The 72,089-nt window shown below is 39.8% G+C and overlaps 4 non-coding genes across 4 annotated transcripts; 1 reads left to right on the top strand and 3 right to left on the bottom strand.

Annotated features, from left to right (window-relative positions):
• Positions 1 to 14,947: 14,947 nt before the first annotated feature.
• Positions 14,948 to 15,051, bottom strand: LOC148562332 (small nucleolar RNA R71). The gene has a single exon (XR_015887942.1). It is a non-coding gene; the product is annotated as a small nucleolar RNA R71 (small nucleolar RNA).
• A 22,058-nt stretch (positions 15,052 to 37,109) lies between these two features.
• On the top strand, positions 37,110 to 37,213 carry LOC148562331 (small nucleolar RNA R71). Its single transcript, XR_015886505.1, has one exon. It is a non-coding gene; the product is annotated as a small nucleolar RNA R71 (small nucleolar RNA).
• An 8,004-nt stretch (positions 37,214 to 45,217) lies between these two features.
• Positions 45,218 to 45,325, bottom strand: LOC148562330 (small nucleolar RNA R71). The gene has a single exon (XR_015887425.1). It is a non-coding gene; the product is annotated as a small nucleolar RNA R71 (small nucleolar RNA).
• An 18,055-nt stretch (positions 45,326 to 63,380) lies between these two features.
• Positions 63,381 to 63,484, bottom strand: LOC148562329 (small nucleolar RNA R71). The gene has a single exon (XR_015888051.1). It is a non-coding gene; the product is annotated as a small nucleolar RNA R71 (small nucleolar RNA).
• Positions 63,485 to 72,089: the final 8,605 nt, after the last annotated feature.

Here is a 72,089-nt window from a genome sequence, read left to right as displayed (position 1 = left end):
GAATAAATAAATAGGGAGTAAGAAAACAAACTAGAATAGTATCTTCAACGGAGGTGATGACTCTTCAATATCCAAAATCAAAAGTAATAACCTATGAAACTATGAATGTAAAGAAAACCTAGAGGAAGAGTAATTTTTTCTCTAGATTCAGATCTAAAAACCTAAAACTATGCTAATGAGAATGTGTCTTGAGTCTCTGCACGTTTCCTGGCTCTATTCTATGTTTCTGGGCCAGAAACTGGGTCAAAACTCGGCCCGAAATGGCACCCAGCATTTTCTGTTATTTCTGCAGATCGCGCATGTCACGCGTATGTATCGTTCACGCGTGTGCGTCTTTTGTGCAGACTCCAATCTACACGTACGCGTCAAGCACGCGCACGCGTCGCTGCAAATTTTTTCCATTCCGCGTGCTCGCGTGAGCCATGCGTGCGCGTCGGTGCTCACTAGTTATCTCCTTGGTTTCTTGTGTTCCTTCCATTTTTGCAAGCTTTCTCTCCATTCTCTAAGCCATTCCTGCCCTATAAAGGCTGAAACACTTAACACATGGATCACGGCATCGCATGGTAAAAAGAAAAATTAAAATATACTAATTAAAGATCCCTAGGAAGCAAGTTTTCAACCATAAAACAAAACTAGGAAGGGATTGTAAAATCATGCAAATCATATGAATAAGTAGGTAAAGACTTGATGAAACCACTCAATTAAACACAAGATAAAGCATAAAATAGTGGTTTATCAGTAACTCTATTTTGAGATTTAATTCTTTATATATGTTTTTGTCTTTAATTAATAATCATGATTCATTTATATTCATGTCACCCCACCTTTGAAATTTCTTGCACCCAAAGATCTTTAAGTATGCAACAAAAAATTTTTTAAAGGAAAAGGTTAAAGAAGTTTTTAAAAATCGAGGCAAGTAAAGATTAAGAGAAGTGGAAGTTCTGATAGTGTGATTGTGTAATGAGGCTTCATGTTTGTGAAAATTTGCATGGAAGATCTAAGATATGGAATGAAGTTTAGAGAAGTATTATCGAGATTCTTAAAAATTTATATAACCAAGAAGCAGCAACAAAAGAAAGAGAAAGAAAAAAATAAAGAATAAGGCCCAAGGCTCTGAGCATCAATTACTAGGAAGATTAAGAAAGAAACAAGAACTCAAAGAGTTATTGTCCTAGTTAAATACTTGTGGTAAACTTGGGTAAAAGAGAGAGGCTTGAGCAAGTAAATCCTAAAGGGTGCTTCAATACCTAACACCTTGAACCAACTGGTTTTGGAGTGATGATTGAAAACTTATCTTAAAAGTCACTTTGAGACAAAACACTTAGAGTCAAGGCCAAAGTGCAAAAAGAATTGAGAAAAGAAAACAATGATGCAAAGAAAGTGAAATACTATTTCAAGGTAACAATCTATAAAGAGACTTCCATAATATCATCCGAATGAAATTCCTAATTTCTAAGACTTCCAAATGTAAGGACTAATAAGCACTGGAATCCTTGCATGTGCATACAATTTGGAGTTCACCCCATTATCACTTAATCACTTCACCCACTGAGACATCACAAGCAATTCTTCAACCCTCTCCAATCAAGAGAATCCTTTATGCATAGTTCTTTTCTTGCTTAGGGACAAACAAGATCTTAAGTTTGGCGTTGTGATGCATGAGCATCTTTAGTTGTTTTTAGTTGTTATTTCTTTAAATAAAGGTAGTGATCTATTGTTTTTATTAAAATTTTCATACTTTTAATCAATGTTTCTTATTATTTCTTTCCTTGAATTAAGTTTGAGATTTTTTTTTTTGCTTTAATTGAGATTTTTTGTGCTTTAATCAATTGCTATTGGAGTTTATTTGTACTTTGATAAGTGTAGAAAATTATTGAAGGATCAAGAAAAATAAAGGAGGAGGATTAGGACACACTTTGAAGCCAAGGAGACGCTTTGGAACTAAGGAGACGCTTTGAAGGACACATTTTGAGGCTCAAATTTGAGCCTAGAATCATTTTCCATCCAACATGGTGAAAGTGGCGTCCAACGGCAATGATGCGTACGCATGCTACATGAGTACAAACAAATAGAGCTAAAAGGGAAATCATGCGTACGCATGCTATATGCCTACGCGTAAATGGTGACCTAAGAAAAATTATGCGTGCGCATGACCCCCAGTTCGCGTCCCACACCAGTTTTGCGGCATCCAATGGCTGATGCAAAATAGAAAGTTATTTTGGGCCAAAATTAAAGTATAGATGCATGCGTCCCACGTTCCTCAATTGGCGTGGCCCGACAAACTTAAACAGAGGCCAAATTGGGCCATTCTTGGAGGAAAAATTGTGCCGTCCAACGTGGTTTGCCTGCTACTCCATAGCTAACTCTAGTCCAACTCCCAGGTTCTAATTTCTTCATTCATTCTTCAATTCTCCAAGCTTCCAAAGTGAATCAAGCCCATGAAATCAAGTTCAATTTTGTTTTGAATTTAATGTAATTGAATTTGAATATGCATTTGAGTTTGTAGTAGGTTATAAATAGAGGTGGAAAGAGCAAAAGAAAGACACAATCAAGGGGTGGAGGAATCCACACTCCACTCTTCTCCCTCTCTTCATTCTTACTAGATTTTAGCCTTTTTTTTTTGTGCTTTCAGCTATGAGGCACTAATTCTCTTTTTTTGAGGAGAAGGAGCTCTGTTATCACTAATGGATTAATTGTTCTTTTATCTTTGTCTTTGATTAATGCATTATTGTTTGTTTGAGAAGAATCTTCATTCTTCATTTAAAAGATTCAAATCCATTGGAAGATGGTTTGAATCTGAGTTGAATTTCATGATCAATTAGAAAGTTGAATCATGGGAATTGAGCTTGAAGATCCTCTCCCTTAATCCTTCTGATTTTGAATTTAGATTTAATGTGTGACAGTGAATTAACTAAATTCAGATCTTAAGAATTGTGTGGCTCCAAATCAGAGAAAGCACTTCATCTTTTTTCATGAGTAATTGATCAACAATTGATGAAGTTAGGAGAAATTGAATCACCAAGGAATTGGGATTCAATTACCTATGATTTGCCTTATATCAATAATTGCATGATTGAGATAGAGATGAAACTCATTAATCCGGAGGATTTATCATTTCTAATCCTTAACATTTTATCTTATCTTATCTTTAATTTTTATTCCCAGTTCTTTACATTTTTGTCATTTACTTTCAGTTATTTACATTTTAATTATTTACTTTAATGCCAAGTTCTTTAGTTTTATGTTTTTTGATTAATCCTCATTCTAATATGAATTGTCTAACTAGAATAATCAATTAATCATTATTTGCTTATCCATTGATCCTCATGGAAATGATAACCCACTCACTGTGGTATTACTTGATGCGACTCGGTATACTTGCTGGTAATTTTGCAGAAATTAATTTGTAAAATACGTATCAAGTATTTGTTTGGTCACTTGTTTTTACCGTATCGGATAAAAATAGATAATTATACCAATATGAGCATTGTTGGCATCATATACTATATTAGCTCCAAAATATCTCTAGAATATTTAGGTGAGGATAAACGGGTCAAAACAAATTCGTAAAAATTTATTACCGGTTGAATTTGGTCCTGGTAATTAATGGTCGTTACTATGGATATTGTTATTAATTAAATAATTAATTCATTTTTTATCTGAGCCTACCTCATTAAAACAAACTGAACCATGATTCTTGAATTTTGTTAGTTTCGGTCACAAGATGTCTAAAAATTTGTTTTACTGCAAAATCGGATTCTTACACAAAAACTCGTACAAAGAAGCCTTTTGTGATGTACTCAGGCTTCCATATTTGGGAAAAACTGTACCTGTGGTTGTAGACAAACTATGTGAGACATTTAACTATCAAAAAAAGATTCACATATGAAGAGGAAATAATTGCTAAAACTACCATTCTTTCTTACATCACCCTTACTTACCCTCATTTGGAATCCCAAACACATGACAAACATTATCAACTTGAACTGGAATGGTAAAACACCTTGCTTCAATGCACATCCTTCAAATCTAAATGCCTCAATAATGTGCAACAAGAAAGCAAGATCCATTCTTTGTACATTGATAGACAGAAGGAACCCAAATTACATATGCCCCACAGCAGCCTTCTTCTTTGTCGCATCTTTTGGTTTACTAGAATCATCTGGCCTAGCGAAGACCTCATCATAAATGCACCCTATGCATACAAAAATATTAGGATTAGCATCATATATAAAAGATTGCAAACATATGCGAACATTGCAATCATGGATATTTAAGAAGTTTAATAATATCTGGCTTGCCAATGCGATGAAGCTTGCTACCTGGAACTTCCTTTGAATGGCCGAATTTCTAGGATGACATTGAGTGTCCATCTACATTCTATATAATTAACTCAAATATATTAGTTTGTCTAATCCTAAACATATAAAGCTAATCCAACATTATGTTAATAATTGTGACTAGCAATAATTTTTTTTTGTTCATTTTTTCTACATGTATGCTTTTTGGAAGCAATGTCTTAAAATATCATATACCTGTTATACAATTAACCCACCAAAAAATTAAAAAGGACAACAGTTGAAAAATAATGTATAACATTCAATAGAAGGAGATTTAATAAAAACAGTTCGAAAACAAACACATGTTACACGAATTATCACAAAATAACAAGTTTTACCATAAACCATTCATAGGAAACTAACACGTTACGATCACAAAATGTGTTACAAGAATTATCACAAAATTACAAGTTTTACCACAAATATGTCACATGATTCCAACATACTTATATTTTATTATATAAACTTTTGGAATAATCATTTATCAAATATATGCTCCTCATTTGCCCTTAATGCTCATCAATTATTTTCACAAAACAAACCTAAATGATTGACACTTTACTAATCTGACACAAGTTATAGTTATAGTTACATTTATTACTTAACTTTGAAAAAATCTGTCACAACTATTAAGTTGACTTACTTGATGTCATGTCTAGAAGTGTTCAGTCTTGAGTCAATATAATATCCAAAGTAGAATGGACTTATGATCCTAGGCATAATCTCGTATGAAAAAACGTGTTATAGCATGCAACAGAATGAGTTTGTGATTAAGTTCAAAACTTTGTTTGAAATTCTTTAAAACAAATTATTAGATACCTTGATTTTAATAAAACAACTTGTAAGGTTTTAATGAACTTCGTATGGCTTTTGAAATTGTTTTGTAAGGTATCTTTGACAAAGCTAAATATGTGAGAAAATTAACTTCCGAACATAATATAAATAATAACCTTTAGATGAAAGATATAAGTGATCAAAACTTGTACACAAACAATATATATTGGTCTGGCCTAAAAATACATACATCTCATAACATTCTCAAGCATGACTCGGACTAGATACCCCACTAACTTAAGAACGTTAATTATTTTCTCAAGCTCTCTCAAGATTAATTAGTGATTTAGATTGGATATTCACCAATCTAAGAACTTTAGATATTTTACTGGGTTTCTCAGGTAATACTTAAATTGAATATCTCACAAATCTAAGTGGCACTCAGATTTGTAGTCAATAGCTTGAAAATTGCTATAACTCTTAACAACCAACATTCTATTTTTCTTGCTTTGAAAATATTGACCAATTTTAAAATCGTGATCTCCATCTACATTGAACCCATACTCACCTATTGCAAAACCAATTTGTTTTGGAATTGGATTTTGGTGCATTGCCTCAAAATTCAATGACAAAAAGTGACTCAAATACTATGGAGTTCAAGAACTCTCAGAGGTTTGTGATTGTATTGGTGGAGTTAATCCTCTATTTTCATCACTATTTGCAGCAATCTCTTATGCCTCAACATATTCATAATCATTGCTAAATTCACATTTTGAATATTTATGACTTCCATAAAGCTTATGAAACACTGATGTATTTGTACACCCTCCTCTGCAAGTAATTGCAAGTTGTCATTATTATCTAGGCTCACTCGACCATCTTGATCTTGTTGGTTTAAGTTAACTATAAATGACAAAGATGTAACAAATTCTAAACATTTTTTAATAGGACTCACACTGGAGCCTCCCTCGATCGATCACCCTTTGTGAATTGATCTAGAAAATAATTTCATCAATCTAATTTCTAGAAATCGACCAAATTCTTGCTAAAAACTGAGCTTGTCCCATAAAATTGAGCTTCTTCAGCTGCTTGTATAAATGAATGGATCAAAAAAGGGTTGGGTTCTATTTCCGGGCCGGGCGGGAGGTGAAGGCCATAAGATTTCCCTCCCGGTAAAGAAGAGAGAAAAAGGATCTCAATGAAAAAAGGTACTGATCTAATCGGGAAAGCTAGAGTAGAGAAGGAAGAAAGAAGAGTTTGCGAGATTGTGTGAGGAGATTTTCAAAGTCATCCCACTTGACAAGTACTACAATAAGATTTTTACTAGAGAAAGTAGATCCATCACTAGTTTGTTTGATTTGCCAATATAGTATCCATATATAAGCATACTCTCTGCCATGACAATCAAATGAGTATTTTAGTTTGTTTTCCTTCGTTTTGTTTTGAATCAGAATTTATAAGGATGCAATCACTTTAAACCATGATTTTTTATAAATCTTGATTTTAAACCACAACTTACAATTCTATTGCTTCACTTATAAATTCTTGTTCATAACCAATGTTCACTGGCATTTTATGGTTTAAAATTGTGATTGGTGTAGAGTCAAACAACACATAGATGTAACCAAAATCAATTTAAAAAAATCATATAAATTTTCTCCTTTACGATACTTAAAGTGTACATATTTGAAACAATGAAGTATTATATTTGTATCATTATTTCTTATTTTATGAATGAAATTATATAATGTATAATTTTGTACTTATTAGAGATAATTAGAAATAGGTACACTCCTAGCATATTAAACACTGGGTGTGAGTGGAAGCGCATCAAAATTGATGTAAAGAATTATTAGTGAAATCAGCAAGCGAATTTGTATACGCAGTAAAACTGTATACGTGAATTGCACTATATAAGTGAACAATACTGTACAAGTGAAATAGTATCTTATAGGTAGACAGTAAACTACAAGTGAATAGTATCTTAAATTTAACATAGAAAATTCCAAAATTGTTGGGCATGGGCCAAAACTCTAAAAATATTATATTTAATTGTAATTACAATATAATGTTATCACAGTGGATACTCTTATACTATAATTTATGGTAACTAATGAATACTAGAAAGTCTACCAAAAATCTAGTGTATTCTCCTCACTGACACTCTTAATTTATATCACGCACTCTCTATAATATTACACTTACTTCAAAAGTATCTCACTAAAACACAAGAAGTTTAATAAAATATTACTTTCCTTGATTGCAATGCTTTGTGTGCTCATGATGCAAATACTCAAGGCTAAAAGTCTCCTATTTATAAATGCAAAAGCAACACACATTTAAAGTCTACCCCATTTAACACTTTTACAACTAACACATTCAACATTATAATTCAACTAAAGTTCACCAATGTTGAAAATATTAGTGGAAAAATCCAAGTCACTTAACTTATGGTTCAATAGTACTTCCAATCAAAGTTTTGCTCCAATTTGCAAGTATGAACACTGACAGAGACACGATATACTGAGACACTAATATAAATTTGTTCGTTACCTCGAGGTTTATACGGTTCAGTTTGGGTAGAGATATGAGTTAGGGGAGAATCAGGATAGACTTGATCCTGGAGCATCGACTAGAGAGTGACCCTCCGGGGGGGACGGTGAATGGAGAGAGAAAGGGGGTGGCCACCTGCAAGGACACTCCAAAGCTCAAGTCAGTGTCCGTATGAGATGGTCACCAATTAGGGTAAGGATGTGACATACCATGGGGGAGGGGTAGGTCCCTCCCCTTTTATAGTCTGTATTCAGGTGGGCCTCTTGTAGCCAGGCCCATCTGCAGGAAAGCTTCTGCAAGCTGTCTTGGTCCACGTGGACAGGTAGCGGCGAACGGTTCATCTTCCGCATCGGGTCGGTCTAACGCCAGGGTCCGCTTCTTGGGTCTCAACCCGGGACGTCGGCAGGTTAGACCGAGAGGGCCGTTTCTTGTGACAGGATGATTCGATTCCCGGGTTCGTGTTCAGGGTCCTGACACGTCAGGTCGGTGGGCTGGGCCGTAACAGTACCCCCAACGTGCCAGCCCCGAGGTTTAGAGCTCGGAGCTGGCACGTTTGATCTACTTGCCATGGTGGTGTCCTGCTCTGCTCGGGAGCTTGCCGATGGTCTCCATGTTTTTCATGCGCGGTCTGCTCATGTTCCCCCTTGGGAGCATCGCCTTGGCTTCTGCACCGGGCATTAAATGCCCATTATGATTGATTTGAAAAAAGGGAAAAAAGACGGTTGTGCCCCTGTCTCTTCGCGCTTCTTCTGATGGTTACGCTTTTTTATTTTTCTTTTCATCCTCTATGACCTCTCTCCTCTCTTTTCTTTTCATTTCTCTCCTCTTTCCTCTTGCTGCTGCTACCCGCTTTTTTGCCTTCCTTACTTTGCTGTGCATGCTCACTACACTTTCCTCCTCCATTTTTTGTCCTTCTTGCAAATCGAAACTCATTCTGGTATTTGGTTTCTTCCTGTCATTTTTTATTGCCTATTTTTGCTTATTTTGTGTTGATGATCGTATGGGTTTTTATTTTATTTCTCTTGTGCATGCTTTGGATTTTATTGTAGCCTTGGTTAGATAGTCCGTAGAGGGGGTACCACTGGGTGTTTTGCTTCTTGGATTACTATGAAATAGTGTAAAGTAGTGACACAGCAAAGCGTAGTTACCATTTTTATTTCTTTAGAGTTCCCAATCTCTCATGTTGATTAAGTGGTGCCCTGATAAACCCCAATTTTGTGGTTTATCTTGTGCTTATTTTAGGGGATTTTATCACCTTTTCCCATATTTATTCAATGAAAAAGTACGGTTTTGTAATTCTCTCTTAAATTATGCTTAATTGTAAAAACATGCTTTTTAAGCCCTTAAATTGGTGATTTAATTCACTTTAATTCCATTCGATGCCTTGATGTGTTTGTTGAGTAATTTCAAGTTCTTAAGTCAAGTATTGGATGGAAGAAATGAAGAGAAAAGCATACAAAGTGGAGAATGCATGAGAAAACAAGGATTTAGAGTACATCAACCCACGCACATGCGCAACAGACGCGCACGCGTGGAAGTGAAGTTGTATGGTGACGCGTACGCGTACATGACGTGTACGCGTGGATAGGAAAATTGCCAAGCGACGCGTACGCGTGACCCACGCGTACGCGTCGATGCTCGCACGTGACCCACTTAAAGGCAAAATACTGGGGGCGATTTCTGAGCTGCCCAGGCCTAAATCCAACTTGTTTCTGAGGGTATTTGATGCAGAGTTGAAGATTAGCAAAGGGGGAGCACTTAGTTAGTCATGATGAGCCTTTAGTTAGTTTTCTAGAGAAAGAAGCTCCCTCTTCTCTCTAGAATTAGGTTAGGATTAGGTTAATTTCTCTTAGATTTAGGTCCAATTTCATGTTTTCATCTTGTTTCCTTTATGAATTCTTGCTTCTGCTCTTTTATTCTCATAGTTTGTGATGTTAATTTTACTTTTATGACTCTTCTATGTTCATGCACTCATGTTAGATTTGGTTTACATTTAATGAAATTTGATGTTTGATGCTCTTTTATTGTTAATTTGAGTTGTTGATTTACTTTTCTTGCAATTGGTAGTTGTTAGATTTTATCTTTCTTTGCAATTTATTATGCTTTCCTTTTATGTCTTTCAAGTGTTTGACAAAATGCTTAGAAGGATGTTAGAGTAGATCTTGAGCATTCTTGACTTAGAAAAAGTAATTGGGCAATCTTGAGTCATGAATACCCAACTCATGTTGGCGATCTAGAGTTGTTAGTTAATATGATTTTCGTTGACTCTAATCTCCTGCTAATTCCATTAGTAAGTTTATTAGGAATTTTGGATTGAGATTGATTAGTCTTGTTTGACTTTCTCTTATGGAAGATAACTTACACCTTCTTCCAACATTGGAGATGACGAAATAGAATAAATTCTTGTTAATTATTATTATTAGCGACTAGGATGGAAAGCCTATATTCTCAATCCTTGCCATGAATGTCTCTCTTTATTACTTGCTCTCTTTAATTGCTCTTTTTACTTTTCTTGCCATTTAATTTTCTTGTCCTCTTATCAAATCAAACCCCCTTGCATCTTCATAGCCAATAATTAACCTCTTTATTACAATTCCTTGTGAGACAACCCGGAGTTTAAATACTTCGGTTAATTCTTATTGGGGTTTGTACATGTGACAAAACCAAATTTTTGATTGGGAGGATTGTTTGTTGGTGTAGAACTATACTTGCAACGAGAGTTAATTTTGAGATATTCTATACCGACATGACAATTTTCACGCATCATTCCCCCACTGCAGGTATGGCTGAACGTCCTGTGGTGCCGAACTTGGCTCAGCGACCTGTGGTCTATGTGATTGATTATTACGCCTAGGTTACTTCCGATGTTAAGGGCACGCCATCCGGGTAACTTTGGAGAGCCTTGAGGAACTCCGCGAGTCTGATCTTCTTTGTGGCGGTGGTCCCGAGGAGGCGAACTACCAGGCTTACATTCCTGCCAATAGCGAACATGTCTGCCATAGGAATATGGTGACATCGCGGGTAGTCGACTGGCTTTGGGTGTACCGACCCATGTTTACCACTTTGGGTGTTCGCCTTCCGTTCTCCCCCTTCGTAACGGCCCTTTTAAACTGTTGCGATGTTGCCCGTCTGAGCTTCACCCAAATAGTTGGGCCATTATTAGCTGCTTTGAAATGGTGTGTGAGTACTTGGAGCTGATGCCAGAGCATTTTGGCCAGTTTCACTGACCTTTTCTTTACTGTTTTTAAGGTAGTTTCATGCATTTCCTTTGAAAATAAGCTAGTTTTGGGTAGATATTCACTTACATCTTGATTCAAGCATACATGGTGCACCTTACATGATTTCATGAGGATTTTGCATGAAATTAATGACAAATTGGATGTTGCATTTCCCATGACTTGAACTAGAACTTTGATGCACTTTATTGCTTAATTTCAGGACAAAGAAAGCAAGGAAGAACCACGTTAGCAGCCAAGTTAGTCTCACTAACGTGACTTCTATCGTAGGAATGGGAGCTAGCTTGCAAAGTTAATGAGAAAAGTAATCGCCAATAACGTCCTCGAAGCCATCATAGCCAACGTTAAAAGTCACGTTAACTAAGTTAACGTGAACTCTAACGTGGAGGAAAGAAAATAGAGCCAACGTTAGTGACACTTACCTTTGTCACTAACGTTGGGCCAAGCTCATAAGTGGCCACGTTAACTTAGTTAATGTGGCTTCTAACGTTAAGAAGCAAAAAAGAAGCCAATGTTAGTGACATTCACCTTTGTCACTAACGTTGGCCAAGCCTCCACAAGCCACGTTAACTTCCACGTTAACTTAGTTAACGTGGAAGCCAACGTGGAGAAAGTATATGATCGCCAACGTTAGTAACACCTAACTTTGTCACTAACGTTGGAATGAACCACACAAGCCACAATGAGCTACGTTAACTCTCATGTTAACTTAGTTAACATGGAAGCTAATGTGAAGAAGAAAGATGATGAGCCAACGTTAGTTACATTCACCTTTGTCACTAACGTTAGAAGATGGCTAGCATTGCTACGTTAGAGGCCACGTTAACCTAGTTAACGTGGACTCTAACGTGGGAGATAGGGGCACATTGGAACGTTAATGACAAAGGTAAGTGTCACTAACGTTCTCGAAGGTTGGCAAGCTAACGTTAAGAGCCACGTTAACTAACTTAACGTGGACTCTAACGTAAGAAAGGGGGAGGCTTCTCAACGTTATTGGGAAAGGTAAGTCCCAATAACGTGTGCGAAGGACCAAGAGGCAACATTAGTCGCAACGTTTGTGCCACTAACGTTGAGGTTAACGTGGCTCTAACTTGCGTAAGAAACGTTAGTCAAAAAGGTGATTGTCACTAACGTTCTCGAACCCACATTTTCACTTAACGTTAACACCACTAACGTCCTGAGCTAAAGTCCCTACCCACTTCACACTTTCTCTCTGCAAGTAAAGCTAAGCCCAATGAAGAAGATAACTGCTTCAAACTCAAGATCCAAAGGCCCATACCCAAGACTTGAAGAGCCAACTAGAAGATCAGAAGAGTAGTATATATAGGAGTAGCTTTGAATTGATAAGAGAGATTGGAAATTGGGAAAACTACTCTCTGTATTCTCCAAAAACTTGATGAGATATTTTGGTGAAAAGCGAATCTCTCACAAAACATCACAAAACTAACCGGCAAGTGTACCGGGTCGCATCAAGTAATAAAAACTCACGGGTGTGAGGTCGATCCCACAGGGATTGAAGGATTGAGCAATTTTAGTTTAGTGGTTGATTTAGTCAAGCGAATCAAGACTTGGTTGATGATTGTGTGACTTGCAGAATGTAAATTGCATTGAAGTAAAGAGAACAAGAAATAAATGGCTGAAACTTAAAGAACAAGAAATTAAATGGCAGAAACTTAAAGTGCAAGAAATGTAAATTGCGGAATCTTAAAGTGCAAGGAATATAAATTGCTTGAAATGTAAAGGGAATTGGGGAATGGATTTGCAGAATTTAAACAAGGAAAAACTAAATTGCATCAAACAGAAGAGGGAAAGGGAATTGGGATTGAACCGGATCTTGAAGCAGTAAAGTAAATGAACAGAAAAAGCAATAAGCAGGGAATTGAAATGAGAAATTCAGATCTCAGGACCCAGAGACTAGAAAACCAAGTCTAGATCTCAATGCCTTCCTAGATCCAACAAGAGCAATAGCAAGGAAATTGTAAATTGCAAAGAAAAGAGATGAAGAACAATGAACCGGAAATGAGATTCAATTAACAGTAAAGAAACAGAGAGATCCAAGATTGAGATTGAAACAGAATTTCTTCAATTCTCCAATCCAAGATCCAAGGCAAATGTAAAATGAAATTGAAAGCAATGAAAGCAAGAAATTAAAGTTCACTTAAGTTCAAAAGCTCTCCGAAAACTATTATGAAAATTCTAAAAGGAAAGCTCTCCGAATAACTTGAATTCTATCCTATTTATACACTTTCCAAAATGATCTTCAAGCCTTGAGTTGGGCCTTTGTTCTTGGTGGAATTGGGTTGAAAGAGGCCTTGGTTAATTGCTCTTGAAGTTTGAAGAAGAACCAAAGTGAACCAATTGAACCGGTTTTGAAGTTAGCCAAAGTTGGTCCCAACGTTAGGGGTTTAACTTTGACCCTAACTTTTCATAGCAGCAAGCATGACTTCTCTGGTTTGGACGTTGGTGCCAACGTTAGGGGTCTAACTTTGACCCTAGCGTTGGCCTTGCTTAGTGCTAGTGGCGCCAACGTTAGCCTCCAAGTTAGGGGGCTAACATTGGCGCAAACGTTGGTGCCCCTCCCTTGTGTCTTCATGTGCCAACGTTAGCCTCCAAGTTAGGGGGCTAACGTTGGAGCTAACGTTGGCCTCTTCCTTGAATGTTCATGTGCCAACGTTAGCCTCCAAGTTATGGGGCTAACGTTGGCTCAAACGTGGGGAGCCCAGGGAGTAATCTTCATGCCTAACGTTAGCCTCCAAGTTAGGGGGCTAACGTTGGGGCTAACTTCATGCTTCCTGGTTCAATTTTCACTTATTCCATTGTCCTCTCTTCACTCCTAGCCATTCCTCTTTGCTTCAACCTTTCTCCAAGCTTTCTTCACCTATCATTAATCAACCAAACACATCAAAGCTATGCTCAAAATCATGAGATATTCATTCTTTCATAATATGTGACAATTTTAGCATAAAACCTCATGAAATAGCATGAATTCATACATGGTTGATTAAATCAAAGGAAACATGAAAATCTACCCAATTGGCTTGCTTATGGCTCAAGAAAGTGCATAATTCTAATGAAAACAAAAGAAAAAGACTAGCTAAAATAGGCTAGGATGACTTGTCATCACACTTGCCGAAGGAAATTTGTCAGAAGACAAGTTTTCCGTGCATCAAGTTTATGGCGCCGTTGCCGGGGATTGATTGTGCATCAACAATGATTAAATCGGAGGATAACTAGATTGAGCATTTTTGTTTTGTTTGATTTAATTTTCTGTTTGAGTAATTTACTTTCAGTTTTAGTTAATTTCTTCCCTTCCCCCTACTTTTTCATTTCTTTTCGTTATTTACAATTCAGTTCACTAACCCACTAACTGTTTGATATATTGCATCACTCACACTAACAGTAATTCTAACAGAATACTTTCTGCATTTATTTTCCTTGCTTGTGCTTTGTTGGTTGTATGACAGGGAGAAGAAGCGGGGCTTCAACTTCCTTTGATTCTGAACCTGAGAGAACCTTCTTTAGATTAAGGAGGGAAGCAAGAGGAAAAAGAGTGGTTGGTGCTGAGGAAGAAGAGGAATACTTTGAACCAAACATGGAAGAAAACATGGAAGACCATCGTGAGGAAGAGGCTCACAACCATGACGGAGGAGGTCGAGCAAATCATGCTGGGGAGGATAGAAGAGTTTTAGGCTCTTACATCAATCCAAACCCAGGAAACTGTGGAAGTAGCATTCAAAAGCCAACCATCCATGCCAACAATTTTGAACTAAAACCACAGCTCATCACCTTTGTTCAGAACAACTGTTCGTTCGGAGGAAGTGTCCAAGAAGACCCCAATCAACATCTAACCACCTTCTTGAGACTTTGTGACACAGTGAAGTCTAATGGTGTTCATCCTGACGCCTATAGACTGCTCTTATTTCCATTCTCACTCAAGGATAAGGCAGCCAAATGGCTGGAGTCTTTCCCGAAGGAGAGCTTGACAACTTGGGAAGATGTAGTGAACAAATTCTTAGCAAGATTCTACCCCCTCAACGAATCAATAGGCTGAGAGCTGAGGTCCAAACTTTCAGGCAACAAGATGGTGAGACTCTTTATGAAGCATGGGAGAGGTTTAAGGACCTGACAAGGAGGTGTCCACCTAACATGTTCAACGAATAGGTGCAGCTGCACATTTTCTATGAAGGCCTGTCATATGAATCAAAGAAGGCAGTAGACCATTCATCCAGAGGATCTTTGGACAAGAAGAAAACCATTGAGGAAGCCATAGATGTCATTGAAACAGTAGCAGAGAATGATTATTTCTATGCTTCTGAAAGAGGCAACACTAGAGGAGTAATGGAGCTAAACAATGTAGATGCTCTGTTGGCCCAAAACAAGCTCATTACCCAGCAGCTGGCTGACCTCACCAAGAAGATGGAGAGGAACCAAGTAGTAGCAATCACTACTTCATCAACAACCTAAGAAGGAGTGAATGAAGAAGCAGAGGGTAGTCAGGAGCAAGCCAACTACATTGAGAATTCACCTTGGCAAAACCATGATCCATACTCTAAGACCTATAACCCTGGATGGAGGAATCACCCAAACTTTGGGTGGAGAAATCAACAAGACCAAGGCCTAGATCAAAGACGTTCAAATCCCAATAACAATGCAGCCCACCAATATTTCACATCCAGACCATATCAGCACCCACATAACCAACCCTCTCAAAACCTTTACCAAGGCCAAAATAACCCTCCTCATCCTTCCACCTCTAATCCCAATCTACCATCATTTGATGACAGACTCTCAAGGATTGAGAATCTACTTGAAGGCATAGGCAAAGAGATTCAAGACAACAAGGCATTCAAGGAGGAAGTACGAGCCAATTTCAAGAACCAGGGAGACACAATCAAGAGGTTGGAATCCCAAATGGGGTATCTCTCTGAGCAGATTCCCAAACCTACAGATGGATTCCCAAGTGACACAGAGAAGAATCCGAGAGGTGAAACAAAGAAAGTAAGATGGGAAGATTGCAAGATGGTCACTATAAGTGATAAGGAGACTGAGGACAAGCCAAACAAGTCGGCAGAATAACCTGGAGACACCTCAACAGAGAAGGAGGAAAAAGATCACCAAGAACCAGAAATCTCACAACAGGAGCTGCTGAGACTTTATGCACCCTTTCCCCAACTACTCAAGGGTGCTGTTGAGAAGAGAATATACTCAAGATTTCTTGACTTGTTTGCATCTATGCATGTCAACATACCATTTATCAAGACCATCCAACAAATGCCTGCATACATCAAGTATATGAAGGAACTGTTTCCTAGGAAAAGCTCACTCAAGGGAGGACAAACTATAGTGATAAACAAGGAGTGCAGCGCCCTCATTCAACCAGAGTTACCTACAAAAAGAAAGGACCCAGGAAATTTTCACATCCCCTGTGCCATAGGAGAAACAATGTTTGATAGAGCACTCTACGATTTGGGAGCAAGCATCAACTTAATGCCCTTATCCCTGGTGAAGAGGCTGCAGATCAATGAGATAATGCCCACAGATGTAGTTATCAGGCTAGCAGACAAAATTCAAAAACAAACAATAGGAGTGGTGGAAAATATGTTGGTAAAGGTTGGGAAATACTTTCTTCCCACAGACTTTGTCATCCTGGACATGGAAGAGAGTCACACCCACCCAATCATATTGGGAAGACCATTCCTAGCTACAGCCAGAGCACTCATAGATGTGGAGCGAGGGGAGCTAATATTGAGGATCCATGATGAACAACTCAGCTTTAATGTCTTCAAACTCTCAAAATAAGCAGACCAAGAGAACAAAGAACCAAGCAAAGATCATAATGAGATACTGAAAGAGGAAGCAAGCACTGAAGCACAACCAGCTCATCTGGGAAAGCCCTTGCTTGACGAACAAAGAAATAAGCAGTTGTCACAGCTCAAGGAAAAGCTGGAGGAACCTAAACCACCAGAGACATGTGAAGACAACAACAAAATTCTCTTAGAAGAAGAAGTCACAAAGAGCAAGACAACATCAAAAGGAACAAAGAAGAAGGTACCAAGGAGGTGGAGGAACAAGAAGATCCCTACCGAGAACTTCTCTCCAAGGGATAAAGTGATCTTAGCTTACTTCCCAGATATCCCCCCTGATCTCCCCACTGTACCATCTCAGTTACCTAAGGTCTTCACTATCAACAGAGTTCTCTCCTTGGAACATGTAGAGATCATTGATACAACCAATGGATATAAGTCCAAGGCAAGAGGGGAGGACTTGAAGCATTATCAACCTCCCTGATGAAGGAGAAACGTCAAGCTAGTAACGCTAAAGAAGCACTTCATGGGAGGCAACCCATGTTTTATATGCTTTTAGAAAATAGTGAATAAGTCAATATTCATGGACTCCAACCCAAACTTGACAGACACTTAGTGAGATCCTTAGTATGCAGTATATAGTGAAGAACAAGTTTGGTGTTCAAAGCATGCCAAGAAAACATGAGCGCAACTCAGAGCATGCTAGTCTTGGGGCTTTGAACAAAACTTTTCATCACAGTGCTCCAAACTAAGTTTGGTGTCACCCCAAGGTGCCACGAATATGCATATAAGGATACACAGTTAGTTAGTTAGTTGGTGTTCATGAATAAACAATCCAATCCTTTTTCTTTATTATTCTAGCCGTAAGTTTTAAATTTTTATGATATTAATTTTTCTTATTTTTATAGGGAAAAGGAGAGGAGCATTGAAAGGGATTGATTGGACAATTAAATGAAGAAGGTTCGGCCACTTCATGAAGAGAAACTACACACTTGTCTCAAGAAGGAACGCATTGGAAAATGTTGCCATGCAACATTGAAAAAATGAGACTCTTGGAGACCGAACCAACCCCCTTCATAAAGTTTATGATCCCTGTGCTCATTCCATGCACAACCCCAACCATCCATCAAGCAACCACTCCGTCAATTCACACCTTTCATCCACTCACCACTTCTCTATATAAGTGGATTTAGTCCGCACCACTTCCACATTCGAAATTCCTATCCCTTGCACTTCACTTTCCAACAACCAGTTCTCCCAACTCCTCATTCTCTAAATCCTACATCTCTTCTTTTCACTACACCAGTACACATTAACCTCCACGCATGGCAGCATCAAGCTCCAAGAGACAAAGAAAGGAAAGAACCAATGGAGAGAATTCCTTTCGATGAGAAGAGATTCAAAACTGCCTTCCATGAATAAGAATTTGAAAGGATCATGATCAAGAAGATACTGCCTGAGTTAACCTTCCAAATCAATGAAGACGAGTGCCCACAGATTTGGGAGAAAATTGAACAAAGAGGGTGGCAAAGGCTCACTAATCCAGAGGGGAAGATCAATGCAAACCTCATCAAAGAGTTCTACGCAAATGTGGTTAGAGAAGACAAAACCAGGGCCCCAACCTTTAAAAGCTATGTAAGAGGAAAGGAGGTGGACTTCAGCCCAAATGTCATAACAAGAACTCTTCACTTGAAATCACCGCATTTTGATGAGCCCAGTTATCATGCAAGGATAAGTAAGAGCCCTGACAATGATGAGCTCACAGAAATCGTGACTGACATCTGTGTTATAGTAGCTGATTGGGAGAGGTATGCAGATGGAAGACCCCGGTTCATCAAGAGGGGAGACCTTAGCCCGGAAGCCAAAGGGTGGTTTGAACTCGTAAGGAGGTCCATCCTCCCAGCTGCAAATAATTCAGAGGTCAATATTAATCGAGCGACTATGGTACATTGCCTAGTACAGGACGGAGAAATTAATGTGCATGAACTCATAGCTGAGGGGATTCAAGAGTCAGCTGAGAAGGCTGATTCGGGTGTCAGGCTTTGGTACCCCAGCACTATTCTCAGACTGTGCACAAAGGCTAAGGTGGTCTTCGAGGATAGCAATCCAGACTGGGTGAACCCTAGGAGGCTAGTTACAATCTAACGTCTGGTCTATACTACACCTGCTCAGCAACAAAGAAGGCCACAAATAGGGAAGCTAAAAGCGAAATAAGGAGCTCACCAAGAGGAGCCTCATCAGGAAGAATATCAACAAGAAGAGCATCATGACCCAGCCGACTTGAATATGAATCACCTTCTAAGGGCCATTGAAGATTTGGGGATGAGACATATGGAAGGACAAGAGCAAATACTAAACCTTCAGTCCAACTGGATGAGCCAACAAGAATAATGGCAGAAACAACAAATGGAGCAGCAACAGGAACAATACTCCCATCTCACTCAAGCCATCCACCAAGTTACTGAGAGGCAAGAACGTCAAGATAAGCATTTGCAGGAACTCAATCAGCAGCAAATAGCTCAGATGAAAGCATTCAATGAGTTCACTCTACTTAATGAAGGACGGCAACTACATAGGGAGGAGTTCAACGTAAATACTTAAGCCAAGTTAAACTACATGTCTAGTCATATGCATCATCTACACTATGCCATCCCTACATATGATGAGGTCCAAAAAGATTTTGTAGAACAAGAAGAGAAGAAGGTGAAAAAGCAGAAGGAAACACTAAAGAAGAAGATGGAAGATGGTGGTTTCTGGAAAAAGTTGATTGGAAAAAGCAAAGGGAGTGGGAGTACGAGCACTCAAGAGGGACACAAGGAGGACAAGCAAGGAGGAGAGCATGGGCAAGCACATGAGTAAAAGGTGGTGGAGTTCCTTCTTTGGTCCATCTTTCTCTATGGTTTAAATAAGGAAGATCTTGTATGAAATAGAACTTGCTTCCATGTTAGTTTGAACTTTTTTTTATTTTGTCTTTTAAGTTTTGTGTTGAAGAGGTCTATGCTTGCTAGTCTTTATGTCACTGCATCATCACTTGGCTTACTTGTATGCTTGTTCCTTTAAATCAAATGAAAAGAGAATGAGTGTTTACAAAAGACCAGAGTGGAGTTCATACTATGGAGTAAGTTCATGAGTTTATGGTGTGATCATAAGTTAGCTAAGTTAGTTCAACCACAAGGTGGGAAGACAACTATCTGTCATGAATACTATGCTTTGAACATACACATGAGACTAGCTAAATAACAAGATCCTAATAAGAAAAAGGGGAAAAGAAAAATGAAAGTGGAAAAATAAAAGACAAAGAGTAAGCAATAAGGCTAGGCACCAATGGTTTTAATCTTGAAGCATGTGTCTGTGGTGTTCCTGTGTGAGGGATTTACTTGGATGAATAAGCTCTTAGGGGTGCGTTATCACTTGGTAACTTGGGTTAACTAACTCGGGATTATCAGCTGAAAGTCCACTATCAAGAGTAACCCCCACTACAGAGCATTTAGTAACCCAAAGAGGTACTGGACACCAAGGTCTCAAGAAAGAAAATAAACAAACCAAGTGCCTGTGGTGTGTATGTATGGGGGAGAGACTTGAGGAAGTAAGTCCTTAGGAGTGCTTAACCACCTAGCACCTTGAACCAACTGGTTCGGGAGTGTTGGCTGAAAGCTTATTTTAAAGAGTTGCCCCCTTACAGAGCACTTAGCTTAAGAACACAAATAAGCCCTGAAATGACAACAAAAGGATCAATGAATAAAAGTCTCATGGGATGCAATCACAGTGAGTATTCTAGGACAAGATAAAGGTCTGAAAACCAGGAATGAACTTAAGTTGCTATGCATGAAACCACCATAAAACCAGGGACATGACTTCCACAAGTATGACTCATTTCTCTTGGCATTCCATTCATCATTCTCTTGTTCCAGTACTTGCTTAGGGACAAGCAAGCTTTAAGTTTGGTGTTGTGATGCCAGGGCATTTTGGCCAGTTTCACTGACCTTTTCTTTACTGTTTTTAAGGTAGTTTCATGCATTTCCTTAGAAAATAAACTAGTTTTGGGTAGATATTCACTTACATCTTGATTCAAGCATACATGGTGCACCTTACATGATTTCATGAGGATTTGGCATGAAATTAATGACAAATTGGATGTTGCATTTCTCATGACTTGAACTAGAACTTTGATGCACTTTATTGCTTGATTTCAGGACAAAGGAAGCAAGGAAGAACCACGTTAGCAGCCACGTTAGTCTCACTAACGTGACTTCTAACGTAGGAATGAGAGCTAGCTTGCAAATTTAATGAGAAAAGTAATCGTCAATAACGTCCTCGAAGCCATCATAGCCCACGTTAAGAGTCACGTTAACTAAGTTAACGTGAACTCTAAGGTGGATGAAAGAAAATGGAGCCAACGTTAGTGACACTTACCTTTGTCACTAACGTTGGGCCAAGCTCATAAGTGGCCACGTTAGTTGCCACGTTAACTTAGTTAACGTGGCTTCTAACGTTAAGAAGCAAAAGAGAAGCCAACGTTAGTGACATTCACCTTTGTCACTAACGTTGGCCAAGCCTCCACAAGCCACGTTAACTACCACGTTAACTTAGTTAACGTGGAAGCCAACGTGGAGAAAGTATATGATCGCCAACGTTAGTGACACCTAACTTTGTCACTAACGTTGGAATGAACCACACAAGCCACAATGAGCCACGTTAACTCCCACGTTAACTTAGTTAATGTGGAAGTTAACGTGAGGAAGAGAGATGATGAGCCAACGTTAGTGACATTCACCTTTGTCACTAACGTTGGAAGATGGCTAGCATTGCTACGTTAGAGGCCACGTTAACCTAGTTAACGTGGACTCTAACGTGGGAGATAGGGGCACATTGGAACGTTAGTGACAAAGGTAAGTGTCACTAACGTTCTCGAAGGTTGGCAAGCTAACGTTAAGAGCCACGTTAACTAAGTTAATGTGGACTATAACGTAAGAAAGGGGGAGGCTTTTCAACGTTATTGGGAAAGGTAAGTCCCAATAACGTGTGCGAAGGACCAAGAGGCAATGTTAGTGGCAACGTTTGTGCCACTAACGTTGAGGTTAACATGGCTCTAACTTGGGTAAGGAACGTTAGTGAAAAAGGTGATTGTCACTAACGTTCTCGAACCCACATTTTCACTTAACGTTAACACCACTAACGTCCTGAGCTAAAGTCCCTGCCCACTTCACACTTTCTCTCTGCAAGTAAAGCTAAGCCCAATGAAGAAGATAACTGCTTCAAACTCAAGATCCAAAGGCCCATACCCAAGACTTGAAGAGCCAACTAGAAGATCAGAAGAGTAGTATATATAGGAGTAGCTTTGAATTGCTAAGAGAGATTGGAAATTGGGAAAACTACTCTCTATATTTTACCATTCTCTGCACTTCTAGTTTTGTTTTCATCATATATTCTCCATCTTTGCTTTCAATTTCCAGAGCTATGAACAACTAAACCCCATTTCATTGGGTTAGGGAGCTCTGTTGTAATTTGATAGATCAATACTAGTTTTCATTATTCTTCTTCTATCTGTTTTCTTGATTCTACTTGAAAGCTTTCGATCTTCATCCAATTGAATAGTTATCTTGGAAAAGAAGCTATTCAAACTTTGACCTCTTCTGAACCTTGAAAGAGGAATGAAGGGATCATGCTAGAAATGCTTTCTCATGCTGGACCAAATTGGGTTTGGATTGATATGTGACTATAATCCTCTCAATACTTGATTTGGGAAATGCATGTGGTATAATCAGTGACCATATTTCATCTCTTCTCATGAGCAATTGACCAAGGAATTGGCTATTGATCAAGATTTGAGAGATTGAATTACAAGGAATTGTAATTCGATCACTTAAGATTTCCAAGGAGATCAATGAATGCATTGATTGAGGAAGAGATGAAAATGAAACTGATCTGGAGAATGCAACATCTCCTGAACCCAATGAACTCCCCATTTCTGATCTTACCCATTCTCTTTAATTTCTGTCATTTACTTTTATGAGCAATTACCCCATTCCCATTTACAATTCTGCAATTTACTTTCCGTCATTTACTTCCAGCTCTTTATTTCTAGCATTTACTTCTTCTGTTATTTACCTTCCCGCCATTTTATTTTCTGCAATTCTCAACTCAAATACTGATTCGCTCAACTAGAACATTCCTCTAATTAAAGTTTCTTGATCAATCAATCTCTGTGGGATTTGACCTCACTCTATTGTGAGTTTTTACTTGACGACAAATTCGGTACACTTGCCGAAGGAAATTTGTCACGAGACAAGTTTTCCGTGCATCAGGAGCTCTCAGTTTCTGTCAACATCTTCCTTTACTTGTTCCTCCTTACCAATCTTTCTCGGGAGGGCAAAACCAAGAGGGGATATATGTCATTTCAGGCCAAGCAAGGTCGTAGGATCTGCAGCCTTTTAGAAGATTCCTTCCATGGGTTTAAGGCCACCTTTTTCAAGGTTAGGCCGGTCAAGGCCCATCATCCTTTCTGGCTTACCCTGGAGGGGGAGAGACGGATCCCAACCTATTGGAGTTTGGGGGAAGAGTCCAATTACTTGATAAAGGTGACTTATGATGGGCTGAGCCCGGAGGATCGCCAGATCGCTGACATTTTGTTGGCTATTTTTTGTAACAAAAACCTTAATCCCCACATGGTGATGGGAGATTGAGAGACCGGACGGTCTTATGTATGTGAGTTGTTAGCGGTCCTTTTGCTTTTTCTGTGTGTTATTTTTATGCGTGCTTTCCCATTTTGGGGTCTCATGATTTGTTTTACACGTGTAGTTTCCATGGCTGATAGGAAGACTACCATGGCTACATTGATGCAATTTTTGAACAAAAAAGTGACAAAGACTCATCGGCAACTCCTTTGGAAAGTCCTGTTCCCGGGGTTGTCGGTGAGGGGAGTGGCCAGGTTGCGGATTGGGACCAAGGGCAGGCTTCTCCTACTGATAAAGGGACTCGTGAGGATCCACCGGCTGCTCCTGTTGACGAGGTGCCGACTCAAGAGGAAGAGGAAGACCTTGGGGCTGACGAGGATTTGGTCATTGTGACTAACCCAAAAAAGAGGAAGACCTTGCCTGGAAAGGCTTTGACAGTGATGGAGAAGAACTTTGATGCCGAGCACTTCATTGAGTCCCAGCTTCTCCTAGGCACGGAGGAATTCTTCCGGGATGAGGATCTTGCCGGTTAGGGGAGGTGGACCTATCACAGCCTCCTCCGAGTTGCCGCCATCGCCAAGAAGGTGGAGCCTGTCTTGGCAAATTGTCAGGTTCTGGAAGCGAAGCTTCGGGCTTCCCAGAAGGATCTCATGGATTCGAAAGCCCAGGAAGAGTCCCTGAAGACCAAGTTGGAAGAAAAGGAGAGGAAAGCTGAAGAGGATGCCATAGAGATCAACAGGTTGGCAGAGCGTGATCTCTCTCTATCGTCTTCTTTGAATACTGCTCGCGCTGAGGTCGTTGCTACTTAGACGAAGATTAAGTACTTGGAGGAGAAGCTTGTTCAAGCAATAAGCTCGGATGAGGCCCCTCAGCAAGAGGAGTCCTCTTTAAAGAAGAAAAATAAGGAGGTTGTAAGGGATGCCCGGAAGGTCGTCAAGGCTACGGAGGAAAGGATCAAGGCTCAGGTGGTCGTGCTTTTTCCCGACCTCGACCTCTCGGTTGTTGGGGACTTTAGAATAGTTCAGGACGGGAAGTATGTTGATATCCCAAAGGCATGAGGTCGTGACTTTGTATTTCCTTTTGTGTCTTTGAACTTTTTGGCCGATGTGGCGCCTTTGCTTTTTAGCCGGAATGCCGTTAGATCGACCGTCGGGACACGTCGTGCCGCTTGTTTCAATAGAAAAGGAAATTGAGAGTATGTGGTGTGCGAAATTGTGATCATTCCATTCCTTGGTAACGGCGCTAAAAACTCAATACGCTCGTTCATGATCTTATATCTGTTTCACAACTTCGTACAACTAACCAGCAAGTGCACTGGGTCGTCCAAGTAATAAACCTTACGTGAGTAAGGGTCGATCCCACGAAGATTGTCGGCTTGAAGCAAGCTATGGTTACCTTGTAAATCTCAGTCAGGCAGAGTAAATTGTATTAAGAAATTATAGTGGATGAAAATTAAATAAAATATAAAATAGGATAGTGGAACTTATGTAATTCATTGGTGAGAATTTCAGATAAGCATATAGAGATGCTTTCATTCCTCTGAACCTCTGCTTTCCTGCTGTCTTCATCCAATCATTCCTACTCCTTTCCATGGCAAGCTTTCTGTTAGGCATCACCGTTGTCAATGGCTACATCCCATCCTCTCTGTGAAAATGGTCCAAATGCTCTGTCACGGCATGGCTAATCATCTGGAGGTTCTCGATCATACTGGAATAGGATTCACCCTCCTTTTGCGTCTGTCACTACGCCCAGCACTCGCGAGTTTGAAGTTCGTCACAGCCATCCCTTCCCAGATCCTACTTGGAATACCACAGACAAGGTTTAGACTTTCCGGATCTCAGGAATGGCCATCCATGTGTTCTAACTTATACCACAAAGACACTAATATCTCGGACTCGGTCCCCTGTATTAGATATCCAAGAGATATCCATTCAATCTAAGGTAGAACGGAAGTGGTTGTCAGGCACGCGTTCATAAGTTGAGAATGATGATGACTGTCACGACCATCACATCCATCATATTGAAGTGCGAATGCATATCTTAGAAGCGGAATAAGTTAAATTGAATAGAAGAACAGTAGTACTTTGCATTAATCTTTGAGGAACAGCAGAGCTCCACACCTTAATCTATGGTGTGTAAAAACTCTACCGTTAGAAAATATATAAGTGAAAAGTTCAGGCATGGCCGAATGGCCAGCCCCCATGATCTAATAACTAAACATCCCAAGATGTCTAATACAATAGTAAAAAGTCCTATTTATACTAAACTAGTTACTAGGGTTTACAGAATTGAGTAAATGATATAGAAATCCACTTCCGGGGCCCACTTGGTGTGTGCTTGGGCTGAGCTTGAAGTTTACACGTGGAGAGGTCATTCTTGGAGTTGAACGCCAGTTTGTAACGTGTTTCTGGCGTTGAACTCCACTTTGCAACTTGTTTCTGGCGCTGGACGCCAGACTGCAGCATGGAACTGGCGTTGAACGCCAGTTTACGTCGTCAATCCTTATTCAAAGTATGGACTATTATATATTGCTGGAAAGCCCTGGATGTCTACTTTCCAACGCAATTAGAAGCGCGCCATTTGGAGTTCTGTAGCTCCAGAAAATTTACTTTGAGTGCAGGGAGGTCAGAATCCAACAGCATCTGCAGTCCTTCTTCAACCTCTGAATCTGATTTTTGCTCAGGTCCCTCAATTTTAGCCAAAAAATACCTGAAATCACAGAAAAATACACAAACTCATAGTAAAGTCTAGAAATATGATTTTTAATTAAAAACTAATAAAAATATACTAAAAACTAACTAAATCATACTGAAAACTATGTAAAAACAATGCCAAAAAGCGTATAAATTATCCGCTCATCAGTATGCATATGATGAAAACGAAATGGCAATAAGTGGAAATCTTAACTTGTCAAATAAAATGATATTACCGTCTTTGTAGAATATATATATATATATATATATATAAGAGTGTAAGCAGGTATGGGGGAGTAAACCAAATGGATTTGACCTTTTTTAAGGGTGTAATAGACGAAGAGATGAAAATAAGTATAAGAGGAGTAAACCGCTAGGTCGGATTGTCGTGTCTTAGGAGTAGAATCTCTTCAGGTGTGCCATATTCCATGTCCTTCTTATCTCGCTTTTGTCCAACTTTTCCAACTTATAGGCACCTTTTCCGAGTACCTCTCTTACCCTGTATGGGCCTTCCCAATTTGCTGCTATCTTGTCTTCTCCTGGGGTCGACGATCCTATGTCGTTGCGTTGGAACACCAGCTCACCTTCTTCAAGGCTTCTTTTTACTACCTTGCTATTGTACCTCAGGGCTAACTTTTGCTTAATCGCTATCTCCGTCAAGTGGGCCATCTGTCTGATTTCGTCAATCAAATCCTTTTCCACTGCCTCATCTCCCCTGCTGAAAAGTAACCTCGGACTCGGCTCCCCAACCTTGACTGGGATGACGCCGTCGACTCCGTAGGTGAGTCAGAAAGAGGCTTCCCCGGTAGATGACTAGGGGGTCGTTCTCTAAGACCATAGGACAGAAGCTAGCTCGTCTGCCCACGAACCCTTCTTCTGATCGAGTTGGTTCTTCAATCATTTCAAAATGACTTTATTTGCCGCTTCTACTTGACCATTGCTCTGTGGATGTTCTACCAAGGAGAACTTCTGCTTGATTCCTAGCCTGGATAGGAACTTTCCAAATTTTTTGTCAGCAAACTGTGTCCCATTATCTGATACCACAGTCTCTGGAATTCCGAACCTGGTAATCACTTGTCTCCACATGAACTTCCGACAATTTACCGATAATATGTTGGCTAGTGGCTCAGCTTTTACCCGTTTAGTGTAGTAGTCTATGGCTACTATTAGATACTTGACCTGCCCGGGACTGAGCGGGAATGGTCCCAAGAGGTCAACTCCCCATTGGACGAAAGGCCATGGAGCCAACATCAAATTAAGCTCCCTTGCCGGAGCCTTGTGGAAGTTGGCATTTTCTTGGTACTTGTTGCACTTCTTGACAAACTTTTATCTACCCGACATGATTGTGGGCCAGTAATACCCGGCTCTAATGAGCTTTATGGCTAACGACTTTCCTCCAATGTGGTGGCCGCTGAAAAGCTCCAGATTTTTGAAAATTAAATAATTAGCTATTTATGAGCTAATATATTATATTGAGATGTAGATTTTAAGAAAATTATTTTTAATAAAAATAATTAAATAAAATTTTATGATTATTGAAGTTTAATTTAATTATTACTTATTCTATTATATTTGAATTATTTATCAAAAAAAATTTGATAAAACAAAAATTAAATTAATTTTTATTGTTATTATTATTATTATTATTATTATTATTATTATTATTATTATTAAAATTTAAAAGTGTACGGCAGCTCAGGTAACGGACGACTCGGAGAGGTTCTTAGGTTAATAAGGTGGGGTATCGCCTAGGTCTGGGTCGCTGGGGTGAAATTGGAGCAACCAACGTCCCGAGCTCTTCGAGTGAAGAGGGGGTGTCACCTGCAAAGACACTCCGACGCTCTAATCAGTCAAGTGTGCAGGCAAAAAGTGGGTAAGGTGATATGTGTGACGTACCTTGGGGGGAGCGGTCGGACCCTCCCCTTATATACCCTGTCAGAAAGGTGGGCCCCCATAGGAGAAGGCCTCCTTCTAGGAAGTTTCCTTCCCCCCAGCTCTTATGCAGCTGGCAAGGAGAGTGCGTGGCCGGGTCGGTAGGTCTTCAGGCCGGGTCGGTTCACACGCCTAGCTGGGCTGGGTCGTAACAGTGCCCCCAACGCGCCAGCAATGGACGTGAGCGCCGTTGGTGGCGTGTTATGTTCTCTCTTGTGCATTGTCGTTAGGTCGGTCACTCGTGGAGAGGACGTGCCTCTTGCGCGCGTGACTGTTTGTTGCTGGGGATAACCTTTCATCACCTCGTTCTTCGCGTCAAGCATTTAATGCTCATAATGGGTTATTTCAAAACCCTATGTGCAAAGACTGTTTTGTCCTTTGCCTTTCGCGCTTCTTGAGTCAGTTTCCTAATCTCCCAGTCAGTTTTCACATTTCATTCCTACCTCAGTGTCTCTTTCTCTCTACTTCCATCTTTTTCTCTCTCGAATCTCTGTTGTGAGTTCTGTATTCTTGTGCATTCGCTCCCTCTTGCTTCTCCTCAGATCCCTACAACTGTCCTGGTAAGCATTCATCCTTCACTTTTTGTTCTATTTTTACTTTTTCTTTACTGTCTGTGCTCTTGTATGCATGTTGTTTTCCTGATTTTGGCTTGTATGTTGGATGACATTAGTGTTAGATAGGTGCATTAGGGGGGTTACCATTCCATGGCATTTGTTTTTAGGCTTTTACTTAGGATTGGCTTCAGCCATGCTTGGTTGCAATTGTTGAATAGGAAAAATGTAGTTTCAAGACTTTTTTCGAACTCCCGACCTCGTAGACTAACCGAGTGGTGCCTCCACTGTAGGTATGCCTCGTCACGTTTCACGATCTTCCTCCTCAAGCGCAGGTTACGACCGATACGCTTGGGTGACCTCCGACGTGAAGGACTCCCCAAACCAAATGGGTGAGGAGGAGCTGATGATGCACATAAACTAGTTATGCTACGATTTAGGAAATTGCACGATCGGCAAAATTCCTTCCGGCAAGTGCACCGGTTATCGTCAAGTAAAAACTCACAATAGAGTGAGGTCGAATCCCACAAGGATTGGTTGAGTGAGCAATTCGGATTAGAAGTGTGTTCTAGTTGAGCGGAATCAAGATTTAGATGAGAATTGCGGAATGTAAAATTGGCGGGAAAAGTAAATGACAAGAAATCAAAATGGCGGAATCTTAAATGGCATGAATTAAAGAGCAGAAACTAAATTGCTGAAATTAAAAGGGGAATGGGGATGATTGCATGAATTGAGTGGCAGAATGTAAAGAGAAAGTGGAAATCAGAAATGGGGAATTCATTGGGTTATAGGAGATATTGAGATCTCCGAATCAAAACATGTTTATCTCTTCCTCAACCAATGCGTTCATTGAATTTTGCTTGGCAATCTTATATGATTGGATCCCAATCCCTTGGCTCACCAATGCTCTCTAAAAATAAACAAATTCCCAATTCCTTGGTTTAAATGTTCATAAGAAGAGATGATGCTTGATCACTGATTATACCACACAATTTCATGAACCACAATTTGGTAGGATTACATGTCACAATATCCATCCAAACCCCAATCCAATTCACTGTGAGAAAGCTTCTCTAGCATGAATCCTCCATTCCTTTCCCAAGGCTCCGAAGGATTCCAAGTATGGGTAGTTTCTTTCCCAAGACAACTACTCAATGGAATTAGATCGAGAAGCTTTCTAACAAAATTCAAGAGAAAAGATTGAAGAAGAAGATAAACTATTATTGATTCATTGAATTACAATAGAGCTCCCTAACCCAATGAAAGGGGGTTTAGTGAATCATAGCTCTGAATTCAATTACAAAGAAAAGGAAAACTAGCTAAAAGTGAAAGTAAAAGTTCTCTCTAACTTAACTTCTATCCTATTTATACACTTTCTATATTGAGCTTCAGTTGTGCTTCTTGGGCTTTGAGGCCTCTCCTTGCTTTCCTTTTGCCTTGGGTTTATGATCCATAATCTTGATGAGGTTGTTGATCCAAATTCTGTAACATTTATTGAGCCAACTTAGTGATAAGCAAATAATGACATATGACTCAATAAATTGAGATTTCAAACTCATCAATCCTTCAGGCCCAATCCCATAAACCATGATATTCAATTGGGTTTCATACCAAAGTAAGTTTAAGTTAATATTTGTGCTCAAAGACTAACTTAAATCACAATATTTTTGGCCCAGAAACCTTTTCCAAGAGTGGCGTTTAAGTTGTAGTTTAAGCTTAAACTGCAGCTTAAACGCCAGACACTTCCAGTGAGGCCATTTGTAGAAGCACGTTTAAGCTTCAGTTTAAGGTTACACTGAAGCTTAAACGTGGAAATGGAAGAAGGTAGCCCTGGAGAGTCATGTAGTCGAACACGTTTAAGCTTCAGTTTAAGGTTAAACTGAAGCTTAAACGTGGAAATAGGAAGGGCAGCCCTGGAGGTCGAACACGTTTAACCTCCAGTTTGAGGTCAAACTGGAGGTTAAACGTGGAAAAGGGTGGAGGCATACTGGAGGTCGAACACGTTTAACCTCCAGTTTGAGGTCAAACTGGAGGTTAAACGTGGAAGCTTAGAATGGTAGCCCTGGAGGTGTCGAACACGTTTAACCTCCAGTTTGAGGTCAAACTGGAGGTTAAACGTGGAAATGGAGAGAGCAACCCTGGAGGAGAAAAGCTGTCGAACACGTTTAAGCTCCAGTTTGAGGTCAAACTGGAGCTTAAACGTGGAATGGCTCCCTGGTACTCTTCCTGGTTCTGGCGTTTAACCTCCAGTTTGAGATCAAACTGGAGGTTAAACGTGGAACTCCTCCCTGAGTGGCATTATCATTCTGGCGTTTAACCTCCAGTTTGAGGTCAAACTGGAGGTTAAACTTCAATTCCAGCATTTCTTATCCTTCATGATTTTGACGTTTAAGCTCCAGTTTAGGCTTAAACTGGAACTTAAACTCCACATGTGATATTCAAGCTTCCTTCATTGATTTTGTTGCTTCCTTGCTTAGCCTCTTCTTCCCTGAAATCATTCAAACAATTGCATCAAAGTCTTGCAAAATTTCATGAGAAATCTTCTATTCATAGCATTTAAGTATTATAACTAAAACTCATGGAATATGCATCAAAATCATGTTGTTTGGATGGTTCATTGCTTTGTTCTTCATTTAACCATTTTTGGTTACTTTAAGCTCAAGAAAATGCATAAAACAACTAAAACTAACAAAAAAATGCTAGTGAAACTAGCCTATGATGCCTTGGCATCACAACACCAAACTTAATACTTGCTTGTCCCTAAGCAAGTCCTGAGTTATTTGAGAAGAAAGTATGAAACAGAAAGCAATTACATTGGCTATATTAGCAAGCATTTGAAGTTCATCAGAAGGGTTTTATGCAGAAAGTTGCAGCATCACTTTTTCATACTTATCAGGTAGGATTATCACTTTTTCATTGCATCCATCAAACATTGCTATGGCCTCTTGTTATTCTTATGTCTTTGGCACTTTTCTCTTCTTTGTTTTCTTTTCTTTTTTTCTTAGAGCTCCTTTGCTCCTTGTTTGCTTAGTGTCATGTGTTGCACAAGCCTTTGGCATTTTCTTTTTCTTATCAGTGCACTACACATATCCACTTTAGGCATTTTAGTTCACATTTCTTCTTGAGACATTGGTGCCCAGCACCTCTTTGTGTGACTAAATGTTTTGTATTTAGGTTGCTCTTGATAATGGACTTTTGGTTGATAATCCCGGGTTAGTTAACCCAAGTTACCAAGTGTTGAAACACTCCTCAGAACCTATTCATCCAAGCATATCCTTAATACATAAACACCACAGGCATTTGTCTCAGAAGTTCAAACCATTGGTACCTAGCTTATTTTCTCAATTTTTTTGCTTTTTGGTTGCCCTTTGGCTTTTTCTTCTTCTTTTTCTTTCTTTTTCATGGCCAAAGACATTTATTCATCAAGATCCATAGACAATTTTTACTTTCTACATAAAAAATGATAATTCTACACTCTAATTCTAGTGATCTGACTAAACAATCAAGCATGCATACCACCACTTAATTCTACTTGATTTGTCACTAATTTAGCCAAGTTACTTTTGTTCAAACTTTTCTTCTATTTTTGGAAACAGAACAAGCATGGCACGCACTTGTTTTAGAAGGTGAAGTTATATCCAAACATCTAGGCATTCACTTTATTCAAAGCAATAAACAGACACTCATACAAAAAAAACAAAAGACTCATACTAAAAAAAAAGACTCCACATAACACTTAAATGACTTATGATGAAAACAAGTTCATAAAGACAATTCACCAATTATCATTTGATTATTAAGGAACGAGACCACCTCTTATTTATTGCTTGGTTCTTCTTAATTCTTGGGATCCTGCTTCTTCTTGCTTCCTGCCTCTTTTTGACCACTTGTGCTTCCTTTGTCTTTTCTTATGAGCTTTTTCCAGAATCCAGCCTTTTTCATCGTTTCTTCCACTCCTTTTTCAAGGATCATTGCCTTGTTTATTTCTCCTTCTTTCCTCCCTTTGAAATACTCATCATAAGCTGGGAATGCTGGGTCCATCTTGTGTAGATGTTCCCCTAAGTAGTTAAGCTTGATTTGCGAGCTGATGTTGTAATCAGCTTGGACTGAGTATCTTGCATTCTGTAAAGTGGTGGCTTCCTTGATTGCCAAGACATTGGCATCTTGGTGTTGGCATATGTGGCTGAAGGATTCCTGTAAGTGTAAATTTTGATCCCTTTGCAGATCGAAGAATCTTGATTCAAAGTTCCTTTGCATATCCATCATTTTTAGATGAAAGTCCTCTTGTCTCTCCTGAGACCTCATGTATTGTTGAGACATTCCTTCCATGATTTCCTGCATTCTGCTCATATCCATGGGGTCTCTGGGAATTCGTTGTCTTCTTTCAGGAGTTGCTTGCTCTTCTTGCTCTTCTTCTCTGTCTTCTCCTTCCTGTCTTTCTTGTTCTCCTTCTTGCTCGGCTTCCACTTGTTGCCCTTCTTCATTTCTTCTTCTTGTATGTCTTGGAGGAGTTGGGCCAAGAGTCATTCTGTGCGCAGTTATGGCCAATCCAGGATATAGCCAATTAGGTCTTTCATCCTCAAGTGGTACTTGGGCATCGATGCATAGTCTAATGATAGTGCTAGGGAAGTGGAGCCAGGATTCAGGGTCACTTTTCTCACTAAACTCTTGTATCTGTTCAGCAATGAGTTTATGAACTTTGATCTCCCCTCCCACCATAATGCAATGTAGCAAGATGGCTCTTTTAGGGACTATTTCTGAAGAGTTTGCAGTGGGTAGGATGGATCTCCTAACTATTGCATACCACCCTTTAGCTTCAGGTGTTAGGTCTCCCCTTCTCAAGACTCTTGGAGCCCCTCTTGTTTTTCTCACCCATTCAGCTCTGATGGCACAAAGGTCCTCAGCAATAGTTGCATAGTCAGGTTCTCCTATCATCCTTTCTTCATAACTTGCTTAGCTGAAATGTATGTTTTTCAGGCCAAGAGTTTTCATGATTGCTTTGGGACTGAAGTCAACTTCCACCCCTCTCACATAGCTTTTGTATGTGGGTTTCTTGGTTTGATCCTCCCTTACTGCATTTGCATAAAACTCTTTCACCAAGTTGATGTTGATTTTAGTGATTGGCTTAGTCAGGAGCTCCCACTTCCTCTTTTTGATCTTTTCCCAAACACCTGGGAACTCATCCTTTTCAAGGTCAAAAGGAACCTCAGCTAGTACCGTTTTAGGTCTCGTCCATTCGGCTTGAATCTCATGGAAAACTGATCTGTATCTCCATGCATCGAATTCCCTGTTTTCCTCCATTGGCTGCTTGTCTTTTCTTCTTTTGTGGCTAGATGAAGCTGCCATTGGTTCTTTAGTTTTGGTAAGTGACAAGCTAAAGTTGACAAGGTGAAGCAAGAAGTGTTGTTGGAAGTGTGGTGAGGTTGTTTTCGGCAAGAGATAGTTATGCTATGATGAAGGAAAATGTGTATGGAGGAGAATTGGTGGTGTGGGACTCGTTCCCCAAGTGATTCTTTATAGTGCCCATGAGTGAAAAATGGACGGCTAGGGTGGTTTGTGAAGGGTGGCTTGATGGTAAATATATGAATTGTGGATAAGGACGATTTGCTTTTCATTTTCTTGGAAGTATTCTGGGTGCATTAGGTTGTACATGTAGCTTTCTTTTCTTGCAGAACTTCCTTTTCCCATGTGTTAGTTTCAAAGATTTGTGAATTTTCTTTTTGACCAAGCACGTACCTCCCTTTGTCTTTTTCCTCCATTTTTGTCTTTTCTTTTGTACCTGCACAAACAAACAAATTTGCTATCATTTTTCGGTCCATGTGAATTATGAATAGTATTTGCACATGTAAATCAATGCTTGTCTTTATGAGCTTATAGCCGTGACTTCTACATGTATGCACACTTATTATTTGGACACCAAACTTAGTGTTTGGTCAAGTCTCCTGATGACATGAAATCCATATTGGTTGTCCTTAATGAGTGTGCATAATTCTAATAAATCATAGTCACCTTGGCTCTTTGATTCTAAACAAAGTTACTACCCTAAGTAATTGAAACCAAAGTATTAAAACATGTGAATGGTATACTTGTCATGAATTTTGAAATCCAGAGGAACTTCTTGCTTTTCATAAACTGTGTTCAAAAAAGAACACCAAACTTAATGTTTGGTTGTGCACCTTAAGTGAAAGATGGAATTTAATTTGAGTAAGATTTGGGAGTGCCATCAGGCACACCAAACTTAGAGACCAATTGTAATTTACATGCAAGGTTTAGTGCACTTAATCAATAGTTGTCCTGGGGATTCAAGTTCATGCATAAGAAACCATGCTTTATTAGATGTAAAGCAAAGCACTAAAGATTAAGGATACTAAAAACATGGGTTGCCTCCCATGAAGCGCTTCTTTAACGTCACTAGCTTGACGGTTGTCCCTTGTTAGGGTGGATTGTAGTGCTTGACGTCTTCTCCTCTCACTATGAAAACGTCCCCACTTGATTCATTCATGACCTCTAAATGTTCCATAGAAAGAACTTTCCTGATTGTGAACACCTGAGGGAGCTAGGAAGGAATGGTTTTGAGGCCAGGTGGGATTGGCAGATAATGACTTGATATCACGTTATCTCCCGGAGAAAAACCTTCAGTGGGAATTTTCTTGTTTCTCCATCCTCTTGGCAATCTCCCTATCACTCTTCCCTTTCTCTTGAGGATTTCTTCATTGACCCTTATGTCAGGAGGATCCTTCTGATCTGTTTCCACTGATTCTTGTGGCTCTAACTCTTGCAACTCTTGTTTGCCTTCCAAGGACTGTTTTAGAGTCTCAGCTGCTGGATTACTTTCCTCCAAACACAGATGGCTACTATCATCCTTAGGCTTTTCAGGTTCTGGTTCAGGCTCAGATGCAGGTTTGAAAACTTTGAAAATGAGCTGTTCATCATGTATTCTCAGAATTAGCTCTCCTTGTTCTACATCTATGAGCGCTCTAGTAGTGGCTAGAAATGGTCTGCCCAGAATGATAGGGTGTAAGTAGCTTTCCTCCATGTCCACAATGACAAAGTCTGTGGGGAAGTAATAATCCCCCACTTTCACCAGCACATTTTCAACTACCCCTTCAGCTTGCTTCTGAGTTTTGTCAGCCAGTTGTATGATTACATCAGTGGATCTCACCTCATTCAGTTGTAGCCTCTTCATAAGAGTTAGAGGCATCACATTTATGCTAGCTCCTAGATCACAGAATCCTCTGTCAATTTTTGTTTCCCCTATGATGCAAGGGATATGAAAACTTCCTGGGTCCGTTTTCTTAGAGAGTGTGTCCTTCTTGATGAGAGCACTGCATTCTTTATTCATTGTTACCGTTTGTCCTCCCTTCAAAACTCTTTTCTTGCTTAACAATTCCTTTAAATACTTGATGTGTGTGGGCATTTGATGAAGAATCTCAAGAAAGGGAATATTGACATGAAGAGAGTTAAATGTCTCTAGAAACCTTGAATAGGTTTTCCTTTTTTCACCTCCTCCTAACCTCTCAGGAAATGGTGCTTTTGGTTGGTATATTTCCATCATGCCTTTTTGCAGTTCCTTGGCTTGCTCAGTTCCACCTTCCTGCTCAACTTCTTCCACACCTTCCTTCAAGATTTCTGGTTCCTGCTCTGAGGGCCTGATTCCTTCTTCTTCTGAGACTTCCTTCAATAGGTTGATGGCCTTGCATTCTTCCCATCTTACTCTCTTTTGTTCCCCTTTAGGATTCTTTTCTGTGTCACTAGGGAACACTGCAGTTGATTTGGGTGCCTGTTGAGATAGCTCTCCTACTTGAGATTCCATCCTCTTGAGTTTTTCACCATGGTTTCTTAAGGTAGTTCTCACATCTTTCCTGAAGCTCTTCAATTCAATTATGTCTTGACTCATGGTTGCCATCATTCCTTCTATCCGGTTTAATTGATCTTGAAATTGTTGGTTCGGATTAGGTTGGGTATGTTGATTATTTTGGCCATGATATGATGGTTGGGGGTAAGTGTTTTGTGTGGCTTGGTATGATCTTTGGTTGGAGTTTTGGTATGTGGAATTGTTATGTTGATTGTGGTTGTAAGGTTTGTGGTTTTGTGGTTGGGTTTGTTGGTTTCCCCACCCAAAGTTTGGGTGGTTTCTCCAGCCTGGGTTGTAAGTGTTGGAATGTGGATCATATGATTGCCTTTGTTGGTTTCCCACATAATTGGCCTCCTCCCAATCACCTCCTTCAATGCTTACTTCCTCTTGATCTTGTGTGTGTATTGCAGCCACTTGCTTTGTTTCTAATTGCCTGGTAAGCTCTGCTAGTTGCTTGGCAAACACCTTGTTTTGGGCTAGAATTGTATCAACATGGTTCAGCTCCATGACTCCCTTAGTGTTGTGCCTCTCTGATGCATAGTAGTACTCATTCTCAGCCACTGTCTCGATCACCTCAATGGCTTCTTCCACAGTCTTTTTCCTGTTCAATGAACCTCCTGATGAATGGTCTACAGCCTTCCTTGATTCATAAGAGAGCCCATCATAAAAGATGTGCAATTGCACCCAATCATGGAACATGTTTGGTGGGCATTTCCTTGTCAAGTCCTTGAATCTCTCCCATGCCTCGTAGAGAGTTTCACCATCTTGTTGTCTAAAAGTCTGAACCTCAGATCGAAGCCTATTGACCTTTTGTGGAGGGTAGAAACGTGCCAGAAACTTGCTTTCCACCTCATCCCATGTTGTTAGACTCCCCCTTGGGAATGATTCCAGCCACTTAGCTGCTTTGTCCCTAAGTGAAAATGGGAACAAAAGCAGTTTATAGGCATCTTCCTGGACTCCATTGGACTTCACAGTGTCACAAATTCTCAGGAATTTTGTGAGATGTTGGTTTGGGTCTTCATTAGCACTTCCTCCAAAGGAACAATGATTCTCCACTAGTGATATTAGCTGTGGCTTGAGCTCAAAATTGTTGGCCTGAATGGGTGGTTTCTGGATGCTACTACCACAATTCCCAGAGGTTGGGTTTATGTATGAACTAAGAACCCTCCTCTCAGGAATGGCATCGTTTCCATCAGCTCTCTCATGGTTGTGAACTTCTCTATCCATGTTGAGATCTAAAGCTTCCTCAAAATTGTCCTCAGATTCTCCTTCAGATTCCTCTTCTCCCACTACTCTCTTCCCTCTTGCTTCCCTTCTAAGTCTATGAAGGGTCCTCTCTGGTTCGGTATATGGAGGAGTTGATGTCTCTCCTCTCCTACCTGTCATGCAAGAACACAGCTCAAACACAAACAAGTGAAATACTCTTGGTTAATGGAAGAGTATGGTTAGCTCAATTGAGGAATTAATTCAAACAGTTAGTGAGTCAGTGAGTTAGTTGCATGAATTTAAAGGCATAAAGAAGGAAAGCATATAACCGAGTGCAGAAATTAAAATTCAGCAAGTATCTTGAACAGAATTAACAAAGCAAGAGAAAATTGCTCAATCTAGTTAGCTTCCAATTTGAGAATTGTCAATCGAAAACCAATCCCCGGCAACGGCGCCATAAACTTGATGCACATAAACTAGTTATGCTACGATTTAGGAAATTGCACGATCGGCAAAATTCCTTCCGGCAAGTGCACCGGTTATCGTCAAGTAAAAACTCACAATAGAGTGAGGTCGAATCCCACAAGGATTGGTTGAGTGAGCAATTCGGATTAGAAGTGTGTTCTAGTTGAGCGGAATCAAGATTTAGATGAGAATTGCGGAATGTAAAATTGGCGGGAAAAGTAAATGACAAGAAATCAAAATGGCGGAATCTTAAATGGCATGAATTAAAGAGCAGAAACTAAATTGCTGAAATTAAAAGGGGAATGGGGATGATTGCATGAATTGAGTGGCAGAATGTAAAGAGAAAGTGGAAATCAGAAATGGGGAATTCATTGGGTTATAGGAGATATTGAGATCTCCGAATCAAAACATGTTTATCTCTTCCTCAACCAATGCGTTCATTGAATTTTGCTTGGCAATCTTATATGATTGGATCCCAATCCCTTGGCTCACCAATGCTCTCTAAAAACAAACAAATTCCCAATTCCTTGGTTTAAATGTTCATAAGAAGAGATGATGCTTGATCACTGATTATACCACACAATTTCATGAACCACAATTTGGTAGGATTACATGTCACAATATCCATCCAAACCCCAATCCAATTCACTGTGAGAAAGCTTCTCTAGCATGAATCCTCCATTCCTTTCCCAAGGCTCCGAAGGATTCCAAGTATGGGTAGTTTCTTTCCCAAGACAACTACTCAATGGAATTAGATCGAGAAGCTTTCTAACAAAATTCAAGAGAAAAGATTGAAGAAGAAGATAAACTATTATTGATTCATTGAATTACAATAGAGCTCCCTAACCCAATGAAAGGGGGTTTAGTGAATCATAGCTCTGAATTCAATTACAAAGAAAAGGAAAACTAGCTAAAAGTGAAAGTAAAAGTTCTCTCTAACTTAACTTCTATCCTATTTATACACTTTCTATATTGAGCTTCAGTTGTGCTTCTTGGGCTTTGAGGCCTCTCCTTGCTTTCCTTTTGCCTTGGGTTTATGATCCATAATCTTGATGAGGTTGTTGATCCAAATTTTGTAACATTTATTGAGCCAACTTAGTGATAAGCAAATAATGACATATGACTCAATAAATTGAGATTTCAAACTCATCAATCCTTCAGGCCCAATCCCATAAACCATGATATTCAATTGGGTTTCATACCAAAGTAAGTTTAAGTTAATATTTGTGCTCAAAGACTAACTTAAATCACAATATTTTTGGCCCAGAAACCTTTTCCAAGAGTGGCGTTTAAGTTGTAGTTTAAGCTTAAACTGCAGCTTAAATGCCAGACACTTCCAGTGAGGCCATTTGTAGAAGCACGTTTAAGCTTCAGTTTAAGGTTACACTGAAGCTTAAACGTGGAAATGGAAGAAGGTAGCCCTGGAGAGTCATGTAGTCGAACACGTTTAAGCTTCAGTTTAAGGTTAAACTGAAGCTTAAACGTGGAAATAGGAAGGGCAGCCCTGGAGGTCGAACACGTTTAACCTCCAGTTTGAGGTCAAACTGGAGGTTAAACGTGGAAAAGGGTGGAGGCATACTGGAGGTCAAACACGTTTAACCTCCAGTTTGAGGTCAAACTGGAGGTTAAACGTGGAAGCTTAGAATGGTAGCCCTGGAGGTGTCGAACACGTTTAACCTCCAGTTTGAGGTCAAACTGGAGGTTAAACGTGGAAATGGAGAGAGCAACCCTGGAGGAGAAAAGCTGTCGAACACGTTTAAGCTCCAGTTTGAGGTCAAACTGGAGGTTAAACGTGGAATGGCTCCCTGGTACTCTTCCTGGTTCTGGCGTTTAACCTCCAGTTTGAGGTCAAACTGGAGGTTAAACGTGGAACTCCTCCCTGAGTGGCATTATCATTCTGGCGTTTAACCTCCAGTTTGAGGTCAAACTGGAGGTTAAACTTCAATTCCAGCATTTCTTATCCTTCATGATTTTGACGTTTAAGCTCCAGTTTAGGCTTAAACTGGAACTTAAACTCCACATGTGATATTCAAGCTTCCTTCATTGATTTTTTTGCTTCCTTGCTTAGCCTCTTCTTCCCTGAAATCATTCAAACAATTGCATCAAAGTCTTGCAAAATTTCATGAGAAATCTTCTATTCATAGCATTTAAGTATTATAACTAAAACTCATGGAATATGCATCAAAATCATGTTGTTTGGATGGTTCATTGCTTTGTTCTTCATTTAACCATTTTTGGTTACTTTAAGCTCAAGAAAATGCATAAAACAACTAAAACTAACAAAAAAATGCTAGTGAAACTAGCCTATGATGCCTTGGCATCAGCTGACCGAGTTCCGTCATGCCGAGTACTTGTGTGGCTGGACTGACGAGGAGTCTAACTACGATGTTTTCATCCCTGCCCCTAACAAACGGTTATACGAACTCAACCTCCACTCCCCCCGAGTTGCCGACTAGATCTGGTTCTATAAGGTAATGTTTACCTAACTGGGGGTTCGCATTCCTTTCTCTTCGTTTCAAATAGCGCTCCTTAACCGAGTCTCTGTGGCGCCGTCGCAGTTGCATCCGAACAGTTGGGCTTTCATCCGCTGTTTCGAGATGGTGTGTGAATATTTAGAGCTGCCGGTGTCTGTCGACGTTTTCCTTTATCTCTTCAACCTTATGAATCCTTCCAAAGAAGGGAAAAGCGAGGAAAGGATTCATGTCCTTTCGATCTGCCCAGGGTCGGAGGATTTTTGGCTTGTTTGAGGACTCTTACCATGGGTTCAAGGGCAAGTACTTCAAGGTGCACCCAGTCAAAGGTCGCCATCCCTTCTGGCTGTCGTTAGAGGGGCAGCACCTCATCCCGACGTATTGGAGTTTCGGGATGGGGTCCTATACCTTTATAAAAGTAACATACAAAGGAATGTCCTCTGTGGACAAAAAGATTGCTGACGTGTTGTTGGCTTTTTTGGGAAGAACCATCTGAACCCCCATCTCCTTATGGGTGACTGGGAGGTTGCTAGAAATTATATTTGTGAGTGGTTTTGACTTGCATTTCTTGTGCTACTATTGCTTTAATTTGTTATGCCGACTTCACGACTAACCTGTTTCACTGTTTTGCTGCAGTGGGAATGTCTACCGAACTGATAGGCCTTGAGAATTTGTATAACACCTTTCTGGCTGGCGACAGTGATGAGGAGATGGCCAACGAGAAACAGGAGACTCCACCTGAGAATAACGAGAAACAGGCGGTGTCCCCTTGCTGTGATGCCGGGATGCCGGACCAAAATGCTGATGAGGCGCATGCCCTCTCCGTTCATCGTGAGGCGGTTAGTCCTGGTGAGGGCTCGACCTCCAACCCTTAATTTGAGGAGGATGATCTGAAGATAATCCACAACCCAAAGAGGAGGAAGCCGTCCTCCAGTCCTGAAGGAGCCTGATAAGCGGATAATTTATACGCTTTTTGGCATTATTTTTACATAGTTTTTAGTATGATCTAGTTAGTTTTTAGTATATTTTTATTAGTTTTTAATAAAAAATCACATTTCTGGACTTTACTATGAGTTTGTGTGTTTTTCTGTGATTTCAGGTTTTCTCTGGCTGAAATTGAGGGACTTGAGCAAAAATCAGATTCAGAGGTTGAAGAAAGACTGCAGATGCTACTGGATTCTGACCTCCCTGCACTCAAAGTAGATTTTCTGGAGCTACAAAACACCAAATAGCGCGCTCTCAATTGCGTTGGAAAGTAGACATACAGGGCTTTCCAGCAATATATAATAATCTATACTTTGCCCGAGTTTAGATGACGCAAACTGGCGTTCAACGCCAGTTCTATGTTGCATTCTGGAGTTAAACGCCAGAAACAGGTTGCAAAGTGGAGTTAAACGCCAGAAACAGGTTACAAACTAGCGTTCAACTCCAAGATAAGCCTCTACATGTGTAAAGCTCAATGCTCAGCCCAGGCACACACCAAGTGGGCCCCAGAAGTGGATTTCTGCATCATTTACTCATTTCTGTAAATCCTAGTAACTAGTCTGATATAAATAGGACCTTTTACTATTGTATTAGACATCTTTGATCAGTTTTATGCTATCTTAGACCTATATGGGGGCTGGCCACTCGGCCATGCTTGGACCTTGTTCTTATGTATTTTCAACGGTAGAGTTTCTACACACCATAGATTAAGGTGTGGAGCTCTGCTGTTCCTCATGAATTAATACAAAGTACTATTATTTTTCTATTCAATTCAAGTTTATTTCGATTCTAAGATATTCATTCGCACTTTAATATGAATGTGATGATCATGACAGTCATCATCATTCCCAACCTATGAACGCGTGCCTGACAACCACTTCCGTTCTACCTTAGATTGAATGAATATCTCTGGGATTCCTTAATCAGAGTCTTCGTGGTATAAGTTAGAATCCATGTACGGCCATTCTTGAGATCCGAAAAGTCTAAACCTTGTTTGTGGTATTCCGAGTAGGATCTGGGAAGGGATGGCTGCGACGAGCTTCAAACTCGCGAGTGCTGGGCGTAGTGACTGACGCAAAAGGATCAATGGATCCTATTCCAGTATGATCGAGAACCGGCAGATGATTAGCCATGCAGTGACAGCGCATTGGACCATTTTCACTGAGAGGACAGGATGTAGCCATTGACAATGGTGACGCCTAATATACAGCTTGCCATAGAAAGGAGTATGAATAATTGGATGAAGACAATAGGAAAGCAGAGGTTCAAGAGGAACAAGCATCTTCATACGCTTATCTGAAACTCTCACCAATGAATTACATAAGTACCTCTATCTTTAATTTACATTTTATTTATATTTTAATTATCAAATATCCATAACCATATGAATCTGCCTGACTGAGATTAGCAAGATGACCATAGCTTGCTTCAAGCCGACAATCTCCGTGGGATCGACCCTTACTCACGTAAGGTTTATTACTTGGACGACCCAGTGCACTTGTTGTTTAGTTGTGCGAAGTTGTGACAAAGAACTAAGATTATGAACGTGCGTACCAAGTTTTTGGCGCCGTTGCCGGGGAATGAACCATCACGATTTCTGCGCACCAAGTTTTTGGCGCCATTGCCGGGGATTGTTCGAGTTTGGACAACTGACGGTTCATCTTGTTGCTCAGATTAGGTAATTTTATTTTAATTTTAAGTTTTTGTTTTTATTCTTTTACTTTCGAAAAATTTTCAAAAAATATATATATTTAATAAAATCATAAAACAAAAAATAATTTTGTGTTTCTTGTTTGAGTCTTGTGTCAATTTTTAAGTTTGGTGTCAATTGCATGTTTTTATAATTTTCTTGCATTTTTCGAAAATTCATCATGCATTCTTCATGATCTTCAAGTTGTTCTTGATGAATCCTCTTGTTTGATCTTCATGTTTTCTTGTTTTGCATCTTTTCTTGTTTTCCATATGCAATTTTAATTTGTTAGTGTCTAATTATTGAAAATTTCTAAGTTTGGTGTCTTGCATGTTTTTCTTTTCTTAAAAATTTTCAAAAATAAGTTCATGGTGTTCATCTTGACATTCAAAGTGTTCTTGGTGTTCATCTTGACATTCATAGTGTTCTTGCATGCATCATTTGTTTTGATCCAAAATTTTCATGCATTGAGTCTTTTTGGTGTTTTTCTCTCTCATCATTAAAAATTCAAAAATCAAAAAAATATATTTCCCTTTTTCACTCATAAATTTTTGAAAATTTGAGTTGACTTTTTCAAAACTTTTTAAAATTTAGTTGTTTCTTATGAGTCAAATCAAATTTTCACTTTAAAAATTCTATCTTTTTCAAATCTTTTTCATTTTTTCTTTCATAATTTCGAAAATTTCAAATTGATTTTCAAAATCTTTTTCTTATTTTTATTTCATATTTTCGAAATTAAGGGTAACAATTAATGTGATTGATTCAAAAGTTTTAGGTTTGTTACTTGCCTAGTAAGAAAGGTTCAATCTTTAAACTCTAGACTCATATCTTTTTAGTTTCTTGTTAGTCAAGTAATCAACTTTAATTTCAAAATCAAATCTTTTTAAATTTCTTTTTCAAATCTTTTTTTAATTTAAGTTTCAATCACATCTTTTTCAAAATTTAAATTCAAAATCTTTTCTATTTTCTTATCTCTACAAAATTTGATTTTCAAATCTTTTTCAATTAACCACTTATCTTTTTGTTTGATTCTTATCTTTTTCAAAACTATCTAACTAACTCTCTCTCTCTAATTTTCGAAAATCCCTTCCCTCTTTTTCAAAATTCCTTTTTAAATTAACTAATTATTTTAAATTAAATTTAATTTGATTCAATTTTCCTTTCTTAATTTTTGAACTTTAATTTTTATTTTTTATTTTAAATTCAATTTAAAAACAAAAATACTTTTATTTTAATTTATTTAATTTTCGAATTTCTCTTCTCCTCATCTCTTTCTAATTATTTATTCATCTACTAACACCCGTCTTTCACCCAAGAATTCGAACTCATTCCTCTCCCTTGTGTTTGGATTCTTATCTTTTCCTTCTTCCATTCTTCTCTTCTTATACTTACATAAGGAATCTCTATACTGTGACATAGAGGATTTCAAATTTTTTTTTCTATTTTCTTCTTTTTCATATGAGCAGGAACAAGGATAAGAATGTTCTTGTTAAAGCTTATCCTAAACCTGAAAGAACTCTGAAGAGGAAGCTAAGGGAAGCTAAAGCACAACTCTTTGGAGAAAATCTGACTGAAAATTTCGAAAAAGAAGGAGACATGGCCGAAAATAATAACAATGCAAGGAAGATGCTTGGTGACTTTACTGCACCTAATTCCAATTTACATGGAAGAAGCATCTCAATCCCTGCCATTGGAGGAAACAATTTTGAGCTGAAACCTCAATTAGTTTCTCTTATGCAACAGAATTGCAAGTTTTATGGACTTCCATCCGAAGATCCCTTTCAGTTCTTAACTGAATTCTTGCAGATCTGTGATACTGTTAAGACCAATGGGGTTGATCCCAAGGTCTACAGGCTTATGCTTTTCCCATTTGCTGTAAGAGACAGAGCTAGAATATGGTTGGACTCTCAACATAAAGACAGCCTGAACTCTTGGGATAAGCTGGTCACGGCTTTCTTAGCCAAGTTCTTTCCTCCTCAAAAGCTTAGCAAGCTTAGAGTGGATGTTCAAACCTTCAGACAGAAGAAAGGTGAATCCCTCTATGAAGCTTGAGAAAGATACAAGGAACTGACCAAAAAGTGTCCTTCTGACATGCTTTTAGAATGGACCATCCTGGATATATTCTATGATGGTCTGTCTGAATTATCAAAGATGTCATTGGACCATTCTGCAAGTGGATCCATTCACCTAAAGAAAACGCCTGCAGAAGCTCAAGAACTCATTGACATGGTTGCAAATAACCAGTTCATGTACACTTCTGAAAGGAATCCTGTGAGTAATGGGACGCCTCAGAGGAAGGGAGTTCTTGAAATTGATACTCTGAATGCCATATTGGCTTAGTTCTTTGACTCAGCAAGTCAATATGATCTCTCAGAGTCTGAATGGATTGAAGGAATCATCCAACAATACTAAAGAGGCATCTTCTGAAGAAGAAGCTTATGATCCTGAGAACTCTGCAATAGCAGAGGTGAATTACATGGGTGAACCCTATGGAAACACCTATAATCCCTCATGGAGAATTCATCCGAATTTCTCATGGAAGGATCAATAAAAGCCTCAACAAGGCTTTAATAATGGTGGAAGAAACAGGTTTAGCAATAGCAAGCCTCTTCCATCATCCACTCAGCAACAGACAGAGAATTCTGAGCAGAATCCATCTAGCTTAGCAAATATAGTCTCTGATCTATCTAAGGCCACTGTAAGTTTCATGAATGAAACAAGGTCTTCTATTAGAAATTTGGAGGCACAAGTGGACCAGCTGAGTAAAAGAGTCACTGAAACTCCTCCTAGTACTCTCCCAAGCAATACAGAAGAAAATCCAAAGAGAGAGTGCAAGGCCATTGATTTAACCATCATGGCCGAACCTACAAGGGAGGAGGACGACGTGAATCCTAATGAGGAAGACCTCCTGGGACGCTCAGTGACCAATAAGGAGTTTCCCTTTGAGGAACCAAAGGAATCTGAGGCTCATCTAGAGACCATAGAGATTCCATTGAACCTCCTTCTGCCCTTCATGAGCTCTGATGAGTATTTGTCCTCTGAAGAGGATGAAGAAATTACTGAAGAGCAAGTTGCTAAGTACCTTGGTGCAATCATGAAGCTGAATGCCAAATTATTTGGTAATGAGACTTGGGAAGATGAACCTCCCTTGCTCACCAATGAACTGAATGTATTGGATACGCAAAAATTACTTCAAAAGAAACAGGATCCTGGTAAATTCTTAATACACTGTACCATAGGCACCATGACCTTTGAGAAGGCTCTGTGTGACCTGGGGTCAGGAATAAACTTAATGTCAATCTCTGTAATGGAGAAACTTGGGATCTTTGAGGTGCAAGCTGCCAGAATCTCATTAGAGATGGATGACAACTCAAGAAAATAGGCTTATGGACAAGTAGAAGAAGTGTTAGTAAAGGTTGAAGGCCTTTACATCCCTGCTGATTTCATAATCTTAGACACTGGGAAAGAAGAGGATGAATCCATCATCCTTGGAAGACCTTTCCTAGCCACAGCAAGAGCTGTGATTGATGTGGACAGAGGAGAATTAGTCCTTCAACTGAATGAGGACAACCTTGTGTTTAAAACTCAAGGATCTCCTTCTGTAACCATGGAGAGGAAGCATGAAAAGCTTCTCTCACTGCAGAGTCAACCAAAGCCCCCACAGTCAAACTCTAAGTTTGGTGTTGGGAGGTCCCAACAATGCTCTGAACATCTGTGAGGCTCTATAAGAGCTCACTATCAAGCTATTGATGTTAAATAAGCGCTTATTAGGAGGCAATCCAATGTTATTTAATTATATCTATTTTATTTTCCTTGTGTTATTTCGTGTTTTATTAGGTTGATGATCATGTGGAGTCACAAAAACTACTGAAAAATCAAAAATAGAATGAAAAACAGCACACCCTGGAGGAGAGCAGTCTGGCATTTAAACGCTAGAAACAAGCATCTGTCTGGAGTTTAATGCCAGAAACAAGCACCAAGCTGGCATTTAACGCCAGAAACAAGAATCTACCTGGCGTTAAACGCTAGAAATAGGCTACATTTGGGCATTTAACGCCAGAAACAAGCAGCAATCTGGCGTTAAACGCCAGGATTGCACAACAAGGGCATTTTACACGCCTAATTGGAGCAGGAATGTTAAGTCCTTGACCCCACTTGATATGTGAACCCACAGGATCCCTCAAGATCTATGGACCCCACAGGATCCCTCAAGATCTGTGGACCCCACAGGATCCCCACATCTTCTTCTCTCCTCTTCACACCTTTTCATAACTCTCTTCCCCAAATACCCTTCAACAATCACCTCAATCACTCTTTCCCATCATCTCTTCACCACTTACATCCATCCTCTCTTCCCCATAAACCCCACCTACCTCTAAAATTCAAACTCTTTTCCCTCCCAAACCCAACCCTAATGGTCGAACCCTAAATCCCATCCCACCCCTATATAAACCCCTCTTTCCTTCTTCATTTTCACACAACACAACCCTCTCTTCTTACCCTTGGCCAAATACACCTTCTCCCTCCATCTCCTCCATTTTTTTTTCTTCTTCTCCTTCTTTTTTTCTTCTTTTACTCGGGGACGAGCAAACGTTTTAAGTTTGGTGTGGTAAAAAGCATTGCTTTTTATTTTTCCATAACCATTTATGGCACCTAAGGCTAGAGAAACCTCTAGAAAGAGGAAAGGGAAGGCAAAAGCTTCCACCTATGAGTCATGAGAGATGGAGAGATTCATCTCACAAGCCCATCACTGATAAAAGGATAGAGCAAATAAGAGATCATGGACCTCAACAAGAGCATGAGGAAATTCCTCACCATGAAATCCCTGAGATACCTCAGGGGATGCACTTTCCTCCAGAAAACTATTGGGAGCAAATCAACACCTTCCTAGGAGAATTAAGTTCCAACATGGGACAACTAAGGATAGAGCACCAAGAGCACTCCATCATCCTCCATGAGATTAGAGAAGATCAAAGAGCTATGAGGGAGGAGCAACAAAGACAAGGAAGAGACATAGAGGAGCTTAAGAGCACCATTGGTTCTTCAAGAAGAGGAAGACGCCACCCTCACTAAGGTGGACCCGTTCCTTAATCTCCTTGTTCTTATTTTCCTGTTTTTCGTTTATTATGCCTCATGTTTATTTATGTTTGTGTCTTATTACATAATCACTAGTGTCTAAGTATCTATGCCTTAAAGTTATGAATGTCCTATGAATCCATCACCTCTCTTAAATGAAAAATATTCTAAAAAAACAAAAGAACAAGAAGTACAGGGTTTCAAATTCATCCTTGAAACTAGTTTAATTATTTTGATGTGGTGACAATACTTTTTGTTTTCTGAATGAATGCTTGAACAGTGCATATGTATTTTGATATTGTGGTTTATGAATGTTAAATATGTTGGCTCTTGAAGAATAAGAAAAAAGGAGAAATGTTATTTGATTATCTAAAAAATCATAAAAATGATTCTTGAAGCAAGAAAAAGAAGTGAATACAAAAGCTTGCGAAAAAAAATGGTGAAAAAAAAAGAGAAAGAAAAAGAAAAAAGCAAGCAGAAAAAGCCAAAAGCTCTTTAAACCAAAAGGCAAGAGCAAAAAGCCAATAGCCCTTAAAACCAAAAGGCAAGGGTAATAAAAAGGATCCAAGGCTTTGAGCATCAGTGGATAGTAGGGCCTAAAGCAATAAAATCCTGGCCTAAGCGGCTAAACCAAGCTGTCCCTAACCATGTGCTTGTGGCGTGAAGGTGTCAAGTGAAAACTTGAGACTGAGCGGTTAAAGTCGAGGTCCAAAGCAAAAGAAGAGTATGCTTAAGAACCTTGGACACCTATAATTGGGGACTTTAGCAAAGCTGAGTCACAATCTGAAAAGGTTCACCCAGTTATGTGTCTGTGGCATTTATGTATCCAGTGGTAATAATGGAAAACAAAGTGCTTAGGGCCACGGCCAAGACTCATAAAGTAGCTGTGTTCAACAATCAACATACTGAACTAGGAGAATCTTTAACACTATCTAAATTCTAAGTTCCTATAGATGCCAATCATTCTGAACTTCAATGGATAAAGTGAGATGCCAAAACTATTCAAGAGGCAAAAAGCTACTAGTCCCGCTCATCTGATTGGAGCTAAGTTTCATTGATATTTTGGAATTTATAGTATATTCTCTTCTTTTTATCCTATTTGATTTTCAGTTGCTTGGGGACAAGCAACAATTTAAGTTTGGTGTTGTGATGAGCGGATAATTTATACGCTTTTTGGCATTGTTTTTACATAGTTTTTAGTATAATCTAGTTAGTTTTTAGTATATTTTTATTAGTTTTTAATAAAAAATCACATTTCTAGACTTTACCATGAGTTTGTGTATTTTTCTGTGATTTTAGGTTTTTCTGGCTGAAATTGAGGGACTTGAGCAAAAATCAGATTCAGAGGTTGAAGAAGGACTGCAGATGCTGCTGGATTCTAACCTCCCTGCACTCAAAGTGGATTTCCTGGAGCTACAGAACTCCAAATGGCGTGCTCTCAATTGCGTTGGAAAGTAGACATCCAGGTCTTTCTAGCAATATATAATAGTCCATACTTTGCCCGAGTTTAGATGATGCAAACTGGCATTCAACGCCAGTTCCATGTTACATTCTGGAGTGAAACGCCAGAAATAGGTTACAAACTGGCGTTCAACTCCAAGAAAAGCCTCTACACGTGTAAAGCTCAATGCTCAGCCCAAGCACACACCAAGTGGGCCCCAGAAGTGGATTTTTGCATCATTTACTCATTTCTGTAAACCCTAGTAACTAGTCTGATATAAATAGGACCTTTTACTATTGTATTAGACATCTTTGATCAGCGTTATGCTATCTTAGACCTTTATGGGGGCTGGCCACTTGGCCATGCCTGGACCTTGTTCTTATGTATTTTCAACGGTAGAGTTTCTACACACCATAGATTAAGGTGTGGAGCTCTGCTGTTCCTCATGAATTAATACAAAGTACTATTGTTTTTCTATTCAATTCAAGCTTATTTCGATTCTAAGATATTCATTCACACTTCAATATGAATGTGATGATCGTGACAGTCATCATCATTCCCAACCTATGAACGCGTGCCTGACAACCACTTCCGTTCTACCTTAGATTGAATAAATATCTCTGGGATTCCTTAATCAGGGTCTTCGTGGTATAAGTTAGAATCCATGGACGGCCATTCTTGAGATCCGGAAAGTTTAAACATTGTCTGTGGTATTCCGAGTAGGATCTGGGAAGGGATGGTTGCGAAGAGCTTCAAACTCGCGAGTGCTAGGCGTAGTGACAGACGCAAAAGGATCAATGGATCCTATTCCAGTATTATCGAGAACCGACAGATGATTAGCCATGCAGTGACAGTGCATTGGACCATTTTCACTGAGAGGACAGGATGTAGCCATTGACAACGGTGACGCCTAACATACAACTTGCCATAGAAAGGAGTATGAATGATTGGATGAAGATAATAGGAAAGCAGAGGTTCAGGAGGAACAAGCATCTTCATACGCTTATCTGAAACTCTCATCAATAAATTACATAAGTACCTCTATCTTTAATTTACATTTTATTTATATTTTAATTATCAAATATCCATAAACATATGAATCTGCCTGACTGAGATTAGCAAGATGACCATAGCTTGCTTCAACCGACAATCTCCGTGGGATCGACCCTTACTCACGTAAGGTTTATTACTTAGACGACCCAGTGCACTTGCTGGTTAGTTGTGCGAAGTTGTGACAAAGAACTAAGATTATGAACGTGCGTACCAAGATTTTGGTGTTGTTGCCGGGGAATGAACCGTCACGATTTCTGCACACCAGAGCCCTTACTGTGATGGAAAGGAACTTCGATGCCAGGAACTTTATAGATTCCCAGCTGCTTCCCGGCACGGAGGAGTATTTCCATGGCTCCAACCTCCCTGGGCAGGTGATGACCAGAATTCACATTCTATTCAAAATTGGTGAATTAGTTCTTTTGGCAAGCGCACCAAAATTATCGTCAAGTAATAACCACAGTGGAGTGGGATCGTATCCAGAGAGATTGTCAAATTCGAGCAGTTTTAATCAATTGATGAATTAGTCAAGCAGATCAATAGGATTGTAAAGTGCAGAATTATAAATGACATAAATGTAAATGGCTAGAATATAAAGAAAAGCAATAAAGTGCAGGAATATAAATGGCAGAATGTAAAGTGCAGAATCATAAATGACTTGAATGTAAATGGGAATGGAGAATTACTGAATGTAAAAATAAGCTGTAAAGAAATTGATAGATAAGAATGGGGAAATTCATTGAGATTGGGAGATGTTGTCTCTTTGGATCAAATCTAGCTTATATCCTCTTCAATCATGCAACTCATTGACCTCTTGGCAATCATGATTGATTGAGCCCCAATCCCTTAGTGACTCAATCTCTCAGATCTTGATCAATAACCAATTCCTTGGTCTAGTTGCTCATGAAGAGAGATATGCTTGGTCCCTGATTATACCACACACCATTATAGGTCCAAGTAGAGGGAGGATTATATGTCACATATCCAAACACCAAAACCCAGCTTCTACTCAAGCGTGAGAAGGGATTTCAAGCATGGTTCCATGTTTTCTTTCCCAAGGTTCCCATGAAACCCAATTACATTCAATCTCTTTCCCAAGATAATTGAATACTAAGCATTAAGAACAAAATTCCTTCTAGCAAATCAAAGAGAAGATGAAGAGAAGAATAATTTCACTATTATCAATCCATCAAGTACAACAGAGCTTCCTATCTCAATGAGAGGGAAGTTAGCTACTCATAGCTCAAAAAGTACTCAAAAGTAAAGTGTAAAAGTGGATCTAAAACTCACTGCTTAACCCCCTTCTTCAGTACTCCTTGGGGGTATTTATACTACTCCTAGTAAAATAAAAGAATTACAAAAGTGAAAAAGAAAAATTACATTTTAGAGGGAAAAGAAAACACTCAATAAGCGTGACTTCTCAGCTGGCGTGTGATTGGCGTTTTTCTGGCGTGTCACGTGCCCTTCATTTCTAGCTTGGCGTGCCACGCCCAATCCTTAAAGTGGCACGCTCGTCCCTCTAACAACCTTGGCATGCCACGCCTTCGAACTCAAGTGGCACGCCATAGTGGAATTCTTGTGTTGGCGTGACACGCCTTCGAACTCAAGTGGCACGCCCCTTACCTTTTTCCACATTTCTTTGCCTCTGGAAACTTGAACTGGCATGCCACGTCCAAGGTCTTGCGTGCCATGCCCTTGCTCTATGCTTGGCTAGGCTTCTTTGGAAATTTTAACTAGCGTGGCACGCCCAGGGTCTGGCGTGCCACGCCTCTTTTGTGAGTGAGTGGTTTCTCTGTTTGGCGTGCCACGCCACGAACTCAAGTGCCATGCCCCAATGCTTCTTTGCTCTCTGAATGACACTGGCGTGCCACGCCTGGTTGCTCAAGTGGCACGCCTAAGTGAAGAATGGTGAGTGGCGTGCCACGCCTTCGATACCAAGTGGCACGCCCCATGTAATTGGCCTCCTTCATCCTCTCTGGAAACTTATACCAGTGTGCCACACCTAAAGGCTGGCGTGCAACGCCCATGATCTTATCTTGGTTCTAGTAGTTGGCGTGCCACGCCTCAGCCTTCAAGTGGCACGCCATAGTGAAATGCTAAGGTTGGCCTGCCACGCCTTTGATACCAAGTGGCACGCCCAGTCCTTGCTTTTGGTCCTTTGTGCATTGGCGTGCCACGCCTGGTTACTCAAGTGGCACGCCCAATCTTCAATTGTTTTCAGCCCCTTCTCTGGATTGTTGTACCAGCGTGCCACGCCATGCTGCTCAAGTGGCACGCCCATGGATTTGTGAACTCTTCAAGCTTGGCGTGCCACGCCTGGGTTCTCAAGTGGCACGCCCAAGTGACTTCTTAGGGCTGGCGTGCCACGCCTTCGATACCAAGTGGCACGCCATAGTGAAGGTTCTTCTTGGAATGGTAAGTTGGCGTGCCACGCCCCTTTGCTCAAGTGGCACACCCATAGTAATTGATGGGTCAGGCGTGCCACGCCCAGCCTGGCGTGCCACGCCCCTTTTGTGTCCTCCATTGTAGCTCTCTGGAAAAATGCATTAGCGTGCCACGCCCAGTTCCTGGTTTGCCACGCCCTCATCCATGCTTGGACTTCTTCTCTGAACTTTAGTACTGGCGTGCCACGCCTAGCTCCTGGCGTGCCACGCCAGTGCATTTTTGTGACGTTTGCTCCCAAGTGGCACGCCAGTTTCACACGCCCAGCTTCTTTTTTGTCTTCTACCCATTTTTTATGCCTTCTTCACCTGAAATTCAGCACAACTCATCTCAAAGTAGAATACCATAATATTCATCAAATAATGCATGAATTGTACTGATATGCTCTTTTATGGTCTTCTTTATACAAGAAAGAAGGGTAGATGATGCAAGTCATCACAACACCAAACTTAAGTTTTGCTTGTCCCAAGCAAATAAATGTGAGTAAACCTTTATAACTTGAGGCCTTGGCTTTGAGTGATTATAATACAACTAAGAGTAAGACTAAGTGTTCAACACATGTATGAATGTTTTAATGTCATGGAAAGCTCTTAGATCCTTGAGGGTTCTTTCAGGTATAGACTTTAGGGGTCCTTTCTATTGATTGTCACCTTGAAGTAAAAAAGGTTGTTTTGCTTTCTTGACCACGACTCTAAGTGTTCTGTCTCAAGACAACCCTTTAATTAAGCTTTCAATTAGCACTCCCAAACCAGTTGGTTTTAGGATACTAGGTGTTGAGACACCCCTAAGAATTTACTTGCCCAGGTCTCTTCTTGACAGATCTTCACCACAAGCATCTACTAAGATCTTTAATTCTTTTTGAGCTTTTTAATGTTTCTTTTTCTATCCCAGTAGTTGATGCTCAGAGCCTTGGGCCTTTATTGCTTACTACCTCTTAGTTCTATGGATATTCAAGGAACACCCCTTAACCTTCCCCTTGTTGTACCTTCTAGGACTAGTTGCTCTTCCATGACTCATTTTCTTTTTAGTTCATCCAAGGTCCTACACTTGGTTACTTATTTCTTAGTTTGTTTGATGATCTCTCTTGGCCTTGGTCTCTCTCATTGTTTTTGCACAACTCACAGTGACTCTTATGGAGACAACCTCTACTATTATTTATGTTGAAATGAAGACTTGGAATACATGGCATTTTCTTTCTTGTAAAAAAAATTCATAAAGACTTCAAACAGGAATTAAACTAAGCATAAAATATAAACTATCCTAGCATGATTATCTATTCAAAAAGTAAATAAAGCAAAAGCTTAAACAAGATTTCAGAATTTAGAAAATATCAACCATGGGACTCAACAACCTTGAGAAGCTTTATCTTTACTTCATTGGCCTCTTCCCTTTGTCCTTCTTCTTGGAGGGGGAAGAGCCACCTTCTTCTTAGAAGGGGAAGGCTTGGAGGAACCTTCTTGTGCTTTGGCATCCTTGGGCTTCCAAAATCCTGCCCTCCTCATATAATTCCTTTCATCTTCCTTATGTTTGGCTAGGATTTCCTCTTGTCTTGCACTTAGCTCTTCCATTCCTTGCATGAAGGTTGGGTATCCTGGGTTTAGAGCGGCCACGGTGTTACACAAGTGATTCAACTTCGCTTGTGTATTAATGTCATACTGCCTCCTGGCATCATAGAGATGTCTGAATTTGGCCAAGTTCCTCTGTTGCCATTTGCCTTGCTCTACTATTTTGTCCAGTGCACTTCGCACCTCTCCCCAGTCAAATTGTTCTTGCTGTTCCTTCCTCATATGCTCCCAATTCCCTTGGAGTTGTTGAATGTTTTGGTTGACTTGCCTCCATTATTGTTGTTGAGTTTCCTTGAGTTGATTGACATCTTCCCTTAAGTGGCGTAGATTTTCCTTCATTTGGTGTACATCTCCTTGCAATTGCTCCCAGTTGAATCCCTCTGGAAATTGCTGATATTAGTATTGTGGTGGTGGTTGGAGTGCCAGGAATTGAGGTTGCTCTTCTGCCTTTTCCTCTTCTTGTTGTTGTTGTGGTTCATGGGCATGAGCTCTTCGTTCTCTGGTCATGTTGAGTGGGTGAACAGCTACCACCTTGGCCATCTTTTTGGCAGTTATGAACTTGTCTTGCTTCACAAGCACTTCATCAATGATTTTTTTCAACTCCAGCCTCATCACATAGCCTCTGTATAATGCTGGGGAATGCCAACCTTGTGTTGTCACTGGTGCTTTTCAGCACTTTGTTGATGTTGCTGGCAATCATCTCCCCCACGTTGATGTTCTCTCCTTTCATGATGCTGTAGATGAGTACAACTCTCTCTTTGGTCACCTCTGAAGTGTTGGATGTGGGGATTAGGGACCTCCTCCCAAATTCTAGCCACCCTCTAGCTTGGGAGCTCAAATATCTTCTCCTCGATTGATTGGGTATCCCATCCTTATCATTTATCCAACGCACATGCATCACACAAATTTCATTCAAGATCTCATCAAACCCAGGGTCTTGCTGCTTCATTCTTTCTTTATAGCTCCGAGTAGAGCTTATCCTCTTCACTATTAGCATTCTTTCTATGCTAGAGGGGCTGTAGTCAATGGACTTCTCCCTTACATAGCTAATGTAGCCATAGTGTTGCCCTGGTTGAGGCACTGCGTTGGCATAGAATTCTCCTACCAAGCTCTCTACCACTTTCCTTGGTGGGTTGCATAGAAGTGACCAACCTCTATTGTTGATCTCAATGTTGATTTCAATGTGCTCGTTTCTCCCTAGTTGAAACCCAACTTCTGGAATGATTTCCCTCTCACTCACCCAATCATAGAATTGATTTTGGTTGAATGCAGAGAGGAACTTGTAGTCATTGAAGGAGCTTGAGGATCCAGAGGTTGGTTCCTTGATTTTTCTTTTCTTTGAGGCTGAGCTTTTTGGTGGTGCCATTAGGTTGAGAGAGTGTGTATGGGATTGTGAAAACGTGTGGTGGTTGCAAGAAAGAGCAAGCAAAATAATGTTTTGCTCCAACACCAAACTTAGGACTTGATTGTCCCAATCAAGAAAAAAAGAAAGAAAGAAAGTAGGGAAAGAGATGGTAAAAGATGAAAAGTGAAAGGAAGGCGAGGGTTATATGTTCTTCGTGTGTGATTGGGGTTGTTGAAGTGGAAGAGGAGATGGGGAGGTGAGGATTTTATAATGGGTGAATGGTGTGGTATGAAGGGTGGGAAATAAAAAGGGTTAAATGTTTTCCCACTTGGGGAGTGGCGCCTACCGTGGGAAGAGGCGCCAACTCTTTTCTCACATGTCTTCTGCGTGTGTTGAGTTCCAAAGTGCAAGTACACTTTGACTTCCTTGCTTTGTGAGTTGTTTACCATGTGGGCCCCATTTTCTCTCCTAAAATTGAAACTGAACCCATTAGTAATGACAAAAGAACCCTTCACATTCCTTCTCATCAAGAGTGAATTGGATTGTAACTGATGGGTGTCCCTTGGGACACCAAACTTAATTCTTTGGCATCTCAATAAATTGGTTTCATCATTGTGTATTTAATGTGTTCATAAGAGTGGAATAACATCAATCTTTTCATTTTCTTTTGATTCCAATTCCTCTAAACTCATTAAACCACATTCACGTTCTTACCCAAAGCATTAAGTGCTTTCAAATAAGGTGACTTGGGCTGCTAGGTGATTCTTGGTGGTGGCCACACCAAACTTAATCTTTGGGCTTACTCTTCAAGATCAGGCTATTAATTATTTGTAAGCCTAGATTAAGTGAGTGGAAGGCCACACCAAACTTAGCAGTTTAGCTAGTTCTCAGCCTATTCACTCATCATGACTTATGCCTTCATCAAGTTGCAATTCCAGAATAGAAAGAAATAAAAAAGTGTAAAAAAAATCTAGCTACCAAAGCTAATATCAAACTTTCTAACCTACAATTGTAAACTAATCTTAAATTGATACTGTAACCTCAAAGTGAGACTGAAAATTAAACTATCTAAAGCAATAGATTTTAAACTACTTCTAAGAAAAGCAATTAAATCAAAAAGGATAAAGTGTTGGGGTGCCTCCCAACTAGCGCTTCTTTATTGTCATTAACTTGACATTCCTTTATCTTCAGCTGAGCTTGTAGCTCACTCTCTGCTCCTCTAAGGGGCCTCCCAAGTAGTGTTTGAGTCTATGGCCATTGACAATAAAAGATCTCTGAGTCTTGTCCTCCATGAGCTCCACATGACCATAGGGAAACACCTTGAGTAAGGTGAAAGGTCCTGACCATCTAGACTTCAGTTTTCCAGGGAAGAACTTGAGTCTTGAGTTATAGAGTAACACCTTCTGTCCTTTAGTGAACTCCATTCTTGCTATCTTTTGGTCATGCCACCTTTTTGTGTTCTCTTTGTAGATTTTTGCATTCTCATATGCTTGATTTCTAAACTCCTCCAGCTCATTGAGTTACATTAATCTCTTTTCTCTAGTAGCTTGCTTATCATAGTTTAACATCTTTAGAGCCTAAAATGCTCTATGCTCAATTTCAACTGGTAAGTGACAAGCCTTGCCATATACCAGTTGGTATGGAGACATTCCAATAGGAGTCTTATAGGCTGTCCTGTAGGCCCATAGTGCATCGTCCAGCTTCTTAGACTAATCCTTCCTTGAGCTTCCAACAGTTTTTTTAAGGATTCGTTTCAGCTCTCTGTTGGAGATTTCAGCTTGCCCGTTGGTCTGTGCGTGGTATGGAGTTGCCACTTTGTGCTTTACTCCATATCTGAGAAGGAGTGTCTCTAGTTGTTTATTGCAGAAGTGTGTACCTCCATCACTAATGAGAGCTCTGGGAACTCCAAATCTGCTGAAGATGTTCCTTCGCAAGAAGCTTATCACAACCTTATTGTCATTTGTTGCAGTGGCTATGGCTTCTACCCACCTTGAGACATAATCAACAGCCACCAATATGTAGCTATTAGAGTAGGAGGTTGGGAAGGGTCCCATGAAATCAATCCACATACATCAAATAGCTCCAACTCTAGTATGAATTGATGTGGCATCTTATTTCTCTTGGTTAGATTACCAGCTCTTTGGCATTCATCACACCTTGACACCATTTCCTTGGCATCCTTAAACATTGTTGGCCAGTAAAATCTGGATTAAAGCACTTTTGCTGCTGTCCTTTCTCCACTGAAGTGACCTCCATATGCGGATCCATGGCACTGCCATAATACTTCTTACCCTTCTTCATGGGATATACACCTTCTTAGGATTCCATCAGCACACTTTTTGAACAAATAAGGGTCATCCCAGATGTAGTGTTTTGTATCCTTAATTAGCTTCTTCCTCATGTGCCTATTGATGCTGGTTAGTAGCTCCCCAATAACCTTGAAGTTGGCTATGTCTACAAACCAAGGGGCTACTCGAATCATCATTAATTGTTCATCAGGAAAGCTTTCATTGACTGCTACTTGCTGCATCTCTTCTTCTTGTGGGATCCTTGAGAGGTGGTCAGCTACCTTGTTCTCTGCTCTGCTCCTATCTTTAATCTCAATATCAAATTCTTGGAGCAGCAAAATCTACCTTATTAGTCTGGGCTTAGATTCTTGTTTGGTAAGCAAGTATTTGAGTGCTGCATGATCAGTGAACACAATTACTTTTGAGCCAATAAGATATGATCTAAACTTATCAAAAGCAAAAACTATGGCTAAAAGTTCTTTCTCCGTGGTGGTATAGTTCTTTTGATTCTCATTAAGAACCTTGCTAGCATAGTAAATAACATGTACTAGCTTGTCTTTCCTCTATCCTAGAACAGCACCAACAGCAAAATCAGATGCATCACACATTAGTTCAAAGGGAAGATCCCAGCTTGGTGGTGCTATAATAGGTGCAGAGGAGAGTTTCTTCTTAAGTTCATCAAAGGCTACCATACACTCTCTATCAAAAACAAAGGGAGTATTTGAGACAAGTAGGTTGCTAAGGGGTTTCGCAATCTTTGAAAAATCTTTGATAAACCTCCTATAGAACCCAGCGTGTCCCCAAAAACTTCTGATTGCTTTGACATTGCAAGGTGGAGGTAATTTTTCAATTACTTTCACTTTTGCCTTGTCCACTTCTATGCCATCTTTTGAGATCTTGTGACCAAGAACCACCCCTTCAGTCACCATAAAATGGCACTTCTCCCAGTTTAAAATTAGGTTGGTTTCTTGACGCCTTTTTAGCACAAGAGCAAGATGGTATAGGCAATCAGAATATGAGTTCCTAAATACAGAGAAGTCGTCCATGAATACTTCTATGAACTTCTCAATCATGTCTGAAAAAATGGAGAGCATGCACCTTTGGAATGTTGCAGGTGCATTGCACAATCCAAAGGGCATTCTCCTATAAGCAAAGACACCATATGGACAAGTAAATGAAGTTTTTTTCTGATCCTTGAGGTCTACAACAATTTGGTTGTAGCCTGAATACCCATCCAGGAAGTAATAATACTCATGTCCTGCCAATCTTTCAAGCATCTGGTCCATGAAAGGTAGCGGAAAGTGGTCCTTCCGGGTGGCTTCATTAAGTTTTTGGTATTCAATGCACATACGCCATCCGGTCACTGTCCTTGTGGGTATCAATTCATTCTTCTCATTTGCCACAACAGTGATCCCTCCCTTCTTAGGGACTACTTGCAACGGGCTTACCCAAGGGCTGTCTGAGATGGGGTAGATCACCCCTGCTTACCATAGTTTCAACACTTCTTTCTGAACCACTTCATTCATAATTGGGTTCAGCCTCCTTTGTTGTTGTCATGAAGGTTTGACATCTTCTTCAAGCAAGATTTTATGCATACACATCGAAGGACTGATCCCTTTTAAATCTGCAAGTGTCTAGCCTATGGCATCCTTGTGTTGTCTCAGCACTTGGATAAGTTCCTCTTCTTGTTCCTTACTCAGACTTGAATTTATTATCACTGGATGAGTATTGTTAGCACCCAGATATGCATATTTCAAGTTGGGTGGTAATGCTTTCAGCTCTAGTTTTGGTGACTCTGCATCTTTGTTGTCTGTGGTGGTTGGCATGATTGAGTTTCTCATGGTTGCTTGTGGTGGTTCTCCATCCAGCTCAATGGTTCCTTGATGCCAGGGCATTTTGGTCAGTTTTATTGACCTTTTCTTTACTGTTTTAGGATAATTTCATGCATTTTCTTAGTAAATAAGCAAGTTTTGGGTAGAAATACACTTACATTTTGATTCAAGCAAACATTGTGAACTTTACATGATTTCATGAGAATTATGCATGAATTGAATGATAAATTGGATAATGCATGATCTCATGACTTGGAATAGAGCTTTGATGCACTTTATTTGCTTGATTTCAGGACAAAGGAAGCAAGGAAGAGCCACGTTAGTCTAATTAACGTGGCCACTAACGTGGAATGGGCATAAGCTTGTGGCGTTAATGAGAAAAGTGATCGCCAATAACGCCATCGAAAGCCATCATAGCCCACGTTAGTTGCCACGTTAGTTACATTAACGTAGGAGCTAACGTGGAAAGAAAAGAGGAGCTCCAATGTTAGTGGTAAAAGTGAACACCACTAAAGTTCCAAAAGGCCATACATAAGCCATGTTAATCTAATTAACGTGAACTCTAACGTGGGAGGAGGACAAAATTGCCAACATTAGTGACACTCACCTTTGTCACTAACGTTGGACTAGGCCAACATTGCCCACGTTAGTGGTCACGTTAAGACCACTAACGTGAAGGGTAACGTGGAGCAAGGAGTGATAGGCCAACGTTAGTGACACTCACCTTTGTCACTAACGTTAGAGATGGCAATTACCACCACGTTAATCTAATTAACGTGAACTCTAACGTGGGAAGGAGGGGCGTTTGGAGCGTTAGTGACAAAGGTAAGTGTCACTAACGCTCTCGAAACTTAGGCATACCCACGTTAAGGGTCACGTTAGTTATACTAACGTGAACTCTAACACGGGGAAAAGGGGCAATTAGCAACGTTATTGAAAAAGGTGAATGCCAATAACGTTTGCGAAGGACCAAGAGGCAACGTTAGTGGTCACGTTAGTGCCACTAACGTTGAAGTTAACGTGGATCATTTTTGGTTTGGAACGTTAGTGAAAAAGGTGATCTTCACTAACATTCTCGAACCCACATTTTCACTTAACGTTAACACCACTAACATCCTAACTAACGTCCATGCCTAACTCATACTTTCTGTAAGCAAAGTTGAGCCCACTGAAGATTGTAACGGCTTCAACTCAAGATCGAAGGCCCATATCCAAGACTTGAAGAGCCAACTAGAAGATCAAAAGAGTAGTCTATATAGGAGTAGTTTTGAACTGGTAAGGGAGCTTTTGGCATTTTAGAGAACTACACTCTGTATATTTTACTTTCTCTGTAATTTCTAGTTAATTTGACAATGCATTCTTCTTTATCTTCTTCCATTTCCAGAGCTATGAACAACTAAACCCCTTTTCATTGGGTTAGGGAGCTCTGTTATAATTTGATGGATCAATAATAGTTTTCATTATTCTTCTTCTTTCTTTTCTCTTGATTTCACTAGAAGGCTTTCAATCTTCATCCAATTGGGTAGTTGTCTTGGAAAAGAAGCTATTCATACTTGGATCTCTTCGAAATCTTGGAAGAGGAATGAAGAGATCATGCTAGAAATGCTTTCTCATGTTGGACCAAATTGGGGTTTGGATGGATATAGTGACATATAATCCTACCAACACTTTGATTTGGGAATACATGTGGTATAATCAGTGACCATACTTCATCTCTTCTCATGAGCAATTAGACCAAGGAATTGGCTATTGATCAAGATTTGAGAGATTGAATTACCAAGAAATTGGAATTCAATCACTTAAGATTGCCAAGGAGATCAATGAATGCATTGATTGAGGAAGAGATGAAAATGACTTGATCCGGAGAATACAACATCTCCTGAGCCCAATGAATCCCCCATTTCTGATCTTACCCATTCTCTTTATTTTCTGCCATCTACTTTTATGCTCATCCTTCCAATTCCCCATTTAAGATTCTGCAATTTACTTTCCGCCATTTACATTCTGCTCTTTATTTCCAGTAGTTACATTTTCTATTATTTACTTTCCCGCCATTTACGATTCTGCAAATCTCAACTAAATTTCTACTTAGCTTAACTAGAACATTCCTCTGATTAAAGTTGCTTGACCAATCAATCCCTGTGGGATTCGACCTCACTCTATTGTGAGTTTTTACTTGACGACAATTCGGTATACTTGCCAAGGGAAATTTGTTGAGAGACAAATTTTCGTGCATCAAGTTTATGGCGCCGTTGCCGGGGATTGATTTTGTATCAACAATGATTAAATTTATGGATAACTAGATTGAGCATTTTTCTTTTGTTTTGTTTAATTTCATTTGAGTGATTTACTTTCAGTTTTAGTTATTTTCTTCCCTTTACCCCCTACCCGTTTGTGGTGTTATCTTCAATTTTTTTACAATTCAGTTCACTAACCCACTAACTGTTTGATATATTGCATCACTCACACTAACAGCACCCCTAATAGGAGTAACTGCTCCATCAATTCTCTTTCCTGCTTATTGCTCTGTTGGTTGTATGACAGGTAGAAGAAGCGGGGCTTCAACTTCCTTTGATTCTGAACCTGAGAGGACCTTCCTTAGATTAAAGAGGGAAGCAAGAGGAAAGAGAATCGTTGGTGTTGAGGAAGAGGAGGAGTATTTTGAACCAACTATAGAGGAGAATATGGAGAACCACCATGAAGAAGAGGCTCAGAACCATGCCAGAGAAGGACCAGCAAATCATGCTGGGCAAGAGAGAATAGTTCTGGGTCCAAACCCAGAAAATTGCGGAAGTAGCATCCAAAAGCCAACCACACATGCCAATAACTTTGAACTAAAGCCACAGCTCATCACCCTTGTTTAGAACAACAGTTCATTCGGAGGAAGTGTCCAAGAAGACCCCAATCAACATCTCACCACCTTTCTAAGGATATGTGATACTGTGAAGTCTAATGGTGTTCATCCTGACACCTATAGATTACTTTTGTTCCCCTTTTCACTCAAGGACAAAGCATCTAAATGGCTGGAATCTTTCCCAAACGAGAGTTTAAGAACCTGGGAAGATGTGGTGAACAAATTCTTGGCGAGATTCTACCCTCCTCAGAGAATTAATAGGTTGAGAGCTGAAGTACAAACCTTCAGGCAACAAGATGGTGAAACTCTCTATGAAGCATAGGAGCGGTTTAAGGACTTGACAAGAAGGTGCCCACCAGACATGTTCAATGAATAGGTGCAGTTACATATTTTCTATGAGGGTCTTTCTTATGAATCAAAGAAGGTAGTAGACCACTCATCCGGGGGATCTCTGAACAAGAAGAAGACCATTGAAGAAGCCATAGATGTCATTGAGACTGTAGCTGAGAATGATTACTTCTATGCTTCTGAAAGGGGCAATACTAGAGGAGTGATGGAGCTGAACAACATGGATGCACTGCTGGCTCAAAACAAGATGATCACCAAGTAGCTGGCTGACCTTACCAAGAAGATGGAAAGGAACCAGGTAGCAGCAGTCACCACCTCATCAGCAGCTCAAGAAGGAGTGAATACAGAGGATGAGAGTGATCAGGAACAAGCCAACTACATTGGGAACTCACCTAGGCAGACCCATGATCCATACTGCAAAACTTATAATCCTGGTTGGAGGAATGATGCGTGAGCATCTTGTCTATCTTTTTCTAGTGAATTTGCATCTAATTTGTTGAGTTTAATTAAGAATTAATTATATTTTAGCCACTATGGATGCTATTTTGAGTTTTGTGCAATTTTATTTATTTTAGGTAGCATTCGGATGGATTTGATGAAGTTTCTGCAGAGAAAGAACCAAGGAGATGACCAGCGAATACCAACGTGGACGCATGGCTCACGCGACCGCGCGGAATAGAGGAAATCGCAATGACGCGATCGCGTGCCTGACGCGAACGCGTGGACTGGAATCTGCACAAATGACGCAAACGCATGGACGACGCGGACGCGTCACATGAGCGATCTGCAGAATTGACAGAAAACGCTGGGGGCGATTTCTGGGCTATTTTGACCCAATTTCCAGCCCAGAAAATACAGATTAAAAGCTGCAGCGTGGACAATTCAAGTGGTCCCCATCCATCCATTGAAGATTTGATTATTTAAATTAATTCAAATTTAAATTCAAATCTTAAATTAGGAAAAGATATTATTTTAATTTTTAGTTTTAGATATTAGATTTTAAATTTATTAGGATTAGTTATAAAAGGAGGAAGCTTTCCTTCCTTTGTAGAGAGGTCTTGGGGAGATTCCACCTCATCCCATCAGGGAAACATAATTGACAATCCTAATTTTCTCTCTTTTCTATGAGCAACTAAACCTCCATTGTTAAGGTTAGGAGCTCTGTCTATATGTATGGATTGATTTTATTACTTTTTCTATTTTAATTTATGTATGAATTTATAATTTAAGAATTATTTTCGCTCTTTATTTTATGAATTTGGGTGGAACGGAAGTATGACCCTCTTTCTATTTGAGTTCCTGTAAAACTTGGAAAAGCTCTTTACTTGAACAACAGCTTGAAAACAATTTCTCCTAAATTTTAATTATTGGGATTTAACGGGATACGTGACATATAATCCTTTTATTTTTGGGTAATTAGAGTTTTTGTGGCATATAAACTAGAAATTGATTATCACCCTCTAATTGGAATTAATTGACCAAGGAATTGGCTGTTGATGAATTTTAGAGGAGACTAGGAAGGTCTAAGGAATTAGGGTCTAGTCACATATAGTTTGCCATAAATTAAATCCCACATGATTAAAATAGTTAGTAAGAAAAATTAATCAGGAAAAATAGATAACTCTGAAACCTTAACTATTTTCTCCATATTTTCCTCCCAATTTATTTACTTTACTATTTTAATTTCTGCACGATTGAATATTCAAATACTCTTTTCTGTTTGTCTAACTAATCCTATCAAACACTATTGTTGCTTAATCCATCAATCCTCGTGGGATCGACCCTTACTCACGTAAGATATTACTTGGTATGACCCGGTGCACTTGCCGGTTAGTAAGTGTGGTTGTAAAATACCGCACCAAGTTTTTGGCGCCGTTGCCGGGGATTGACTGTGATTGACAACTATTCGTTGTTTGATTGCTTAGATTAGATAATTTTTCTTTTAATTAAAAACTTTTTTATTATTATTAGTATTTTCGAAAAAAAAAATTTCTTTTCCTTTACGTTTTATTTTTTCTTTTCTGTTACATTTTTTTCTTTTGTTCCTACCCCCCCTCCCCTGTTCCTTCTTTTTTGTTTCTTCTTTTTTTTTGTTTTGCTTTAAAAAAATTTAAAAATAAATAAATAAAAATAAATAAATAAATAAATATTTTAGTATTAATATTTTTCTTTTCTTAATTTCTTAATTTAAGTTTGGTGTTACTCAGTTAATGTTATTTTAATTTTTCTGTTTAATTTTTTCTTTTAAATTTTCGAATTTTTTAGTTATTTATTTAGTATTTTTATTTTATTATTTTACACAGGTTACTTCACAGGGACTTCTCTGCACTCTAACGTAGAGAGTCCCATTTTTTTTCTTGTTTTCTGCTTGTGTATGCGCAGGAATAGAGACAAAGAACAACTCTTAGACTTTGATCCTGAACCTGAAAGAACTTTCAGGCAACGTTTACAACAAGCAAGACTTTGCAAGGCTGCAAAATCTACTATGGCAAATAATGCTAATGCCAATGTGGTAAATCCGAATGGGGATGATCAACAGAGGAGAGTGCTTGGCTCTTATTCTGCCCCTACTGCGGATCTTTATGGAAAAAGTATTGTGGTGCCTCCTATAACTGCAAACAACTTTGAGTTGAAGCCACAATTGGTCACCCTGGTGCAACAAAATTGCCAGTATCATGGTCTTCTTCATGAAGACCCAAATTAATTTATATCTGATTTTCTGCAGATATGTGATACTGTGAAGACAAATAGAATGAACCCAGAGGTGTACAAAACTAATGCTTTTCCCGTTTTCTCTGAGGGATAAAGCAAAGCTATGGCTAGATTCCCAACCAAAGGAGAGTCTGAATACGTGGGAAAAGGTTGTCACGGAATTTCTCACTAAATTTTTCCCACCAAAGAAGCTGACTAAGCTTAGGTTGGAGGTTCAGACTTTCAAGCAAAAGGAGGGTGAAACTCTTTATGAAGCTTGGGAAAGGTACAAGCTGCTGACTAGGCAATGCCCTCCAGACATGTTCTCCAAGTGGACTCAACTGGATATCTTTTATGAAGGCTTAGGAGATATGTCAAAGATGAGCCTAGACACTTCTGCAGGCGGTTCATTGCACAAGAAGAAGACACCAGAGGAGGCAATTGAGCTGATTGAATTGGTTGCAAGCAACCAATATCTGTACTCATCTAACAGGAATCCTGTGAACTCTGAGACCTCTCAGAATAGAGGCGTGTTGGAAGTAGAAGCTGTTAATGCTCTTCTTGCTCAGAACAAGCTTATGTCTCAGCAGATAAATCTACTTACTCAACAGATGGGTGGCATGCAAGTCTCAGCTATCAACACTCAAAATCCACCCCAAGAGACCTCCTATGATATGACAGGTAACTTTATGCAAAATGATAATTATGATTATGCTCAACCCTCTTCTAAACAGGTGAATTACATGGGGAGTGGTCCTAGAAATCCCAACAATGATCCGTATTCTAAGACATACAATCAGGGGTGGAGGAATCACCCAAATTTTGGGTGAAGAGATCAACCTCAGAACTTCAACAATAGTTCTCAGGGCGGTTTTCAACAGAACAAATATAATAACCGCCAATCTCAGTCTCAGCAACAACAACCTCAGCAGGCAAATTCTAAATCCCAAGAAGATTCTAAGTGGGAGATGATGATGAGTTTCGTGCAAGAAACCAGAGCCTTCATTAGAAACTTAGAGGTACAAATGGGTCAAATGAGCAAGCAATTACCTGAAAGGTCTTCAAATACATTCCCTGGTGATACAGTGGTGAACCCAAGAGAAGATTGCAAGGCTATTCAATTGAGAAATGGTAAGGTAGCTGGTTCTGAGAATAAGGTCAATGAAGATCCAGTTGAAAAGGAAGCTCCAGAGGAGAAGAAGGAAGAGGTAGAGCACGCCCTACCTAAGCGTGCAGACAACCCGTTTTCTGACTCTCTTGACACTTATCCCACCTTACCAAAGGCCCCTGAATACAAGCCGAAAATGCCATATCCTCAGAGGCTTCAGAAGGCGTCCAAAGAAAAGTAATTCTCTAAATTTTTAGATGTCTTCAAGAAGCTGCAGATCAACATCCCTTTTGCAGAGGCTCTAGAGCAAATGCCTCTCTATGCTAAATTTATGAAAGAATTGTTGACCCACAAGAGGAATTGGAAGGAGCAAGAAACCGTGGTGTTAACCAAGGAATGCAGTGCTATTATTCAACACACCCTTCCTGAGAAAATGCCAGACCCAGGGAGTTTTGTCATTCCTTGCACCATTGGAGAAGTCGGTATTCAGAGAGCTTTATGTGATCTTGGAGCTAGCATCAACCTCATGCCACTTTCAGTGATGAAAAAGCTTCAAATTGAGAAGGTAAAACCTACTCGTATTTCTCTTCAACTTGCTGATCTTTCTATTAAATTACCTGTAGGTGTGGTTGAAGATTTACTTATTAAAGTAGGACCATTTATTTTCCCTGTTGATTTTGTTATATTAGACATGGAAGAGGAGGTAAAACCCTCTATTATACTTGGTAGACCCTTTTTAGCTACAGGTAGAGCTTTGATTGATGTACAAATGGGTGAATTAACCCTGAGGGTCAATGAAGAACAGGTGGTCCTAAATGTTTTTGAAGCCCTCAAGCACCCCAATGATTCTGAGGGGTGTATGAAAATAGATGTTATTGAACCACTTGTTCAAGAAGTACTGGAAGCTGAGGTACTTGATGATGTTCTGGACCCTAATTCTGACTACGAATTAGTTGAAGTTGATGATTCACCACCCCAAAAGGAGCTGATGAACACGCCAATAAAGGAGGAGAAAGTCCCCAAGCTTGAGCTCAAACCTTTACCCCCTTCTCTGAAATATGTGTTCTTGGGTGAAAATGATTCATATCCAGTAATTATTAGCTCTTCCCTAAAGCCTGAAGAGGAAGAGGCGCTTATTTCAGTGCTCAGAGCCATAAAACAGCTCTTGGGTGGACCATTAGTGACTTAAAGGGGATTAGTCCAACCAGGTGTATGCACAAGATCCTTCTTGAAGATGATGCTAAACCAGTTGTGCAACCACAAAGGAGACTCAATCCAACTATGAAAGAGGTGGTCCAAAAAGAGGTAATGAAATTATGGGAAGCAGGTATTATTTACCCTATTTCTGACAGCCCTTGGGTACGTCCTGTGCAGGTAGTTCCCATGAAAGGAGGGATGACAGTGATCCAGAATGAAAAGAATGAGCTTATTCTTACAAGAACAGTCACGGGATGGAGAATGTGCATAGATTACAGGAGGCTCAATACTGCTACAAGGAAGGATCATTTTCCCCTCCCTTTCATTGATCAGATGCTTGAGAGGTTAGCTAGTCATGCTTTTTATTGTTTTCTAGATGGATATTCTGGATATAATCAAATTGTAATGGACCCTCAAGATCAAGAGAAGACAGCATTCACATGCCCCTTTGGAATATTTGCTTACAGGAGAATGCCATTTGAACTTTGCAATGCTCCAGCAACCTTTCAGAGGTGTATGCTTTCAATTTTTTCTGATATGGTTGAAAAGTTTATTGAAATATTTATGGATGACTTTTCTGTTTTTGGTAATTCTTTTGCATCATGCCTTAAACATTTATCTCTTGTCTTGAAATGGTGTCAAGAATCAAACCTTGTTTTAAATTGGGAAAAATGCCATTTTATGGTTACAGAAGGCATTGTTCTTGGACACCGGATTTCAAGTAAGGGAATTGAGGTTGACAGAGCAAAGGTGGAGGTAATTGAAAAATTACCACCACCAACTAATGTTAAGACAATTAGGAGTTTCTTGGGTCATGCAGGATTTTATAGAAGATTTATAAAGGATTTTTCTAAAATTGCTAAACCATTGAGTAACCTGTTGGTTGTTGATGTTCCTTTTGTCTTTGATTCTGATTGTCTGCATGCTTTTGAAACTCTAAAAGCAAACCTTACCTTTGCTCCCATTATAGCTCCACCTGACTAGGATTTACCATTTGAATTAATGTGTGATGCTAGTGATTTTGCTATAGGAGCTGTTTTAGGACAGAGGCATGGTAAGCTTGTACATGTCATTTATTATGCCAGTCGTGTGTTAAATGATGCTCAAAAGAATTACACAACTACAGAAAAGGAATTATTAGCTGTTGTGTATGCTGTTGATAAGTTTAGGTCCTATTTACTTGGTTCTAAGGTTATTGTTTATACTGACCATGCTGCTTTGAAGTACCTTCTAACTAAGCAGGATTCTAAACCAAGATTAATCAAATAGGTGTTACTCCTTCAGGAGTTTGATATTGAAATAAAAGACAGAAAAGGGTCAGAAAATCAAGTAGCTGACCATCTCTCCAGAATTGAGCCTGAAGCAGGAGTGCAACCACCCACAGCTGTAACTGAGACATTTCCAGATGAGCAATTGTTCCTCATTCAGCAAGCTCCATGGTTTGTAGACATTGCAAATTATAAGGCCATGAATTTTATCCCAAGGGAGTACAGTAGGCAACAAGTGAAGAAGCTATTGACTGATGCAAAGTACTACATTTGGGAGGAACCATACCTTTTTAAAAGGTGTTCAGATGGAATTATCCGGAGGTGTGTCCCAGATGAAGAAAAACAGCAGATTCTTTGGCACTGTCATGGTTCTGAGTATGGAGGCCACTTTGATGGTGAAAGGACAGCTACAAAGGTCCTTCAGAGTGGGTTTTACTGGCCAACTCTCTTCAGAGACTCAAGAGCATTTGTAAAGCACTGTGACAGATGTGAAAAAGCAATGAATCTCCCTGTCAACCATGAAATGCCACAGCAGGGGATTCTTGAGGTTGAGTTGTTTGATGTGTGGGGTATTAATTTCATGGGACCTTTTCCACCCTCACATTCAAACAACTATATTCTAGTGGCAGTTGATTATATGTCCAAATGGGTAGAAGCTGTGGCTTTGCCCACCAATGATGCCAAGGTGGTAATGAGCTTTCTTCAGAGGTATATCTTTAGCCAGTTTGGTGTCCCAAGGACACTCATTAGTGATGGAGGAAGTCACTTCTGTAACAGACAGCTGGACTCTCTTCTGCATAGATATGGCGTCCGTCATAAAGTGGCAACCCCCTATCACCCTCAGACAAGTGGGCAGGTTGAAGTTTCCAACAGGGAACTTAAGAGGATTCTGGAGAAGATCGTCAGTATCTCAAGAAAGGACTGGTCTAGGAAGCTTGATGATGCTCTCTGGGCATACCGGACAGTATACAAGACTCCAATTGGCATGTCCCCATATCAGTCGGTCTATGGCAAAGCCTGTCACTTTCCAGTTGAGCTGGAGCATAAGGCTTATTGGGCAATTAGGTATCTGAATCTTGATTCAGAAGCTGCAGGAATTAAGCGGATGCTTCAGTTAAATGAGCTTGATGAATTCAGATATTCAGCCTATGAGAATGCCAATCTCTATAAGGAGAGAACCAAGCTAATGCATGATAAGAAGATTGCCATCAGAGTCTTTGAGCCAGGACAGAGAGTACTTCTATATAATTCAAGGATCAAATTCTTTCTCGGGAAGCTGAAATCCCGGTGGACAGGACCGTTTGTGGTTACCAAAGTTTCACAATATGGTCATGTGGAAATCCAGGAAGAGAATTCTGACAGGAAATTTACAGTGAATGGCCTGAGGTTGAAACACTATCTTGGAGGCGAGATTAATCGCCAGAGGTCCACTCATCTGCTGAACTAGCAGAGCTGATTGTCAAGCTAATGACGTTAAAGAAGTGCTTGTTGGGAGGCAATCCGATAATTTCGTATCCTTAGCTATTTTTCGTAGTAGTAGTTTTCCTAGTTATTTTATTGAGTTCTTACTAATTTTCTGATCATGCAGCTATGTTCTTCCAGGAATCGAACACCTCAAGCTATATAATTCAAAAAAAAAAAGAGGCACACGACGCGATCGCGTCATTGACGCGAACGCGTCAATCATGTGTGCATGAAAAATAAATTTGAACAGAGAGTTGCGTGGGAGTGGCGCAAGAATGATGCCTCTAGCACAAACAAACCCACGCAGATGCATGGCTCACGCGACCGCGTCATTCATGATTTTTGCCACTTCACGCGACCGCGTCACTCACGCGAATGTGTGACTTGCAGAATCGACGTAAAAGAGTGTTTGGACAGAGAGTTGTGCTGGCTTGAGGCAAGAAGTGTGCTAAAAGCACAAATTTGGTTATGCGGACGCGTGCCCGACGCGTCCGCGTCAATTGCATAAATGGCCATCCACGCGAACGCGTGCATGACGCGAACGCGTCGTAGGAAAATGTGGCTCCCAAGCCATGCAAACAGAAAGTCACGTGGGCGCGCGGCTGGCTTCGCGCGAATCGCACAAAATCTAGGGCACGCGGACGCGTGCCTAATGCTAACGTGTCATTATGAAGGATACGCGACGTATGCGATCGCGTCATTGACGCGAACGCGTTGCTTGTGCCGCCCAGTTTCTTTCTCTCTCTCTCCCAATCCTAATTCTCTCTTTTTCTCTTATCCTTTTATTTTTTTTTCTTTCTTTCATTTTAATATTTGTCTCTTTTATTTTCAGTTCTTCTTTGCTTGAGGACAAGCAAACCTTTAAGTTTGGTGTTGACGCTGCGCTATAGGT

Source organism: Arachis ipaensis, chromosome B6 (genome assembly GCF_059453495.1).
Source record: "Arachis ipaensis isolate K30076 ecotype BB chromosome B6, ASM5945349v1, whole genome shotgun sequence".
NCBI lineage: Eukaryota > Viridiplantae > Streptophyta > Magnoliopsida > Fabales > Fabaceae > Arachis > Arachis ipaensis.
This window is presented reverse-complemented; position numbering and strand designations above follow the sequence as displayed.